Below are 64019 nucleotides of genomic sequence, written 5' to 3' on the forward strand. Positions count from 1 at the left end.
AAAATTAAATTAAAATGCAGAGTCCCCCCACCCCCAACCGGTGGCCAGGACTCGGGCAGTGTGAGTGACACTGAAAATCAGCTCGCGTGCCGCCTGTGGCACACGTGTCATAGGTTGCCTACCCCGATTTAGAGTGTGGCAAAGTGATTTTGTGCAGTGCTCATTTTTAGTCCCATATGACATTCTGATAGGTCAAATACCAAGACAGCTACCTCTATCAAAAACAAGATTACAACTTCTTGATGTTTGGTTTGCAGGTTATTTGTCTTCTGAGCTGTTTACTGTGGAAATAGCCTTTGCAGGAGTAAAGATTTTAACTTCTTCACTTTTGACAAGTTTCTTTCACTCAGTGTAAAGTACATGCAAATGGATTATTAGCCTATTCTGGAAATTGGCAGAGCCTCCATGCATGGGCTGAGGAGATACAAGCACTAATTCCCTTCTAAAAACCTCCCAGAAAACGAGAACACCGAAGACTGGATTTTGGCTTCCTTTCAGCCCAAGGAGTAAGGGAGAACTGCCCAGCCCAAGACACATAATCTTGATTGCTAAAGCAGCTGCATTATGTCATATTCAGCTAAGTCAGTAAGAAGATAAAGGCATGTAAGTGCCCTGGAAAAGTACAGAATTTTAGATTGTTTTTAATTTAACATTTCTTATTTATTGCACGTCTGAAATGACTGCTACTATTGTATCAACTCACCTCAGTGCCTCTGTAGCTCAGTTACTCAGAGTTGCCTCATCCCCCAGTTGTACTTATTTGTACTGGAAGATTATCCTGTACTAACAGGGGCATTTGGTGTCAGTAGGAAAGACATTTCCCCCAGGTCCAGCCCAGGGTGCCGATAGGGCTCTGTGTCATGCACTAAAACCCAAGCAGCTCAGTGCTAGCTGAGAGCTGGTTCCGTGCTCTCACGCCCAGTGCACCTCACAGGAGGAGGAAGGAAAGCGGGAGACTGTTCTTCCCTCTTTATTGACTGATGGATTCTCAGGCAGATCTGGTAATTACACTGTTAAATAATCATTAAAAAACAAACCAAGGCCTGAGGAGTTTGAAGTGAAGTTTCTAAACTGACGCAGAAAGTTGTGGGTGAAGGGTGAGAAGATGGGCTAGGATCTCCACTTCTGTATCACTGCAAGTCAGATTCCCTACTGCCATCACCATGACTCCAGCCTATTGGAGTGGAAGGTCTGGTGAAGGATGAGACACCATCCAGCTGTGGATACAGTTGCCTGAATGCAGTCGGAATAGAAGGGAAGGGGTTGTCCAGATGTAGAGATACAGGGAGGGTCGAGGAGAAGCAATGTTGAAGCAATGCTAAACAGAACCACAGAGATAGCAGCAGAGTCCGATTCCAGTCAGCAGGAGGGTGGGTCAGGCTGGCCACTGTGTCAGTCTCCAGGGAGAGCACCTGACCGACCCCTCCCGCACTCACACGTTGTGGGTCTTTTTGGTGAGCTGGGGCTCCTCATCCACGAGTTTTGACTTGAGATGTTCCTTGTAAGCGAGGATGTCACCCTGCCACTTCGTGATTGTCTGCTTCTCGCAGACCCAGATCTCTTGGGCAACCTGAAAACATAGGAAGGTGGTCCTTAGAGCAGCTCTGCCTCAGAGGGGCACAAGGTGGGGGATTCCCTCCCGATCCCACATGGGGGTTCAAGCTCCCTTTTCCCCTTTTGTCCAGCCAAAGCAGGCAAGAGTTTGCAGCTGCCAGCAGCTCACTAACTCAGCTAAGCACACTCATAGCCATTACGCCAAATTAGGTGATCAGCATAACAGGCCACAGAATCTCACCCAGGAATTCATGCATCCAGCCCATCACATCTGGCTGAGCTAGGGTGGGTCTGACAGAGACAGACGCCCACTCCCAATTTACTGGCTGAGAAAAGCGCTTGATGAACCCCCCCCGCCCTTACCTGTTGGATGAGCCTGAAGTCATGGCTGACCAGCATCATTCCTCCCTCAAACTCGTTGATGGCATCTGCCAGAGCATCTATTGTTTCTATATCCAAGTGGTTGGTGGGTTCGTCCAGGAAGAGCATGTGGGGATTCTGCCAGGCCAGCCACGCGAAACACACACGGCACTTCTGCCCATCAGAGAGGTTCCGGATGGGGCTCACCTGTCAAACAGACACTGCTTACAGCTCTGCAGAGGCACAGACTCCAGGGGCAGCACCTCTGCACCACTGCAGGGCAGCTGCAGTGGGCTCCTGCCTTGACTAACCCTTCCCCCACCACTGCACCAAGGGTCCTGCAGATTTCTGAAGCAGAAATAGGGGGCAGTCAAAGATGCTGCTCATGCTTGAAGTCCCATCAGGTACAGAATTAATTTATGTCATTATAGGGGTGTTAGTCACATTCTACCCACAGCCCTAAATTCTGCCCTCAGTTTAGAGTGACTGGATGTTTCTACTAGAGCGACTAGCAGGGAAAGTTAATTCCACAAAGCTAAAAATAATTAAGAGCCAAATCAGCTGGAAGTATTTAATCAGAAAAATTTGAACAATAATTGGGAATCATTTAAGAAACACCTTTCTAGATGTCCAAAAAGCCACAAATCGAGAAAGGTGGCCAAGCTGGTTAAAACCCAACTGTGGTTTAGAGGGAAAATGAAGGCAGCTATAAAAAAACGGAAGAAAGGGGAAACTGATATAAATCAATATGAAGTCAGAAATGTGGAATTGTAGAAAATTGATCAGAGAAGCAAAGGGACTCCAGAAGAAATCTATGGCCAGCAGAGTTAAGGAACATAAGAAGGAGTTTTGTTTAAAATATATTAGGAACAAAAGTTTCCTGACAACGGGACTGGTCCACTATTATGTGGACATGATAGAATCATCAATAATATTGAAATTTTTGCCTTTTCTGTATTAAGCACGTGTTTGACTTGGTAACATGATATTTGTTTGAAAACTAGAACAATAAAATTAACATGGCACACATTAAATTAATAAAAACTGACTAACTGATAGCTCTCAAAAACGCAACTGAAAAAGGAATCATCATCAAGCAGGTGTGTTTCCAGTAGGATTCCACAGGAAATTGTTCCTTACCCTATGCTATTTAACATTTTAATCAATGACCTAGAAGACAAAAGTCATCACGGATAAAAGTTTGCAGAAGACACAAAAATTGGGGGAGTGATAATGAAAATGACAGGTCACTGATTCAGATCAACTGGATTGGATTGCTTGGTAAACTGGGCATAACTAAATAATACACATTTTACTACAGCTAAATGTACATCTATACATTTAGGAACAAAGTATGTAGGTCATACTTACAGGATAGGGGACTCTCTATCCTGGGAAGCAGTGACTGAAAAAGGCTTGGGGCGGGGAGGAGGGGAGGAAGAGATGGTGGATAATCGGCAGAATGTGAGCACCCAGTCAATGTTGTGGCCAAAATGGCTAATACGATCCTGGGATGCATAAACAGGGAAATCTCGAATAGGAGCTGTGACGAAGCAGGGAGCAGGGCGGGTTTGACCTGGGAATGTAGCCTGGGAGTTACATGGAGCTACCTGAGCTGTAACCTGAGCCAGGAAAGGGGGTGGGGGACGTGACACCTTCTGCCCCGGAGACGAACAAAGGAGAGGAGGGGGGGGAGAGAGCTGCTGGAGGGTTTTGGGACGTCTTTAGTTTTGGGCTGGGAGGTGCAACGCAGGGAACCCCAAGCTGGGGTCTAAGCTCCCTGCGCTCCCCAAGAGGACTTGATTGAGGAGTCCTGGTTGTATCTACGAGCTCTGCTGTAGACTGTGTTCCTGTTATCCAATAAGTCTTCCGTTTTACTGGCTGGCTGAGAGTCACGGTGAATCGCAGGAAGCCAGGGGTACAGGGCCCTGAGTCCCCCACACTCCGCGACAACTGGTGGGAGCGGTGGGATCTACTTCACCCCGTGGACGGCGCTTCCTGCAGTAAGTGACTGGGGAGCAGCGAAACGAAGGGGGAATCGATGGGGATTAGGTGGACTGAAGAATCAGAGAGAGACGGTTTCAGGGGGCGATTAACCCCTGGGAGTGTGTGACCAGTGAGAAGGACTTTTGCAGTAACAGGGTCCCCTGGGGGATCGCAGCGAGCGGTCCCGGGGCGGAGGAGTCTGCAGCTCAACCCTGGCAGAGAGGTGGTGACCTGAAGAGGGGCTAGCACACTAGGGGTCCCCCTGGAACGGTGGAAAGCGGAGAGTGCAGGCCGGCGAGTGGCCAGCAGGAGAATGTATGTTAAACGCCTCAAGAGTGACCTGGTGGAGCTGTGCAGGCAGAGGGGGCTGCGCATTGGGAGGTCCACCAAAGAACAGCTAATTGCCCAGCTGGAGGAGAGGGATCACTTGGATGAACCGAGCCCTGTCCCTGAGAGAAGCCGCCCAGCGGATGCAGCGTGGGCCCCGGGGCCTGACATGGCTGGGAGGGGTCAGACTGCTGCCGGGGACATCCCGAGACCCTGCCTACCTATACCTAGGGGAGCGGTTGGGGGAAGCCCAGCGAATACCGAGGGCACCCTGACCCCTGCAGCCAGCAGGGGATCGTCCCGACGGAGCTCTCCGTCCCGGGAGCGGATGCGACTGGAATGTGACAGGGAGCTGAGACTGAAAGAGCTCGAGTTAAGGCAGCAAGAACTGAAGCAGGAGCGGGAAGAGAAGGAGAACCAACGTCAGCATGACCTGGAGGACTGGCCAAGCGACCTTCCGAGTGCCCTGGTCGTGACCCGTAGTCAGAGCCGGCAAGGGGCACTGCACCCTGACCTTGGGGAGGGTACCTTGCCCGAGGCGCAGGACCCTAACTGGGTGGGGAGGGACCACCCAGGGACCCAGCTCAGGGGGGCTATGGCCTCAGACCCAGCCGGTGAGAGAGAGCAGGTGCCCAGCTCTGTCCCAGCTGCTGAGTTCCTGGCCGAGTTGCAGAGGGATCCCTCCTTGCAGAAGATAAGGGACCTGGCGGACCTCAGGGCGGTACAGACCATGGGGAGAGGCTGCCAGGAGAGGTTCCTGTGGGAGAAGGGGTTCCTGTACCGAGAATGGGCTCCCCCAGGGGAAGTGGAGTCGTGGGGGATCAGGAGGCAGCTGGTGGTTCCCCAGAAGTATCGCCACAAGCTATTGTACCTGGCCCATGACATCCCTCTCGCAGGGCACCAGGGAATCCGGCGCACCAGGCAGAGGCTGCTACAGACCTTTTCCTGGCCTGGGGTCTTTACCAACGTCCGACAGTACTGCTGATCCTGTGACCCCTGTCAGAGAGTGGGGAAGGCCCGGGACAAGGGGAAAGCAGCGTTGAGGCCTTTACCCATCATAGAGGAGCCTTTCCAGAAGGTGGCTATGGACATAGTGAGACCTCTCTGCAAGACAACCCGGTCAGGGAAGAAATACATTCTGGTGGTGGTAGATTTCGCCACCCGCTACCCTGAGGCAGTGCCCTTATCGTCCATCGACGCGGACACGGTGGCAGATGCGTTGCTGACCATTTTCAGCCGAGTGGGGTTTCCCAAGGAAGTCTTAACGGACCAAGGGTCCAATCTCATGTCGGCCCTACTCCGGTGCTTGTGGGAGAAATGCGGGGTCCGGCACAACTGGGCCTCAGCGTATCACCCCCAATCCTACGGGCTGGTGGAGAGGTTCAACGGGACACTAAAGATGATGCTAAAAACATTTATGAACCAGCACCCGCAGGACTGGGACAAGTACTTACCTCACCTGCTGTTCGCGTACAGGGAGGTACCCCAGGAGTCTACCGGGTTTTCGCCTTTTGAACTGTTATATGGAAGGCGGGTAAGTGGGCCCCTGGACCTGATGAGAGATGAATGGAAGGGGAAGGCCACTCCCGATGCAGAGTCGGTGGTGGAGTATGTCCTGACCTTCCGGGAACGACTTGCCGAGCTCATGGGCCTGGCCAGGGAGAATCTGGCCCGAGCCCAGAGGAAGCAGAAGGTCTGGTATGACCGCACGGCGCAGGCCCGCGCCTTTGCCACCGGGGATCAGGTGATGGTCCTCATCCCCGTGAGGAAGAACAAACTCCAGGCCGCATGGGAAGGGCCCTTCAAGGTTGTCAAGCAACTAAATGAGGTAAACTATGTGGTGGAGCTGTCGAACCGGGCGCACCACCACCGGGTGTACCATGTGAACATGATGAAGCCATATTATGACAGGGGGGATGTGGTGTTGGTCGTGTGTGGGCACTGGGAGGAGCAGGGAGATGACCCTTTAGTAGATCTATTCCCTGGGACAAGAGCTGGTTCCCCCCTGGAAACAATTCCCCTCTCTGCTCAGCTAACCCCTACCCAGCAAGCTGAGATCGGAGTGGTGCTGCATCTGTACCGACGGCTGTTTTCCAACCAGCCTAGACGCACTAATCTGACTGTCCACCGGGTGCAGACAGGATCACACCCGCCTATAAAATGCTCCCCCTTCCGAGGGAAAACCGCTCAGGACCTGGAAAGAGAGGTCAATGACATGCTGGCATTGGGGGTGATCCAGCCTCCTCCAGTCCTTGGGCCTCGCTGGTGGTGCTGGTCCCCAAAAAGGACGGGTCGATCCGGTTCTGTGTGGACTATGGGAAGCTCAATGCCATCACTGTAGCCGATGCCTACCCCATGCCCAGGCCTGATGAGCTCCTAGACAAGCTGGGAGGCACTCGGTACCTTACCACCATAGATCTTACAAAAGGCTATTGGCAAGTGCCGCTGGATGCAGATGCCAGGCTGAAATCGGCATTTATCACCCCTCTGCGGCTCTATGAGTTCCTGACCCTGCCTTTCGGCCTCAAGGGAACGCCAGCCACCTTCCAGCGCCTGGTGGATCAGCTACTGAGGTGGATGGAGAGTTTTGCCGTGGCGTATATTGACGACATATGCATCTTTAGCCAGACCTGGGAGGACCATGTGTCGCAGGTTAGACAAGTGCTGGACCGACTCCAGGAGGCTGGGCTGACCGTAAAAGCTGAGAAGTGCAAGGTGGGGATGGCTGAAGTATCCTACCTAGGTCACCGGGTGGGGAGCGGCTGCCTAAAGCCGGAACCAGCCAAAGTGGAGGTGATCAGAGACTGGCCTGCCCCCAAAACCAAAAAACAGGTCCAAGCCTTTATTGGGATGGCAGGGTACTATCGAAAGTTCGTGCCCCACTTTAGCGCCATAGCCGCCCCCATCACTGAGCTGTGCAAGAAGGGGAAGCTAGACAAGGTGGTCTGGACTGAGGAGTGCCAGAAAGCGCTCCGGGTGCTGAAGGAGGCTCTGGTCAGTGGCCCAGTTCTGGCAAACCCAGACTTTGACAAGCCCTTTATGGTGTTCACCGATGCCTCAGACACGGGACTGGAGGCAGTGTTAATGCAGGAGGATGAAAAGGGGGAGAGACACCCGATCGGGTACCTGAGCAAGAAGTTGCTACCCCGGGAGCAGAACTACGCGGCCATCGAGAAGGAATGCCTGGCCATGGTGTGGGCCCTCAAGAAACTAGAGCCATATCTCTTTGGGCGACACTTCACCGTGCACACCGACCACTCTCCCCTGACCTGGCTGCACCAGATGAAAGGAGCCAACGCCAAGCTCCTGAGGGGGAGCCGGCTCCTGCAGGATTATGACAGGATTATGACATGATAGCGGACGCGTTGTCCCAGAGAGGGGCCCCTGAACTTCCCCGGGTCACTGGGCAGAGTGACCCCGCTCAGTTCAGTCTCGAAGGGGGGAGAGATGTGACGGAGCAGGGAGCGGGGCGGATTTGACCTGGGAATGTAGCCTGGGAGTTACATGGAGCTACCTGAGCCAGGAAGGGGGGTGGGGGACGTGACACCTTCTGCCCCGGAGACTGAACAAAGGAGAGGAGGAGCAGAGGGGAGGGGGGAGAGAGCTGCTGGAGGGTTTTGGGACATCTTCAGTTTTGGGCTTGGAAGTGCAATGCAGGGAACCCCAAGCTGGGGTCTAAGCTCCCTGCGCTCCCCAAGAGGACTTGATTGAGGGGTCCTGGTTGTATCTACGAGCTCTGCTGTAGACTGTGTTCCTGTTATCCAATAAGTCTTCCGTTTTACTGGCTGGCTGAGAGTCACGGTGAATCGCAGGAAGCCGGGGGTACAGGGCCCAGAGTCCCCCACACTCCGCGACAGGAGCAGAGAGGTTATTTTACCTCTGTATTTGGCACTGGTGTGACCATTGCTGGAATTCTGTGTCTAGTTCTGGTGTCCACAATTCAAGAAGGATGTTGATAAACTTAAGAGGGTTCAGAGAAGAGCCACGAGAATAATCAAAGATTTAGAAAACCTGCCTTATAGTGATAGACTCAAGGAGCTCAAGGTGTTAGCTTAACAAAAAGAAGGTTAAGGGGTGACTACATGGGGAGCAAATATTTAATAATGGGTTCTTCAAACTCGCAGAGAAAAGTATAACAATCCAATGGCTGGAAGTTGTAGCTAGACAAATTCAGACTGGAAATAATCCATAACACTAACAGAGTAATAATTGTAATAATCCATAATTCTGAGTAATTAACCACTGGAACATCTTACCAAAGGTCGGGGTGGATTCTCCCTCTCTGACCATTTTTAAATCAAGATTAGATGTTTTTCTAAACATCTCTGCTCTAGGAATTATTCTGGGGCAGTTCTCTGGCCTGTGTTATACAGGAGGTCAAACTAACTAATCATAATGGTCCCGTCTGACCTCGGAATCTATAAAGCTGCTAAAGCTAGATGACTCAATTAGTTCAAACAAAAAGGGCTACTGATATAACTCAGCGACTATGTTAATATGCCTGGTAAGCAAGAGAAGTGTAGGACTGGAAATGAAACAAAATTTATATGCTGGAAATCAGACCTACTTGGTGGACAAAATAATGAGAGGACAGGCTATTTCACCCATCAATCTCTTTTGTAGTTTTTAAAGGGAAAGACTTTGGGAGGAAATTTTAAGGGACGACAGATGGGCTACCATGACAATTGCTGACTGCCCTCTGACTCCTGGGATCCACTGTAATATCAATGGACCTTTGTCATCCTGACACCAAGAAATTTCCTGGGTGAAGAAAGATCCTGATGTCATTGCCAATCCCACTGGCATGGGCTGAATCCCAAACACCCCCACCCCCCAACGTGTCCACCTTACTACTATATTTTCCTCTCTCCCCCCTTTTGCCTTCTGTCTAATAAGAGTGGCTTAGCTGGGCAAGACTGCATCTTTTCCAACACTGCAACCAAAAAGGTGGCTAAATGCAATGTCCTAAACAGCCCTACACTGGTACAAGTTTGCCATGTCTCGAAGGGGCTGAGAAGACGACATTCTGTGCCCCTGTTTTTCCAGTAGTGAGGTTGAAAGTGAGAATCAGCATCAGATACAGAAGCTCTATCTTTGCTGTTCTGTTCTTTCCCCTCTAGGAAATGGGATTAGACCTTAACAACTGCCCATTTCAACTAACTTAGCCATTCTCTTTTCCCCAAAAGGAGAGAATCATCTAGAATACCAATAAAGAGACAGGTAGCTGTGTGTGCAGATATTTTTCATTCTAAAAACCCTTTCTCCAGCTAACGGGAAAGAGAACAAGGGATACTGTTAAAATGAAAACTATACCTTTCACATTTGAAATACCGAAAAGAAACAGTTAAAAGTATCTTTAATAAAAAGGTTAAAAAACATTCTTAATGGTGTTTTCCATCGTATTAAGCAGACAGACTCTGTATACCACACTCCAAACCTTGTTTAGGCCCATACATTCCATCTAAATAAATACTACAGAACTCCCTTCCAGAGAGTGGCTGCAACTCAAGACAAGTTCATACCACTTTGTACTGTGACCCAAATATCAGATCTAGAACCAGGCAAGGTCAGGCTGGGTTAGTATATGGATGGGAAACAAAGCAGACACCAAGTCCATCACAGACAGATCCGAGAATAATCCAAAAATAAGGGGGAGTGAAGAGTGCAGTGTAGCCGCTCAGTTCCCTTCCAACCTCCAGTGCAAAAGATGCCTCATCACAAAAAATCTAGTCCACATGGACCCTGAGGTGAAGGAAAGAAGGATCCTACAACTGGCCTTCAGACAGGGACCCTGTCAACTAATGGATCTGTTTCTTTCTGTTTAGGTACCGTGCTACACCAGATAGTGGTTATGGCCAACAATCGAATAGTCACGGTGACCTGTGTTGAACATGCCATGTTTTCATTCCCACGAAAGACAGAAGAGATTTCTTGTCTATGATGTGTAAATTGGTGACCATCCACAGGATGATAATCTGTGGGCTGGAAGTGCAAGCATCAGTACTACATAGCATCCAAGCAGACAGTCTTTGGTATATTGATAAAGGAAGCTTGAGACCAAGGGAAAAATAAGTATATGGCTGGCAGAATTGAGAACAATAAGGAGGAATCTTTTTCTAACTATATCATGAATGAGAGAAATCCTAGCAATTGCACAGGCCCATTACTTGATGAAGATGGTAAAACTGTTAATGAGGAAGAGGCAGTAGTCTTAAATACATAGTTCTGTATCATATCTGGAAAAAAGCAGGCTGTAGTCACATCACATGAATAAACTACTTTTTAGTCCATTAGTACTAAGTGTAGCCAATGATTTTAGTTTATTCTTGATTTATTGTGTGATGTATATATGAATACATATATGTTATATCATATAGATTCATTGCAGGATTATAGAAGTATAAGATTGATCAGTATTTAGGCCCTGTCTACAATACCAGGGTATGTCGACCTAAGTTACACAACTCCAGCTATGTGAATAACGTAGCTGGATTTGACGTACCTTAGGCCGACTTACTGCGGTGCCTACACCGTGCTGCATCGACAGGAGACACTCTCCTGTCAACTTACTCTTCTTGTTCCGGTGGAGCACCAGAGTTGACAGGAGAGCGATCTGGGGCCGATTTAGTGGGTCTTCAGTAGTTAAATCAGAAGTTCTCAAACTTTTGTACTGGTGACCCCTTTCACATAGCAAGCCTCTGAGTGAGACACCCTCCCCCTTATAAATTAAAAACACTTAATATATTTAAACACTGGGGGCAAAGCAGGGTTTGGGGTGCAGGCTGAGAGCTCATGACCCCCATGTAAGAACCTTGTGACTCCGAGGGGTCCCGACCCCCAGCTTGAGAACCCCTGCACTAAATTGACCCCCGGTGCATTGATTGGAGCAGTGTCGATCCCCGGTAAGTATAGACATGCCCTCAGAGGGAATCATGTATTAGATATAAGACAGACAAGCTGAAACGCAAGAACCTGTAGGCTGAGGCTTGCAAGATTTTAGCTTAGCTATTTTAGGCCTTGGAGACAAGAAATGCTGACACAAATAAATGACCAAGGAATAACCCGATGCCCTGAGATGATGGGAAAAGAGATACCAAATGGTGATATTGTGAAAAATTAGCCAGAAGATTAATTTTAAATCATAAAAATGCTGTAAAGGCACATCTGTTGTCAACATGTGCCTTAACCACGGGATACAGGTTGTGTCTCAAAGCTAATGAGAATAAAAAGAGAATGTACACAGCCTATAGAAATCAGGGTTCCTTAAGTTTCTAGGGTACATCAGACCAATAAAGAAAAAGAGGGTTGACACTTTTATGGACATGTGCAGAATGTAGGAATAGGCAGAATCACATTATAAAAAGGGGGTGCCCAGAGCAGGAAAATTGAGATTCCCATAGGAAAAGTCCAGCAGAAACCATCCCTCTACTGATGATCAATCCATGAAACACCCATCAGACCCTAACACTATTGTTAAGGGTGTGAGTATAACTATATTTGTAACTATATGCTTGGGTAATCATAACTTTTTAATTGTAACTTTTATTAAAGTTGTAAAACAGACTAGACCTTGTACTTGTGAATGTCTGTGTGGTCACTATCCTTGGTCTTCATGTGTGCCTAGAGACATCTGGAGCAAGTAGAACAGGTGACTTGAAACTGTAGCCACCAGAGTCGAACCCACAATGGTGTAATACCGCATTATAAAATTCACTTAAAATAAAAAAGTCTACCTGAGGATATTAAGAAGTCTCTACTAAGGTTAAAATATTTTAAAATCAATATAGAGTTCTAGAATAGCTGATTGAGATGATCTTTTGCCCACTGATGTTAGTTTTTCATAAATCTTTAAAAGCTGGGGAACTGGAAAAGCTGACAGGATTCAAATCAGTAAAAAAATTAGAAGATGGGGAACATAATACCATTTTTCTTTTTTTAATGAGATTACAGGTTTGTCTGAGAAAAGTAACTGGGTAGAAGTAGTATTCTTGATTTTTGTAAGGCCTTTGAATTAGTACCATGCCACTGATCAAAAAAATTAGCATTACACAATATCAATAAGGTACACATTAAATGGATTAAGAACTGGCTAACTAACAGATCTCAAAAAGTAGTCATCAATGGTGAATTATCAAATAAGGATGTTTCTAGTGGGGTTCTGCAGTGATCAGTAGTAGGCTGATCACTGCTGATAATCCGTGGATGACAAAGATTGGCAGAGTGAAAGTAAGGAGGAGGACTGGGCAGTTACATACAGCCATCTGGAGTACTTTGTAAGCTGGGACCATTCAAACAAAATGCATTTTAATACAGTCAAATGCAAAGTTCTTCATCTAGGAACAAGGGATGCTACAGAAAACAGGACACTATACCTGAAAAGCAATCACTCTGAAAAGTATTTAGGGGGTCATAGTGGACAAGCAACTCAACATGACAAGCATCTGCACACACTAACTCACCAACCTAGCGAGGAGAGCTTTAAACAAGGTTCAAAGGGGGCAGGTGATGAAAGCCCACAGTAAGCATAATTAAGGCAACCTTAACAGAGGGGCTAGATGGCAAGGGTCGGGTGAGAGGACATGGAAAGTTACAGTAAGGTCAGAGGAGCAATAAGAGGGAAATCAGTGGAGGAATCTATTCAGCATCTTGGATGTCTATATACAAATGCAAGGTGTATGGAAAATGAATGGGAAGAAGTGGAAGTATTAGTACACAAGCTAAATTATGACATAATTGACATCAGAGACTTGGTGGGATAAGTCTTATGACTGAAATAGTGGTATAGGGGGTATAGCTTGTTTTGGAAGGACAGGCAGGGCAAAAAGGGAGGAAGTGTTGCATCAAGAATATACACACTTGTTCTGAGGTCCAGAAGGTGAGTGGCAGACCAGTTGAAAGTCTCTGGGTAAAAAAAGGGGTGGGGGAGGGGGAGGGGGAAGAGAGAGAATAGTAGACTCCTACAATGATGTCACTCCTATAGACCACCAAATCAGGAAGGGGAAGTGGATAAGACATTTCTGGAACAAACAGAAATTTCCAAGACACAAAATCGAGTAGTTATGGGGGAAATGTACCCAGATATCTGTTGGAAAAGTAACATGGTGAAATACATCAGGTCCAATAAGTTCATGGAATGTATAGGGGACACATTTTTGTTTCAGAGAGTGAAGCAAGTAGCCGGGAATAGCCTTTTTAGACTTGATTCTGACCAACAGGGTGGAATTGGCAGCAAATCTGAAGGTGGAAGGCAATTTGGGCGAAAGAGATCATTAAAATGGTAGAGTTCGTGATTCAAAGGAAAGGAGGGAGCAACAGCAGCAGAATAAGGACAATGGACTTCAAAAAAAGCAGATTTTAAACAAACTCAGAACTGGCAGGAAAGGTCTCATGGGAAGAAAACTTAAGAGAAAGGATTTCAGGAGATCTGGCACTCTCTCAAGGAGACAAGATTAAAAAGGCACAACTCCAAATTGCCTGAATGCGAAGGAAGATAGGAAGACTAGTAAGACGCCAATATGGCTCCATCAGGAGCTCTTTAATGACCTGGAAAATGAAAAAGGAATTCTACAAAAGGAAGTGTAAACATGGACAAATTGCTAAAGAGGAATACAAAAGAATAGCATAAGAATGTAAGAACAAAATCAGAAAGGCTAAGGCACGAAATGAGTTACATCCAGGAAAGGGCATAAAAGGCAATAACAATAGGGCTTTTTTAAAATACATTAGGAAAAGGACACTCCTCTACCTTAGTAAGGAAGTAGAGCTAACAACAGATAATGTCAAGGAGGCTGATATGTTTAATGCCTATTTTGTTTCATTCACCACTAAAAAGGTTAACGGTGACCAGATAATACTAATTGTGTGACAAGGGGGGAAATGAACACAAGCCAACATAAGGAAAGAACAGGTTACAGAATATTTAGGTAAGTTAGATGTAGTCATGTTGGCATGGCCTGATGAAATAGGGTACTTATGGAACTAGCTGAAGCAATCTCAGAACCGCTAGCAATGATCTTCAAGAACACTTGGAGGATGGACGAGGTCCCACAGGACTGGAAAAGGGCAAACATAGTACCTATCTTTAAAAAGGGTAACAAATTATAGAGCAGTCAAATCTAACTTCAATACCTGGAAAGATATTGGAAAAAATTATTCAACAATCAATTTGTAAGTACCTAGAGGATAATAGGTGACAAGGAACAGCCAGCATGGATTTGTCAAGAACAATCATGCCAAATCAACCCAATGTCCTTCTTTGACAGGGTTACTAACCTAATGGATAGGAGGAAAGCAGCAGATGTGATGTATCTTGATTTTAATAAGGCTTCTGACAGTCCCATGTGACAGTCTCATAAGAAAACTAGGGAAATGTGGTATAAATAAATTTACTATTAGGTGGGTGCACAACTGATTGAAAGACCATACTCAAAGTCGTTATCAGTGGTTCGATGTGAAACTGGGAGGGCATATTGGTATCAGTCCAGGGTCCAATAGTACTATTCAATGTTTTAATTAATGATGACTTGTATAGCAGAGAGGAGAGTATGCTTACAAAATCTGCAGATGACACTAAATTGGGAGAGGTTGCCAGCAATGTGGAAGTCAGGATTAGAATTTAAAAGGGCCTTGACAAATGGAAAATTGGTCTGAATTCAACAAGATGAAAATCAATAAAGACAAGTGGAAAGTTCTACACTTAGGAAGGAAAAAAAAAATCAAATGCACAACACAGGGAATAACTGGCTAAGTGATAGTACTGCTGAAAAGGATCTGGGGATTATAGTGGATTCATATTCAATTTGTGATAAACAATGTGATGCTGTTGTGAAAAAGGCTAATTCTGGAGTATGTTAACCGGAGCGTTATATGTGGGACATGGGAGGTAATTGTCCCACACTACTCTGCACTGGTGAGGCATCAATTGGAGTACCGTGTCCAGTTCTAGGCTGTATTCCCTCTAAGCTGTGCGGTCGGGCAGCCGCCCAGGAGTTAGTCAAGTGCCATGCACTTGATTAGCAGAGCCACACACAGCAGCGTGTGTTCAGGTGCTCCTCCCCCCGCTGGTTTGCAGCCACTTTGCTCCTGCAGCTGCTCCCAGGACCCTCCTGCTGGCTGTGCAGAGCGGGGTGGGGGGGAGGGGGGGAAGAGAAGAGAGGTGCTGATGTCAGGCTGTCCCCTGCACCCTATCTCCACAGAGCAGGGGAGAGGGGACAGGGCTCAGGACTTGCAGCAGCTCTGAGGTCTGAATGAGCGTTCCATCCAGGCAGTAAGTGTGTGCCTTAAAGAAAGAGAGCGCACGGTCCCTCAGAGACTTCCCCAGCAGCCAACACTCACAGTCTCTCCTCCTCACCCCTGCCCATGTACCCCATCTCCGCAGAGCGCGGGAGAGGGGACATGGCTCAGGGGGAGCAGGAGAGCTTTCAGTGAGTGCCTTAAGGAGACAGTGCACGGTATCTCAGAACCAGCACAGACAGACAGTCTCTCTCTCTCTCTCACACACACACACACACACACACACACACACCCCGCCCCCCCTCCCAACACATACTTGTATTATTGTTGTTACTACTTCTTGGTACTTCTTGCACATATATTCTCTGTAATTATATTTTTTCAAAGTGTGTTATTTTAGTTTTTTGACTAGTCTATGCATTTCATAATTTTTATTTCACTTTTACACTTAAATTTAATTATTTGAGCAGTGAGTTCTAAAATGCCTCACCTGTCCTGGCTCAAATAATTATCCCTATTGTAACTTTTTAAAAATACACCTCTACCCCGATAGAACGCTGTCCTCAGGAGCCAAAAAATCTTACCGCGTTATAGGTGAAACTGCGTTATATCGAACTTGCTTTGATCCGCCGGAGCGTGCAGCCCCGCCCCCTGGAGCGCTGATTTACCACGTTATATCCGAATTTGTGTTATATCGGGTTGTGTTATATCGGGGTAGAGGTGTATATATTATATCTAGGTTTTTTGTTTCTACTAGTGGCGCACATCCCTACATACCTCTGTGCACATAAAATTTATTCTGCACATGGATGGAAAAAATTAGAGGGAACATTGATTCTAGGTGCCACATATAAGGAAAAATGTGGACAAAATGGATAGAGTCCAGAGGAGAGCAACAAATATGATAAGGTGTAGAAAACCTAGGGTGACTAGATAGCAAGTGTGAAAAATCGGGACAGGGTGGGAGGTAATAAGAGCCCATATAAAAAACAAGCCCCAAATATTAGGACTGTCCCTATAAAATCGGGACATCTGGCCACCCTAAGAAAACCTGACCTATGAGACAAGGTTAAAAAAAAACGGGCATGTTTAGTCTTGAGAAAAGAAGACTGAGTGGGGAACTGATAACATATGTGAAGACTATTAAGAGCTGTTATAAAGAGGACTGTGATCAATTGTTCTCTATGTCTACTGAAGGCAAGAAGTAATGTATTTAATCTCCAGCAAGGGAGATTTAGATTAGATATTTGGAAAAATGTTCTAATGATAAAGGGATAGGAAATCTGGAATAGGTTGTGGAATCTCCATCACTGGAGGTTTGTAAGATCAAGATGGACAAACATGCCAGAGATTCATAGATTCTAAGGCCAGAAAGGACCATAATTTAGTCCGATCTCCTGTATAACAGGCCATAGAACTGCCCCAAAATAATGCCTAGAGCAGATCTTTTAGAAAAACATCCCGTTGTGTTTTAAAAATGGTCAGTGATGGAGAATCAACTACGACCTTGATAAATTGTTCTAATGGTTAATTACCCTCACTGTCAAAAATTTACACCTTATTTCCAGTTTGAATTTGTCTAGATTCAACTCTCAGCCACTGGATCACATTAGATATTTCTCTACTACAATGAAGAGCCCATTACTAAATATTTGTTCCCCCATGTAGATATTTATAGACTAATCAAGTCACCACTTAACCTTCTCTTTGTTAAACTAAATAGATAGTGTTATTTTACAAGGCATGTTTTCTAATCCTTTCATCACTCTCATGGCTTCTCTCTGAACCCTATCCAATTTGTCAACTTCTTGAATTGTGGGCACCAGAACGGGACAGTGTTCCAGCAGAAGTTTCACCAGTGCCAAATACAGAAATAAGATCATCTCTTTCCTCCTACTTGAGATACCCCTGTTAATGCATCCCAGGATCACATTAGCTCTTTTGGCCACAGAGTCACACTGGGAGCTAATGTTCAGCTGATTATCTGCCACGACCATCATATCTTTTTCTGAGTCATTACTTCCCAGGACAGTCTCCCATCCTATAAATGTGGCCTTCATTTTCTCTTTCTAGATGTATACGATCATCCCTCACACTTCTCATTGATGAGATAGAATCATAGATTAGGGTTGGAAGAGATCTCAGGAGGTCATTTAGTCCAACCTCCTGCTCCAAGCAGGACCAACCCCAACTAAATCATCCCAGCCAGGGCTTTGTCAAGCCTGACCTTAAAAACCTCTAAGGATGGAGATTTCACCACCTCCCTATGTAACCCATTCCAGTGCTTCACCACTCTCCTAGTGAAATAGTTTTTCCCGAATATCCAACCTAGACCTCCCCCACTAAAACTTGAAACCATTACTCCTTGTTCTGTCATCTGCCACCACTGAAAACAGCCTAGCCCCATCCTCTTTGGAACCCCGCTTCAGGGAGTTGAAGGCTGCTATCAAATCCCCCTTCACTCTTCTCTTCTGCAGACTAAATAACCCCAGTTCCCTCAGCCTCTGCTCATAAGTCATTTGCCCCAGCCCCCTAATCATTTTCGTTGCCCTCTGCTGGGCTCTCTCCAATTTGTCCACATCCTTTCTGTAGTGGGGGGGCCCCAAAACTGGACGCAGTACTCCAGATGTGGCCTCACCAGTGCCAAATAGAGGGGAATAATCACTTCCCTCAATCTGCTGGCAATGCTATTACTAATGTAGCCCAATATGCAATTAGCCTTCTTGGCGACAAGGGCACATTGTTGATTCATATCCAGCTTCTCGTCCACTGTACTCCCCAGGTCCTTTTCTGGAAAACTGCCGCTTAGCAAGTCGGTCCCCAGCCTGTAGCACCGCATGGGCTTCTTCCGTCCTAAGTGCAGGACTTTGCACTTGTCCTTGTTGAATCTCATCAGATTTCTTTTGGCCCAATCCTTCAATTTGTCTAGGTCACTCTGGATCCTATCCCTATCCTCCAGCATATCTACCTCTCCCCCCAGCATAGTGTCATCCACAAACTTGCTGAGGGTGTAAACCATCCCATCATCCAGATCATTAATGAAGATGTTGACCAAAACCAGCCTCAGGACCAACCCCCGGGGCACTCTGCTTGATACTGGCTGCCAGCTAGACATCGAGCCATTGATCACTACCCGTTGAGCCCAACGATCTAGCCAGCTTTCCAGGGTGGATAAAAATCAATGATTTAAAAAAAAAGATTTTTTGATAAAATTCTTTGAGGAAAAAACCTATCTAAAGACAGTTTTAATTAAGATCACTATAGCTCAAAGATATCTCATCATAGAATAGGGATTATACATTCTAATTCTATAGTATGAGAATATATTCATGTAATGTTTAGGAAAAGTTTTGTAAATGAGTTCCAATAGTTCCTGAATTAGGGACTCAATCTTATGGGGTTCCAGGGGCTTCTGTATAGATTATTTAGGTTAATCTTACTATCTACCCAATGGGACTCAGTGCTCAGTCTAGAAGATACCATTAGAGATGCTTAGTTTTGCAGTTCTCAAACTGTGGATTTGTGTCCCCAGAGATCACATACTTGTTAACAGCAAAAATATTTTAAAATGAATGAATGAATGAAGTGAGAAATAACAGACCTCAACCCTACTGTCCCTCTGCAAATCTGTGTACACAGCGTCAATCCCTTACCTCTCTCTAAAAGTGCAAAGTTTCAAAAAGTTCAATGAACAGAAGATTGTTGGGGGCAGAATAGATCTGGACAAGGAGAAGAAGTCTGGAGATAAATGTGAGAAGGGTGGGACAAGGCAGTAGAAACAAAAGTGAAATTGTTTGGAGCAGAAGTCTTAAGGTCTTTCTTAGTGTAGCCTTCATTGATTTGAGATCTACCATACCATTCTCTCACTAGAAAACCTATAATGGCAGCAGGCCATAAAAGAGACCCAGTTTGGGAATATTTTAATGAAGTTCCTCTACCTGTGGGTAAGGCAGGCATCTGTGCAAAATGCAAACAATGCAACAAAGAAATGCAAGGCCTGGTTGTCCGAATGAAACAACATCGTGAGAAGTGTTCCTTCTCAGGAGGAAGCTGCGTTGAAGATGATGAAAGGAACATGTCTGAACATGCAGGATTTTCAGGTTGGTAAACTTTTTTTTCCATATTTTTCTCTTAAGGACTGCCTGTCTTCCTTCTGGACTATTCCTGAATTCTCATGTTTGAGCGAAAAAATGTAGTTGTTCCTCTATGATACTATCATTTTAGATGCAGTTGTGATAAAAAGAACAAATAGCTGTAATGGGCAAATCTTCCTTTTACAATTTCACCTTTAAGATAGTACTGAGTGTCAGTGAATGCAATGAGGAATACTAAATGAGCAATATGGTAATAATTAAACAACTGCCCTGACGTATTTTGTTTAGGAGAATCCATCCTCAACATACAGGATTCTGAAGACTATCCACCTTCAAGATCATCATTTTCTATACTTTCAGAGTTATCTGCCAATGATAGTGTTTCAGGGCTGGTCCACACTAACCCCCCAGTTCAAACTAAGATACGCAACTTCAGCTACGTGAATCACGTAGCTGAAGTCGAAGTACTTAAGTTCGAACTACAAGGTACTTACCGCGGGTCCACACGCGGCAGGCAGGCTCCCCTGTTGACTCCGCGTACTTCTCTCACGGAGCAGGAGTACCGGCGTCGACAGCGAGCACTTCCGGGATCGATTTATCGCGTCTAGACAAGATGCGATAAATCGATCCCAGAAGATCGATTGCTTACCGCCGAACCCGGAGGTAAGTATAGACGTACCCTCAGTCACATCATGTATGTCACATAGCCACAGTATATCACCTGTAGCAAAAAAATCTCCATCATCCAGAAACAACCATAGATAAGTTTGTGGTAAGAACCAGCAGATTACAAAAAAAGGTAATTGATGAAAAAATTGCCTGGTTTGTTTATGCAACAAACTCTCCTTTCCATATGATTGAGAACCCACACTTCATTAACATGGTTCAGTCATTAAAACTAGGATACAGTCCACCCAACAGAGCAGATGTCACAGGCAAATTGCTGGATAAAGTGTATGAAAGAGAAATTGAGCAATGTGCGAAAGGTCTAGAGGGTGAAATTGTTAACTTGAGTCTCGATGGGTGGAGCAACGTCCACAATGATCCTGTTGTATGTGCTTGTGTGCCAACAGAAGAAGGGAATGTCTTCCTTTCAGAAGCAATTGATACATCAGCAAACGCACACACAGCAGAATACTTACAAGTAGCAGCAGTAAAAGCTGTAACAAACTGTGAAAAAAAATCCAAATGTCTAGTACGCAGGTTGGTCATAGACAATGCGGCAAATGTATCCAAGATGAGAAGAAATTTAGAAGAGAGTCCCAAGCTAATAACATACAGTTGCAGTGCTCATTTGATGCACCTCCTAGCCGAAGATTTCAGTGTTCCAGAAATAAAGGCTAATGTTGAAATTGCAAAATATTTCCGTAACAACCACTTTGCAGCAGCTGCTCTGAAAAAAGTGGGAGGAACCAAGCTAACTCTCCCACAAGACATGTGATAAAACTCAGTAGTGGACTGTTTTGAGCACTATATCAAGAACTGGCCTAATCAGATGACAGTTTGTGAACAAAAAAATCAAGAACAAATAGATGGCACTGTCACAGCCAAAGTTCTCAATATTGGGCTAAGAGAAACGTTGAACAGACGCTGAGTACCCTGAAGCCTATTTCTGTAGCCTTGAACAAAATGCAGGGAAATAGCTGTTTTATTGCTAACGCTGCTGAAATTTGGAAGGAACTGAGTGAGATTTTAAAAAAGATAAATATGCAATGACAGAGTTAAATTACAAGCATTAAAAAAAAAAACAAATGGGACAAGCACTATTTCCAGCAAATATTCTCAATACTCGGTACCAGAGTCAAACCTTAACTGTTGAAGAAGAGGATTTGGCTACAACATGGAAATCCAGCAATCACCCCTCAATAATGCCAACTATAATAAACTTCAGAGCTAGGGTGAACCATTCAAGAAATACATGTTTACTGATGTTTTAAAGAAAGTCACACCAGTGAACTGGTGGAAGTAACTTAAGCACTTGGATTCATAGACTGTTGAAGTGATAATCTCACTTTTAACAGCAGTAGCTTCTTCTGCCAGTGTAGAAAGAATATTTTCTTCCTTTGGACTAATTCATTCCAAACTGAGAAATCGTTTGGAACATGAAAAAGCAGGAAAGCTTTTGAACAATTGTGAACAATTGTGAACAAACAGGAAAATGAAGGTGAAGACAACTGAGTTAGCTGCAGAAGCCAATATTTTAAGTTTCTCATGTTGACCTGGCTGACATAGTGGATTTAATTTTTTTTTAAATTATATATATATATATATATATATATATATATTTTTTTTTTCCCATTTAAACTATTTTAGTTAAACAATTTTAACAAAAACAAACCTGATTTTAAAAAACTTGAATGTTTAACTAAATTCAAATGCTTGTTTTGTTAAAATATTATACGTTTGCTGTTGAAGAAAAAAAATCCAGAATACATAACATTGTTGTTTTAGTTAAATAAAACAATTTAAATATCTGTCTGGTGATGTTCTCCTTCTAATACAGCATGGCAAGAAAATTCTCCAAATATTAACGATTAACCTGTTGAATTGGAGATATTTATGAAGTCATTGGGAGGTGAACTATCTGCTTCAATTACCTTTGGTAAATGAAATAACCAAACAATCATTAATTTTCTGATATAGCTGTAAAACTAATCTGAAAAGTTTTCAAAATAAATCACTTAAAAATGTATAGTGTGTACCTTCTAAAAATGAAACCTACATCTCTGAGTTGTGAAGAATATGTATTAAAGTTATAACAACCAACAAGAATGCACGTTTATGTAGAAATCCATGATTAAATCAAGTCTTCCTGACTAATGATTTAAATCAATTTGATTTAAATCAAATCCACCCTGCAGCTTTCTATCCACCTTATAGTCCATTCATCCAATCCATACTTTTTTTAACTTCCTGGCAAGAAAACTGTGGGAGACGGTACCAAAAGCTTTGCTAAAAATCAAGGCATATCACATCCACCGCTTTCCCCATAACCACAGAGCCAGTTATCTCATCATAGAAGGCAATCAAGTTGATCAGGCATGACTTGCCCTTGGTGAATCCATGTTGACTGTTCCTGATCACCTTCCTCTACTCCAAGTGCTTCAAAATGGATTCCTTGAGGACCTGCTCCATGAGATGATGGAAGCACGTCTTTGGTGGTAAGCTAAATTTCCTCTAAGCTGCGCGGCTCGACAGCAGCCTATCAATGGTCCCAGCCTGGCCCGGAGGTGCTGCGGTGGGGAGAGGTACCTCCCCCCAGCCCTCTCTCCCCCCAGCAGCACCTGGGCTGCGGGAAGTTCTCTCTCCCTGCCGCAGCCCCGAGGAGAGGGCTTGCACCTGCATTCCCCAGTGTAGCCCCCTGCCCAGTAACTCCAGATAGCTGGCAGGTGAACAAAAGGACGATGGTGGCTCTGCATCCCTAGAATCACACCAAGAGCAGGCCCCATGGAATAGATGCCCACTGCAGTCCACACCTACCTGCTGCTTCCCTGTCAGACCATATCTGCCAATGATCTTCCTCATCTCCTCCTTCTCCTTGATCTCTGGGTAACACTTCATCATGTACTCCAGGGGTGACAGGTCCAAGTCCAGTTGCTCTTGCAAGTGCTAGACAAAGAGAAGACCAATTTCAGGCCAGCACAAGCAGATATCCCAGCCACCTGCTGGGAGTGAGTTCATAGCCAGCAAGCCTCTCCCAGCCCCCACAACCTCTTCACCTCTGTGGGTACAAGCTGGAGAGCAGGAGGCAGCATTTCAGATACACCTCCATCCCCAGATCACAGCAACCCATACCTGCCAACACCTCAGTGTGGTAAGAGGCTCACAAGGCATAAGGAAGCGGCCTCCATATCAAACAGAGTTCTGTAAAGAACATGCTTTGTCCTGTACCAGGCACAGAGTTGCAGTCTCCGTTCCAAGGGGTCAGAGACAAAACAGACAGGCCCAGAGCAGCACAATCACACTTTCCAAGGGAAGCAAAGGTTGCCACCATGGCCTGCTCAATAGCCACACCCAGCAGGAGGAGACATGAGCTAGAAGGAAGTCCAGAGCCCTTTCACTGAGCAGCAGCTCTTCCCCATTAGTCACAGCACAGCGCAGGGCTTGGAATGAGGCGCCTCTTCACCTGGAGGCTCAGCCTGTGACCCAGCAAGCAGGAGCTAGAGACTCTTAGGCCAGGCTTGGGGGAGGGGCCTGGGGAGAAGAATGGAGAGATGAGACCCCTCTGTTCCCGGGTAGCCACCCCAGCAGCCTGTGACATTCCTCACTGCCCCTGCAGGGATTACCTGGTGGTATCTGCCGATTTTCACATGTGAGTGTTTGCGAATCATCCCATCTGTGGGCAGCAGCTGGAAGGAAGACAAAGGCATTTCACAAGGGAATGGCAGCCCAGCCACGCACCCACAATGGCCCACTTTATCCTGCTCCAGCCAATGGGAGACAGCTGAGATTGCTGGCTTGAAAAGTGTAGCAGCACCGTGGCCTTATCACTTCTTCCCTCCCGCAACCCTATTTTACAGGGGGGGGGGAAGATGGGGAGCACGTGCTTCTTGGGGTCAGTGAATGGGTCATGCGTTGTAATAATCGGGCCTACAAATTTATTCTAATTGTAAGCTCAACTCTGGGAAAATGGATAAAAGTTTATACAGTGTCACAATAACCTACAACAGTAAGTGTTGATGGGACGAAAGACTGAATTAGTCCAAACAAAAGGTCTCCTGATATAACTCAAGGACTGTATTAAGATCAAGCTTTGTAAACAAGAGAAGGGTGGAACTGAAGAAATCAGTGAAGCAAAATTGGTGTGTCAGAAATTAAGCCTAATCAGTGGGCAAAATAACGAGAGATTCCACCCATCCCTCCCCTTTTGGGGTTTTTAAAAGAAAAGACGTTGGGGAGGAAATCTGACTACCTTAATGCTGGCTGACTGAAAAACTAGAGAAAGGGAAGGAGCCAGCTTCACCATCATAGCTGCCACGCCCAACATCTCCTGAGACCCTGGACCTTCTTCATCCTAATCCTGAAAGATGTCCTGACCAGATCAGGCCAGAGAGATGGAGCCAGATGACACCACCAGCTCCAGCTAAATCTCACATCCCAGGTGGTATTTAGGACGGTCACTCATTCTTCCCCCTTGTGTTCTTTTGCTTCTCCACCTTATTTCTTCTCTTTCCTAACCCTCTCCTTTTTCCTTCTGTCTAATACAAGTCTTGGTGATCCCGCCAAGACTGTATATTTTGCAACATTGTTTTAAGCTTGTGACCAGGAAAAGGTAACTAAATGCAGTGCCCTGCACAGCCTGAGGCTAGTTCAAGCTTGACAAGTCTTGGAGCAGCTGATTAGACTATGTGCTCTGCTTGTGTTTTTCCATTAGTGAAGTTACAAGTGAATGCCAGAGACGGATGCTGCACTTTCTATCCTTGCTGTTCTTTTCTTTCCCCTTTTGTGAGTGTTTATCTTGTTTTGTTTTCTAGGAAATGGGATGGACTTTAACAATGACAGCTTCAGCTCATTTCAACTAACTCCACAGGTACTAAATACGGAGAGTGGACTAGATGATACATCTGAGGGAAGTGAGCAGAAGGAGACTCCACCAATTGGAAGGCATGAGATGCACTGTCCTAGGGATGGGGGTTCCAAAACCACCGCTCTCAAGAGAAGGAGGCAGGTAGTGGTGGTTGGGGACTCCCTCCTCAGGGGGACTGAGTCATCTATCTGCTGCCCCAACAGTGAAAACCGAGAGGTCTGCTGCTTGCCAGGAGCTAGGATTCACGATGTGACGGAGAGACTGCCGTGACTCATGAAGCCCTCGGATCGCTACCCCTTCCTGCTTCTCCACGTGGGCACCAATGAAACTGCCAAGAATGACCTTGAGTGGATCACTGCAGAATACATGGCGCTGGGAAAAAGGATAAAGGAGTTTGAGGCGCAAGTGGTGTTCTCGTCCATCCTCCCTGTGCAGGGAAAAGGCCTGGGTAGAGACTGTTGAATTGTGGAAGTCAACGAATGGCTACGCAGGTGGTGTTGGAGAGAAGACTTTGGATTTTTTGACCATGGAATGGTGTTCCAAGAAGGAGGAATGCTAGGCAGAGATGGGCTCCACCTACCTAAGAGAGGGAAGAGCAGCTTCGCAAGCAGGCTGGCTAACCTAGTGAGGAGAGCTTTAAACTAGGCTCACTGGGGGAAGGAGAGCAAAGCCCTGAGGTAAGTGGGGAAATGGGATACTGGGAGGAAGCACGAGCAGGAGAGCACAAGAGGGGAGGACTCCTGGCTCATACTGAGAAAGCAGGACGATCAGCAAGTTATCTTAACTGCCTATACACAAATGCAAGAAGCCTGGGAAACAAGCAGGGAGAACTGGAAGTCCTGGCACAGTCAAGGAACTATGATGTGATTGGAACAGAGATTTGGTGGGATAACTCACATGACTGGAGTACTGTCATGGACGGATAGAAACTGTTCAGGAAGGACAGGCAGGGCAGAAAAGGTGGGGGAGTTGCGTTGTATGTAAAAGAGCAGTATGACTGCTCAGAGCTCCGGTATGAAACTGCAGAAAAACCTGAGAGTCTCTGGATAAAGTTGAGAGTGTGAGCAACAAGGGTGATGTCGTGGTGGGAGTCTGCTATAGACCACCAGACAAGGGGGATGAGGTGGACGAGGCTTTCTTCTGGAAACTAACAGGTTCTCACGGGAGTCTTTAATCACCCTGATATCTGCTGGGAGAGCAATACAGCGGTGCACAAACAATTCAGGAAGTTTTTGGAAAGTGTAGGGGACAATTTCCTGGTGCAAGTGCTGGAGGAACCAACTGGGGCAGAGCTCTTCTTGACCTGCTGCTCACAAACCGGGAAGAATTAGTAGGGGAAGCAAAAGTGGATGGGAACCCGGGAGGCAGTGACCATGAGATGGTTGAGCTCAGGATCCTGACACAAGGAAGAAAGGAGAGCAACAGAATATGGACCCTGGACTTCAGAAAAGCAGACTTGGACTCCCTCAGGGAACTGATGGGCACAATCTCCTGGGAGAACAACATGAGGAAAAAGGAGTCCAGGAGAGCTGGCTGTATTTTAAAGAATCCTTATTGAGGTTGCAGGAACAAACCATCCTGATGTGTAGAAAGAATAGTAAATATGGCAGGCGACCACCTTGGCTTAACAGTGAAATCCTTGCTGATCTTAAACACAAAAAAGAAGCTTACAAGAAGTGAAAGATTGGACAAATGACCAAGGAGGAGTATAAAAATATTGCTCAGGCATGCAGGAGTGAAATCAGGAAGGCCAAATCACACTTGGAGTTGCAGCTAGCAAGAGATGTTAAGAGTAACAAGAAGGGTTTCTTCAGGTATGTTAGCAACAAGAAGAAAGTCAAGGAAAGTGTGAGCCCCTTACTGAATGGAGGAAGGCAACCTAGTGACAGAGGATGTGGAAAAAGCTAACGTACTCAATGCTTTTTTTGCCTCTGTCTTCACGAACAAGGTCAGCTCCCAGACTGCTGCACTGGGCAGCACAGCATGGGGAGGAGGAGCTGACCAGCCCTCTGTGGAGAAAGAAGTGGTTCAGGACTATTTAGAAAAGCTGGACATGCACAAGTTCATGGGGGCTGGATGCGCTGCATCCAAGGGTGCTAAAAGAGTTGGCGGATGTCATTGCAGAGCCATTGGTCATTATCTTTGAAAACTCATGGCGATCGGGGGAGGTCCCGGATGACTGGAAAAAGGCTAATGTAGTGCCCATCTTTAAAAAAGGGAAGGGGGAGGATCCGGGGAACTATAGGCCAGTCAGCCTCACCTCAGTACCTGGAAAAATCATGAAACAGGTCCTCAAGGAATCAATTCTGAAGCACTTGGAGAGGAAAGTGATCAGGAACAGTCAGCATGGATTCACCAAGGGGAAGTCGTGCCTGACTAACCTAATTGCCTTCTATGATGAGATAACTGGCTCTGTGGATGAGGGGAGAGCAGTGGATGTGTTATTCCTTGACTTTAGCAAAGCTTTTGATACGGTCTCCCACAGTATTATTGCCAGCACGTTAAAGAAGTATGGGCTGGATGAATGGACTGTAAGGTGGATAGAAAGCTGGCTAGATCGTCGGGCTCAACGGGTAGTGATCAATGGCTCCATGCCTAGTTGGCAGCCGGTTTCAAGCGGAGTGCCCCAAGGGTCGGTCCTGGGGCCAGTTTTGTTCAATATCTTCATTAATGATCTGGAGGATGGCGTGGACTACACTCTCCGCAAGTTTGCAGATGACACTAAACTGGGAGGAGTGGTAGATACGCTGGAGGGTCGGGATAGGATACAGAGGGACCTAGACAAACTAGAGGATTGGGCCAAAAGAAACCTAATGAGGTTCAACAAGGACAAGTGCAGAGTCCTGCACTTAGGACAGAAGAATCCCATGCACTGCTACAGACTAGGGACCAAATGGCTAAGCAGCAGTTCTGCAGAAAAGGACCTAGGGGTCACAGTGGACGAGAAGCTGGATATGAGTCGAGTGTGCCCTTGTTGCCAAGTAGGCTAATGGCATTTTGGGCTGTATAAGTAGGGGCATTGCCAGCAGATCGAGGGATGTGATCATTCCCCTCTATTCGACATTGGTGAGGCCTCATCTGGAGTAGTGTGTCCAGTTTTGGGCCCTACACTACAAGAAGGATGTGGAAAAATTGGAAAGAGCCCAGTGGAAGGCAACAAAAATGATTAGGGGTCTGGAGCACATGAGGCTGAGGGAACTGGGATTGTTTAGTCTGCAGAAGAGAAGAATGAGAGGGGATTTGATAGCTGCTTTCAACTACCTGAAAGGGGGTTCCAAAGAGGATGGATCTAGACTCTTCTCGGTGCTACCAGATGACAGAACAAGGAGTAATGGTCTCAAGTTGCAGTGGGGGAGGTTTAGGTTGGATATTAGGAAACACTTTTTCACTAGAAGGGTGGTGAAGCACTGGAATGGGTTACCTAGGGAGGTGGTGGAATTTCCTTCCTTAGAGGTTTTTAAAGTCAGGCTTGACAAAGTCCTGACTGGGATGATTTAGTTGGGAATTGGTCCTGCTTTGAGCAGGGGGTTGGACTAGATGACCTCCTGAGGTCCCTTCCAACCCTGATATTCTATGAACTTCTCTCCTTTTGGGGGAAAGTTATTACGAGTTTTAATACCATCTACAAGACTATCAAACAAGGGTTTTCTAAAATCTCTCTCCAGCTAAAAGGAAAGGGAACAAGAAATGTTAAAATTGAAGCCTTATTTAATACTTTATATTTCAAATGCCTTAACTGTTTTCCTTCCTTTCTGTATCTTTAATAGAAAGATTAAAAAAAATTAACAATGATTGCCATGGTACTAAGCAGGCTGAATTCTATGTATACGACCCCCTCAACCTTGTTTGAAACGGTTTAATGTTGCTAACATGACCCAGTCAGTGTTCATCTTTGACTTTTTGGACCCATGTATTCCACCTACAGTAATACAACAGAGGCTCTGTACAAGGAAGCGTTTTGGGCACTGTCCATCCCCGCAGGTGACATCAGGGCTGTGGGGGTGGGGAAGAGAAGAGGAGACAGCCATGTAGGAAGCATACCTCTCCTGTGAGCAGTTTCAGCAGCGTTGACTTCCCAGCACCATTGGGTCCCACAAGTGCCACACGTGTGTCCAGGTCAATCCCGAACTCCAGGTTATTATAGATCCAGGGCTGCAATCCACAGGGGAGACCGTGAGAGGGGCACCCCCCCAAAGCACCTGGGAAGCTGTGATGAGCAGGCCCAGCTGGGGCACTTCTGATAAGCCACAGCTGCAAGAGCTGAGCCCCTCCCCATGCTACGGCCTGATGGGGAAGCTGGGTCAGTGGCCCCAGGACCCAAACAAGGGGAGGGGGGAACCTTCATGCAACCCAGGCAAGCACTGCACCGAGTGTGCTTGGGGACGGAGAATACTCACCCCATCCTTCATGTACTTGAAGCTGACATTCTGCACCATGATGACAGGAGGGGGGATTTTCCCACATGGTGGGAAATAAAACGACAGAGTCTGGGAACAAAACACACCCCCATGTTAAGTTCCTGCCCCACCCAGGGTACCAGGGGAGCCCTGCAGTTCCAATATGACTTGGCTTCCAAGTATGGAGGAGCAACTGCCTGCATCCCTGGAGCCCAGAGAGCAGTCCATGGCTTTACAAGTTGCTCCTAGCAGCCATCAGGTCAAGCAGGTCTGTAACTCACTAGCAGGAGGTTTGCTGTGACATTCTGCCCATTGCTGGCATCTGCCTACCCATTCTGCTTCCTTTGCAGGGTAGGTGTGTTCATGTCTCCACCCCACTTTAATCCTTCAGCTGAAGGGAGGGGCTGTTCCCCCACCCTCCCAGCCATTCAGCATTCCTTGATTTGCTTTGGATCTCTTGGGAGGGTTGGACAAGCCTCCACCCCCATGCTGGGACAAGAAGCCTCTGTTTAGTAGCCCCCCGTGCATTCTCCTTTGGCCAGTCTTCTGTTAGAGCTGGAGCCCCATTTACTGCCCCCGTCCCTCCCACTCCTGCTTCCAGCTCTGATGATTATTCCCAGCTGCAGCTCATTTTACTTCTCCAGCCATATTTATAGTTCTCGTCTCCCACAGACAGCCCCGCTTCTCCATCCTACCTTATCATTCACCACCCTCTCTGTTAGCCCGGAAGCCATCATTTTCTGAAGGGTCTTCTCTTTGCTTTGGGCCTGCCTGGCCAGCTTGGCACTGCCATGACCGAATCGTGCAATGTAATTCTGTAATGAGACAAGGGATTACCTTGCGGCAACTGCTACAGTGGGGTGCATGTGGGGAAAGACTGAGAACTGCAGTCCAGTTAAATAGATACCTTCATGTGGGCAATCTGATCCTGCTCCCAATGGAAACGCTTCATCTGATTTTCTTCTAGCTCCAGACGGGTCTTCACGTACTGATCATAATTCCCCTGGAGGGAGAGACCACAGCCCATGAGACAGCTCCCAAAGGCCACACCCTCCCTGCACATAGCTGAAGCAAGCTGCCCAGGCCTCTTGCAAGCAGGTGCTCTCTAGACTGCACATTCCTGCCCTGGAGCCAGGGTTGGGTCTGGGATGGAGTCAGTGGCCTAAACAGGGGTCTCCTCCTCCTTCCCCCCCTCCCAGGAGCTTGTCACACCCTGGCCCCATTCACTCACCGTGTAATACTTCAGTTTGCGGTTGTGCATGTGGATGATGTTGGTGCAGATGCCATTCAGGAAGTCCTGGGAGTGGGAGATCAGCACAAGGATCCGTTTGAACCTGCAGCACCACACAGAACTATTAGAGGTCCGACTGGGATGAGATTCCTAGGCTGGCAGCCCTGCCAGGGACCAGGAGGGATTCATGTGCACTAAGAACCACTATGGATTCCCTCCCACTAGAGAACCAGGTGCTGCAAGGGCTTTAGGGAAAGCTGCTGGGCCCAGTCCCAAGAAAGAGGATGATCCCTCACCACAATTGGGGCCTCTTTCCTGTCCATTCTGCCCGACACACACTTTTTGGAGGGCCTAGTCTGCTCCATGGGAAATACTAATTCAGTAATGCCTCCCAGCGAGAGTCCTTTTGGGCATGGACTCTCCTACTGTCCATTCAGCACCCAGCACAATTGGACCTCAGTGCCACCATAATGCAAACAGACACATCCACAGGTGGCACCTACAGAACAGCTGCCGGGAGCAACTGCTCCAGGGAGCGAGCTGCACTGGGATGCCCCAGCAGGGTGCACAGGCACCAGAGCACAGCAATAGCTGCCTCCAGCCACCCTTACGTTTTCAGCTCCTCTTCCAGCCACACACAGGCATCCAGGTCCAGGTGGTTTGTGGGCTCGTCCAGCAGCAGCATGAATGGCCGAATGAAGAGAGCTCTGCAGAGGCCAGGAGAGAGGTAGTGAATAGAACATAAGAACGGCCGTACTGGGTCAGACCAAAGGTCCATCCAGCCCAGTATCCTGTCTACTGACAGTGGCCAATGCCAGGTGCCCCAGAGGGAGTGAACTTAACAGGTAATGATCAAGTGATCTTTCTCCTGACGTCCATCTCCACCCTCTGACAAACAGAGGCTAGAAACACCATTCCTCATCATTAATGGACTTAACCTCCATGAATTTATCTAGTTCTCTTTTAAACCCTGTTATAGTCCTAGCCTTCACAACCTCCTCAGGCAAAGAGTTCCACAGGTTGACTGTGCGCTGTGTGAAGAAGAACTTCTTTTTATTTGTTTTAAACCTGCTGCCCATTAATTTTATTTGGTGGCCCTTAGTTCTTATATTATGGGAACAAGTAAATAACATTTCCTTATTCACTTTCTCCACTCATTCTTTTATATACCTCTATCAAATCCCTTCTTAGTCTCCTCTTTTCCAAGCTGAAAAGTCCTAGCCTCTTTAATCTCTCCTCACATGGGACCCGTTCCAAACCCTTAATCATTTTAGTTGCCCTTCTCTGAACCTTTTCTAATGCCAGTATATCTTTTTTGAGATGAGGAGACCACATCTGTATGCAGAATTCAAGATGTGGGCGTACCATGGATTTATAGAAGGACAATAAGATATTCTCCGTCTTATTCTCTATCCCTTTTTGAATGATTCCTAACATCCTGTTTGCTTTTTTGACTGCCACTGCACGCTGCGTGGACGTCTTCAGAGAACTATCCGTGATGACTCCAAGATCCTGATTAGCTGTAGCTAAATTAGCCCCCAGTCACACTGTATGTATAGTTGGGCTTATTTTTTCCAACGTTCATTACTTTACATTTATCCACATTAAATTTCATTTCCATTTTGTTGCCCAATCACTTAGTTTTGCGAGATCTTTCTGAAGATCTTCACAGTCTGCTTTGGTCTTAACTATCTTGAGCGGTTTAGTAACGTCTGCAAACTTTGCCACCTCACTGTTTACCCCTTTCTCCAGATCATTTATGAGTAAGTTGAATAGGATTGGTCCTAGGACTGACCCTTGGGGAACACCACTAGTTACCCCTCTCCAGTCTGAAAATTTACCATTTAGTCCTACTCTTTGTTCCCTGTCTTTTAACCAGTTCTCAATCCATGAAAGGATCTTCCCTCTTATCCCATGACAACTTAATTTATGTAAGAGCCTTTGGTGAGGGACATTGTCAAAGGCTTTCTGGAAAGCTAAGTACACTATGTCTACTGGATCCCCCTTGTCCACATGTTTGTTGACCACTACAAAGAACTCTAATAGATTAGTAAGACATGATTTCCCTTTACAAAAACCATGTTGACTTTTGCCCAACAATTTATGTTCTTCTGTGTCTCTGACCATTTTATTCTTTATTATTTTGCCCGGTACTGATGTTAAACTTACCGGTCTGTAATTGCTGGGATCACCTCTAGAGCCCTTTTTAAATATTGGCGTAACATTAGCTATCTTCCAGTCACTGGGTACAAAAGCCGATTTAAAGGACAGGTTACAAACCATAGTTAATAGTTCTGCAATTTCACATTTGAGTTCTTTCAGAACTCTTGGGTGAATGCCTTCTGGTCCCAGTGACTTGTTACTGTTAAGTTTATCAGTTAATTCCAAAACCTCCTCTAGTGACAGATTTGTCACCTACAAAGGACGGCTCAGATTTCGGAATCTCCCTAACATCCTCAGCCGGGAAGACTGAAGCAAAGAATTCATTTAGTTTCTCCACAATTACTTCATCGTCTTTAAGTGCTCCTTTTGTATCTCGATCGTCCAGGGACCCCACTGGTTATTTAGCAGGCTTCCTGCTAAATCGAGAGTTGCCTCTCCCCTTGTGGGTTCCTGTACCAGCTGCTCCATGAAGCAGTCATTTAAAGTATTGAGAAATTTTGTCTCTGCATTTCATCCTGAGGTGACACGTACCCAGTCAATATGGGGATAATTGAAACATGGAGCATCATAAAACTATAGGGTTAAAAGGGACCGCAAAGGTCATCAGTCTAACCCTTACCAAGATGCACCATTTGTGGTATCTAAGCCATGCAAGACAGAGGCTACCCAGCCTCTTTTTGAAAACCTCCATTGAAGGAGATTCCATGACTTCCCTAAATTTGTTCCATTGTTCTACTGTTTTTACAGTTAGGAATTTTTTTCCTGAGATTTAATTTAAATCTGCTACCATGTAGTTTGAACCCATTGCCTTTTGTCCTGCCCTCTGTGGCAAGAGAACAATTTTTCTGCATCTTTTTTATAGAGGTCTTCAAATACTTTCCCCAAGCCCAGCTTGGAGGGTGGATGTCCAGAAAGCAACTCCTACCACCTCCCCAGAGATCTGTTCCAGGCTGCTACAGTGGAAGCACAGAGAAGAGGGGAGTCCCCAGGGAGGGAACACTTAGTTTAGCACTAACCTGGCAAGAGCCACCCTCATTCGCCAGCCGCCACTAAAATCTTTCAGCTTCTTCCTCTGCATGGCTGGAGTGAACCCCAAACCGTACAAGATCCGTGAGGCCCGCACCTCTGCCTTATCAGCGTCTAGCTCCTCCAGACGCTCATACAGCTCCATCAGCTTCTCACACTCCGCTGCAAGAGAAGACTTTGCCAGTCAGCACCCGCGCCAGCACCCCACCAGTGTCCCACTCTCCCCTTATGTCCCTCATCACTGCTGCCTGCAGCTGCTAGGGGCTACCTCTCTGCCCCCTGGTTCACAAACCGCCTCCCAAGGCAGGGACCCCATAGCAAGCTCCAGGGAAGCAAGCTCCACTCTGGTTTGAATGGAAGGAGCTGTTGTGTTGCTGGAGAAGGAGCAGTGGTCCCCAGAAGTCTCCAGCTAGAGCTTAGCAGCAGAATCAGGCTTCATGCCCTGTGAAAGCTTTGGTAAAGAGCCTGAGTAGGAACTCCCTTCCCCCAGGGGGAATCCCTGCCTACATGAACCCCCCCGAGCATTACCATCCTCGTGAGCCAGACGCTCAGCTTCCCGCTCCAGCATGGCCCTCTCCGTATCCACCTCCATCACACACTGTAGTGGCGTCTTCTCACTAGGAGGCATCTCCCGGGTCAGGTGATAGATGTCAATGTGCTCTGGGATTGGCACTTCCCGCTTCCCGATAGCAGACAGGAGCATGGACTTTCCTATGTGCAGGCAGGTAGGCAGACAAACACCCTCCTGTTATTGTCTCGCATTGGAAGTGAGTGCATCAAGGAGCACCTAGGAGCCTTACTCATAAATCAGGAACCTACTGTGCTAGGTACCGTACAAACAGAACAAAAAGACAGTCCCTGCCCTGAGGGGCTCATAGTCTAAGTGTAAGGCAAGAAACAACAGGTAGGTACAGACAGGGGAGTACAAGGAAACAATGAGACAATATTGGTCAGCATGATAGGCAGCGGTCTCTGCACACTAGCAGACTAACTATCAAGTTTTATGTAGGATCATCGGAAAGGAGAGTTTTAAGGATAGTCTGGAAAGTAGATAAGGAGGCACCTCTGCAGATATTTATGGGGAGCACCTCCCAAGTATGTGGGACAGCCTGGGAGAAAGTACAAAGGTGTTAGAAAATGTAACAAGTGGACATTGGAAGCTGGCATTGACTGATCAGAGGCAAGCATCAAACAGAGAAATGATAGCTAGAGCTGGGACTAACTATGACGAGGCCTGAACGTGAAGACAAGCAGTTTGAGATGATCGAGAAGGGGGAGCCAATGGAGGGATTCAAGGAGAGGGCTGACGTGGTCAAAGTGACAGGCTAGGAAAACGATCTTTGCAGCAGTATCCTGAATGGGTATTAGTAGGGCAACACTGCATTTGTCAAGAACAGAGAGATGGGTGTTGCAGTAATCAAGAAGCGAAATGCTGAGAGCTTGGAGGAGAATTTTAGCTGTGTGGATGGATAGGAAAGACCGTATCTTAGATATTATGTAGAAAGAATCAAACAGATTTAGATACAGATACATCCTGGACATGAAGACCTAGAGAGAGAGAGAGGTCCGACTCGAATGTGACTCCCAGGTCATGGGCATTAGTGACAGGCAAGGGGGTGGTGTTGTCCATAGTGATCAGAAAAGAAGATAGCAGGAAGGGTGATTAGGAGCTCTTTTACCCATGTTAAGCTCGAGCTGATAGCTAGACATAAGAGACAAATTGAGGTTTTAAGCTTGGACAGGAGACAGGTCTGAACTAGAGAGGTGAATCATCCACGTAGAGATAGTAGCTGAATTTGTGTTTGCATACGAGATTACCCAGAAATAAGGTGGAGAGAGAAAAGAGGAGGGATCAAGGACAGAGTCCCGTGGAAACCACACAGAACCGTTGGAAGGCAGAGGAGGAGGATCCTCAATTAGAGAGGTAGGCGTAGAACCAGGAGAGGACAGAGTCAAAGAAGCCAAGAGAGGGCAGGATTTCAAGAAGGGAATCATGGTCACCATGACGTCCCTGCACTGTGACACGGATGCTGCTAAATACACAACGGAAAGCTGCAATGCAAATCCATCTAGCTTCCTTCCCCATTTTACTCCCCCATGAATCTCCCTGGCGTGAGGGCAGGTGCCCCAGGTGTATTTGCTGCACTGCCCCAGCTGAGTCTCACTCTGTTTTTTCCTGCTCCGGGGGCTCCTCTCTCCGGCATCACTGAAGTTTTGCATCCTGCAGCTCACCACACAGAGCATCATTTCCCCAAACCAGCACTGAGAAGCTCCCACCCCACATGCACACAGCACCCCCCAATCTCACCTATCCCATTGAGCCCGATAAGCCCATAGCGACGCCCTGAGTTCAGCTCGAGTTTGGTGTCACTCAGCAGCTCCTGTCCGTGGAAGGTCAGCGACAGGTTAATGATGTGCACGTCAGTGCTGTTGGGGTGGGAGGCCAGCACCCCAGTGACAGCACGAGCAGCTGCTTTCTTCAGCTCGAAGTCCTCCAGCTCCTTCGTCAAAGCATCTATCTCTGCGTGCGGAGACAGGCCAAAAGACAAGGAGTAACCCAGGGTCCCCATAGCAGCCCTCACTCCGCCCCCAGCACCCAAAATGATGTGGGGGTCTTCCCCTGCCCCAGCACTGTTCCCCAGGACAAGAGGCAGCTCACTTGCTCAGCTAAGCAGGCAGAATCATCATGTTTAGTGCAGTTTCATTGCTGATTCAGTTCACCCAATGGGATTGAAGTATGCAAATCAATTGGTGAGTGAGTAATGACTGGCTGAATTACCTCTGATGTCAAGGTGTTCCTCTGCCTGCAGCACCATAGGGGGCACTGTGTGCAAATCAGGCTTTTCAGATGTTCGGGTTTTCCAACTGTCACCAAAATCAATAGGGTTCTTCTCACTGATGCCCAGAACATTCCCTGAAGTTTTGGAATTGATCGGATGTGGTCTTCAAAAGGTACCACATTACAGACAGGCAGAAACGCCATTGAGCATTAGGTCTCACTTTGCTTGGTCAGCCAGACAGATAAAAGATGGAAGGGGGAAGAGACTGGAGAGGGAATGACTTGCCCAACATCACAGAGCAGGTTAGTGGTAGAGCCAGTAATAAAATCCAAGTCTCTTAGGTCCCAGTTTAGTGCCCTGACCACTGGATGATGGTACCTCTAACAGATTTATTCCCCCAGCATCTCTTTGCATGCTACACAGATGAGGGATGGTCCCAGGCAACTATACAGAAAAGAAGAATCCTTTACAGGTACAGCCTACTCCAGGGGATTCTGGTACCATGACTGCCTGGCATACAGAAATGTAACTAGGCATTTTAGCACCTTGGTCGAGCAAGCACCCCCTAATGTTTATTTCGGTCATTTTTCCACCCCCCACAGCTTTGCACCCTGCCCTGGTTTACAGCCCTGCTGGCACACCACCTCTAGAAGAATCCTGTTTCCTCCTGTTCCACATACGTTGTGAAGTCAACACACTACAGCAAAGATAGGAATCTTCCCTGTTTCTTCTACGAGGGAATACCAGGCCAATGGTCCCCTGTGGGAAGGATCTCTCCCATCAAGCTATCCAAACTCTGCTAGTCTTAGTGTGCCAGATACATCCCATAAAGAGACAGTCAAATACAGCTCAAGCCTATATGCCAATAGACTGAAAATAAGAAACCCCAAACCCCAGAGTGGTTCCAGTAGCAGCAGAGAACCAGTGCAGGTCAGAGGAACTGTATGCCATGGAAATCTGCAATACGTCTGCTTCTGTGGCACGCTGCCACAACAGCACCATCTGTTGCTACTCTGCAAGGTCTTAGGGCTTGTCTACACTTACCAAAGGAGCCACGCTGTGGCGATCGATGCATCAGTGGTCAATTTAGCAGGTCTAGTGAAGACCTGCTAAATCGACCTCCGATCGCTCTCCCGTGGATTCCTGTACTCCACCTGATGAGAAGAGTCGACTTCACATAGTGTGGACCCTGCAGTAAGTAGATCTAAGCTATGCTGATTTGAGTCGCTTAGATCGACTTTTCCCTTTAGTGTAGGCAAGGCCCTAGTCTACACCCAGGTAGGAAGAGTTGCTGTAATCTTGCCTGTGTGTGACAAACCCATGAACTGCATCCAGATAACTGTCCAAGGGAAATAGAGGGAGCCTTCTTACCAGTTAGATATAGATGGCGGTTTTGGACAGCGTATTATCAGGGTACAGCATGAGCTAAGGACCTGAGATATTTTCACTGATAGGGATCTAATACCCTGGGGTTAGTTTCTAGCGTAATCCAGTTCAGCACCTTTGCTATCTATCAGTCTTTGTCGTCGTCTTACATGCTCCTGAGACAGAAGCACACGTACAGGCAACCAAGCCCTGCAATTAAGCACTGGCAGCACCGAGGGTGCTGAGCTAGGAGGCACCTGATGAGCCTAGCTACCCAGGGAAAGGAAACACAGGATGCTCCTTTCTCACCTGACCCTTCTGTCCCATTGGCCTCCTCATTCTTCATCTCCTGTTGCTCAAGCTCAGCATCCCCGTTCTCCTCTGGGGTTTTCTTTGGCCGTTGGCGAGCTTTGGCTGCCTCTTTCTTCTTGGCTGCCTTCTTCTTGGCCAGGTCAGAGGGCATGGTTACAGGTCACCGCTCTAGTACAGTTGCAAAAGCAAGAGGAGGAAGAACCCCATTAGAGAGAAGCCAAGGCCTGGCACAGACCCCGGGCTGGGTCCCTTTCCTGGGACTTCCATCCCAATTGACACCCCCTTCACTCTGGCCTAGTCGCAGTTTCCTGGATTACGGGTCCTCCCACCTTAGGGCTCAGAGCGAGGCCATCACCCCCTACTACTCCGAGGTGACCCGCAGCCCCCCGACAAGGGCCAGGGCCCCCAATCGGCGCGGCCGCTCGGCTCCTCACAGCCCGAGACGTAGCCGGCAGATTGCGGGCTGCGAGGGCGCCGCGGCCGCTGGGAAGGGCCCGAGCCCGGCTGCTGGCCGGGCGGAGCGGCGCGGCGCGGCGCCGTGGTGAGGGGCGCCCTGTTGTCCCAGATCTCGCAGAGCAGCAGCCGGGAGGCGCCGGGCCGCCGCTAACCCCCAGCTCCGCCGGGCGGCGGCTGGGCCTCACTCGCCCGGAGGCAGCGGCCGGATGCCGGTAAGGCCCAATCAACCTCCCCCCGGCGCCGCGCGCCTCACCAGCCGCCCGGCTCCTCCGCGCTTTTCCGTCTGTCGCAACAGAACAGCTGCCACCGCGTGCGCACGCTCCGCCCCCTCCGGCCCTGCCGCCAATCGCCACGTGAAACGTCACTTCTCGCCGGGCCTCACGGCACTCTGGGAAATAGAGTCAGAAGAGACTGGCCCAGACGGGCCTCCGATTCCCAGCATGCACCGCGCCGAGCCCCAGGGCCCTTGGGAAATGGAGTCCCTGGCCGCGCGGCTTCTCCCCAATAGACAGCCCAGCATCCGCACCCCCGGCACCTCCGGGCTTCGTAGCTCAGAGCCGGGCGCCTCCGGGCCTGGCGGTTCAGAGCCCGGCGCCTCCGGGCCTGGCGGTTCAGAGCCCGGCGCCTCCGGGCTTGCCGCGTCAGTTATGAAAATAAAAAATATTCTTGAGCGCGGGCACTTGTTTCATTAGTAATTAAGCACTGGTTCCTCCCCCTGGAAAAGTGTCTCATGAACGTAAAACTGATCATTCCTGAATGCTGGTGGGTGTCAGGGCAATGCCTTGGGAAAGGGGAAACACGAACCCAAAATTGGGTCACACACCATGGGGGGGGGGGGGGGGGTAACACATGCCCAGGATGGGGTCATATGGGACAGCAGATTGATACCTCTTGGGTCAGGTACAAGTCTGTATTTGCTTCTTGTCATTGCTTTATTATTATTATTTCCATTAGCTTAGTGCCTACCAGCCCTAGTTATGGACCCAGACCCCCACAGTGCCAGGTGCTGTACATCCGTAAAACAAAAGGCAGTTCCTGCCCCCAAAAGGCTTACAGTAAAAACTTGGAGATGGAACTAGTGTCTTTTCTTGGAGAGGAGGGAGATAGCATCGAGGAGGAAGAAACAGGGGCTGGCAAATTGTGATGGGGCATTTTCCTGCTGAGTGTAGATGTGTCAAGATCCCATTCCCATAATACTCTTCCTTGTCTTTTGTGAGACTTCATGGGGGGCTCTCTCAATCTGCAGGGCAGCCTCAGCTGCTCGCAATAGCAGCCCCCCCACCCCCGACTCCTGTACTAGGCATGATGGCCTGGAACATACAAACTGACGGGATCAGCCCAGTGGTCCATCTCATGCCGACGCGGCCAGCACGGACAGTCTCGGGAGCGGCAGAGCAAGGGGCCCCTGCAGGAGGCAGCGATGGGAGCTATTGCTCCGGGACGGTCCCGGGAGAGAAGCCACCTAAACCTCAGAGATCGGCCCATGGGGCGGGAGTCGCCCCGCCCGCCCCGCTGCGCTGTCACTAGGGCTGTTCTCATGGCCGATCCTCGCCCCGGGTTCGGCTGTCGCAAGGGCGCTGCCTGGGCACGGGGCGGTGGGACCCGGGCGGGGGCTGCGCTGCGGCCAGGCACGAGCCGGACCCAGCGCAGGGCTGCACGAGTGGGCGGGGCACTGCAGCCGCGGGATCGGGCGGGCGATGGGGCGTGGCTACAAAGCCTGGGGAGGGAGCGGCGGCTCTGGGGATGAGACGTGCGCATGCGCGCCGAACCATAGAGCGCGGAGGAGTGGACAGGGTTCGGCGTGCAGAGGGGCAAGCGAGAGACCATAGAGCGAGGAAGAGGAAGGCGCCGGGGGACGGAGCGGGACTGGCATGAGGCGGCTGAGCTGGCAGCTGTCGGAGCGCTGGCCGGACACGAGCAATGCCAGCCTGACCCAGCCCCCAGGGCTGCTGCCGCCTGGCCGACACAGCGCCCGTGTGAGGCGAGTCCGGCAGGGAGCGGCGCCGGGCCTGGGCTCCTGCGCGGAGAGCGTCTGACAGGTACCGGCGAGCGGCCCAGCGGGGCAAGTCCTACGCAGGCGGGAGGCCAGGCGCTGGGCCGGGGCCACGCAGAGCGTTCCCGAGCCCCTCGCTTCCCATCCTTCGCCGGAGCAGGGCGGCCCCATCGTGTCCGTGAGACTGGGCCTCCTCCAGCCCCCCTCCCTCGGGGCAGAACCGGGAACGTTTCTCTAGGGCCAGGGCTGCATATCGCCCAGGCCTCAGCAGGACCCAATTCCTCCTCACACGGCGTCTTGCCGAGGGGATTCAGCCCTGCCTGGGAGGAGCTCTAGGGGAAAAAAGGAGAACGCTTTCTCCGGGCCCTAGTCCACCTTTTGCCTCTCTGATGAAGCTACCAGCTAAGGTCTGGGTGCTGATGCTCGTTATGTTGAACACATTTGTTCAATAAGAGTTGCACTGGAATATAGGCTTTAGGGGTAGAAAGCCCAATATCCTCACCCAGCCAGTCCCCTGAGCCTGGGGCTGCACTGGAACTTGTACCTTAAGGGGAAAATCCCCTGTAGCCCATGTCCCTCCACTACCTCTGCTAAGGTCCTCCTCTTTTCCTACTGCAGGAAGTACTGGCCAATCTCCCTGGCATTGTCTCAGAAGTGGAGCCTCTGACCTCTCTCCTAGCAGGGGGTGAATGGTAATCAAAGCCCTGGCTGGGATGATTTAGCTGGGAATTGGTCCTGCTTTGAGCAGGGGGTTGGACTAGATGACCTCTTGAGGTCCCTTCCAACTCTGATATTCTATGATTCTATGGAGTTCAGGGTATCCTAACCTTAATCTGAGTCTGCACAGTTGTCACTGAGGCAGATTCAATCCTGCAGTTCTGGCTGTTCAGTTTCCCTCTCTTTAGGTAGCCTGGATGGGACCATCAAAAGTGCAGCAGCTGGGAACCAAGAAACAAGCAGGTGGGACAGGCTCTTGTGCTGTTAGCCTGAGTCATCACTGAGATACTGTCCATCAGCTGCAAAGGGTCAGTGTTTCATGTTGCCAGATGTTATTCCAGGGGACCTGAGCATTGGTTTCTTTCTCCCTCTGCTCTTAAGGCTGCTGTACTTGGAAGTTCAGGAAACTTTCTGATTCCATCCCATGTGAGAAGTGTTTGTATCTTGAAGTCCCTGGAGTTGACTGGATTCACAGATCTCAGGGCTGGAGCCCTCTCTGCCTCACCTGTCAAGGAGCTGGGAATGACTCGCCACATCTCCAGGCATGGACGCTACCTGGGGCTCATTTAATTCTCTTTTCAACATGAGCCATATTGCCAAATTCTCTGAATTTTATGGTTTATCTCTGACACTGTTACACACCCATGACTGGGCTAGATCTGTGGCCTACTACTGCCTTTAAGTGGGAAATCGTGCCTCTCATGCTCCTGGATCACTGTTTTCTAGCTCTTTCAGGTTCTGGTGCATTTCTAGATCTCCCTTTGTTCAGATTTTTTGTGATTCTAGATACTTCCTTGTTGAAGACTCTGCATATTGTTTCATGATAGCTCTGCCATGCGTCTGGCTACTCTCCTTGCCTTCCTGCGGCCTGCTCTGCCACTCATCCTGGGCCTCTCCTTGGGATGCAGTCTAAGTCTGCTGCGTGTCTCCTGGATCCAGAGTGATGGGGAGGATAGTTGCATGGACACAGGGGTAAATAATGGGCTGTTTGCTGGGAAAATGCAGCAGGACTCCGTTGCTGGAGGAAGGTCAAGCCAGAATGATGAGGACTTCAAACCCAGGATTGTTCCCTACTACCGAGACCCCAACAAGCCTTACAAGAAAGTGCTCAGGTAAGAAACGGTCCTTTTGAGCAAGTCATTGTGAGGTGAAGGTGACCGCCTATGTCTAACATGTGGGTCCCATCAGCTCTTGCAGTCTGATCCTGGTTAGCCCCTGTTAGTTGGTTGAAACTATAATTAAATATGGTATAATATTTACTGGAAGATTATGATGTGACAGGGTATAACCAACACAGTTTCTCCAAAAGAAAATTGTCTCCCACTAGTATATTAGAATTCTTTGAACATGGAAAAATAGCAGATAAAGAGAAGCGGTTGACAACTTATTTGAACTTTCAAAATGGCTTTGATAAGATGTCTCTCAAAATGCTACTAAATAAATTAAATAGTCCAGGGGTGAGAGGCAAAGCCTTCTCATGGATCAAACACTGGCTAGGAGAAAGAAAACAAAGGAGAAGGAATAAGTAGTCAATATTCACCATGACAGAAAGCTAATAGCCAGGGCCTCAAGGTTTCCCTGGACTGTTTCATACTAAGCCTGTAAGGAGGCCTGTCCCACAACCTTTGTGAGTTCACCCTTCTTGGAGGGCTAGGACTCTCAGCACTCCCTCCTGGAATCCCCCAATAAATGCCACAGTAAAAGTGTAAGCTTAAACCCCCTTCTACCCTCCTTAGGCTTGATCTTTTATTCCTCTCTTAGTCGTCAATTGAATGTCTGCTAGGGCTGTTTCCATTCCCTAATCCCGGGGAGCAACTGCAGAGTTCCTACCTCTCTCCCTGCAGCCCCCTTCATCTTCTTATGCTTTATAGTGAAGCGGACTCATCTACTGAGTATAACCATCACCTACTATATTCCCCATACATCCATGCCACTACACTCTCTTACCTTGCTGAGTATCCTTAAAAAATGTAGTGGAGCTTTTTTAATGTTGCCTCAGTTTCCTGAAACACTCACTAAGCCCCTCATACTAAATTCAGCTGTCACCCCTTCTGCCACAGACTTCCTCTGTTTATACTGACCCCAGTTCCTCTCCCAGTTAGGATACATCAGTTGTCGTGACTGGCCCACCCTGCAGGTGTGGCCAGGCACTTTTTAATTGAGCTCCCAAGCTCCAGTTTTAACCCTTTTCATTACAGTGTTGGGTAGACACGCCACCATAGGGATGAGCAGTAAGGTACCAAAATTTGCAGATGACATCGTTATTTTTATTAGTCACTTTTGAGCAAGTCATTGTGAGGTGAAGTTGACCGCCTATGTCTAACATGTGGGTCCCATCAGCTCTTACGGGCTAAACAGGGTCAGACTGGGCTAGTTGGTTGAAACTATAATTAAATATAGTATAATAAAATGGCTGGAAGATTATGATGTGACAGTGTATAGCCAGCACAATTTCTCCAAAGGAAAATTGTCTTTTCAGAGCAGACCATGAAAAACTTCAGAGAGCCTGTATCAAGCTAGATGAATGGGCAACATAATGGCAAATTGAATTCAATGTTGCTAACTGCAAAGCACTACACTTTGGAGGGGAAAAAATAATCTACTCATAACTTACACAGTTCAAAATCAATTCAGGAAAGTAACCTGGTGTCATTACAGAGATGGAGATCTCTGCTCAGTCTGCAGGTGCAGTCACAAAAAGCAAACAAGATGTTCAGTTACATCAGGAATGGAATGGAGAATAGTAAAAAATTAATGCATTTCTATAAATCAGTGATATGGCCTCATCTGGGTACTGTGTGCAGCACATTGTAGAATAGAGGGGGTTCAGAGAAGGAAGACCAGAATGATCATCAACGACTTAGATATTGGCATAGAAAGTACGCTTATTAAGTTTGCGGATGATACCAAACTGGGAGGGATTGCAACTACTTTGGAGGACAGGGTCATAATTCAAAATGATCTGGACAAATTGGAGAAATGGTCTGAGTTAAACAGGATGAAGTTTAACAAAGACAAATGCAAAGTGCTCCACTTAGGAAGGAAAAATCAATTTCACACATACAGAATGGGAAAAGACTGTCTAGGAAGGAGTACGGCAGAAAGGGATCTAGGGGTTATAGTGGACCACAAGCTAAATATGAGTCAACAGTGTGATGCTGTTGCAAAAAAAGCAAACATGATTCTGGGATGCATTAACAGGTGTGTTGTGAGCAAGACACGAGAAGTCATTCTTCCGCTCTACTCTGCTCTGGTTAGGCCTCAGCTGGAGTATTGTGTCCAGTTCTGGGCGCCGCATTTTAAAAAAGATGTGGAGAAATTGGAAAGGGTCCAAAGAAGAGCAACAAGAATGATTAAAGGTCTTGAGAACATGACCTATGAAGGAAGGCTGAAAGAATTGGGTTTGTTTAGTTTGGAAAAGAGAAGACTGAGAGGGGACATGATAGCAGTTTTCAGGTATATAAAAGGGTGTCATAAGGAGGAGGGAGAGAACTTGTTCACCTTAGCCTCTAAGGATAGAACCAGAAACAATGGGTTTAAACTGCAGCAAAGGAGGTCTAGGTTGGACATTAGGAAAAAGTTCCTAACTGTCAGGGTGATTAAACACTGGAACAAATTGCCTAGGGAGGTTGTGGAATCTCCGTCTCTGGAGATATTTAAGAGTAGGTTAGATAAATGTCTATTAGGGATGGTCTAGGCAGTATTTGGTCCTGCCATGCGGGCAGGGGACTGGACTCGATGACCTCTCGAGGTCCCTTCCAGTCCTATAATCTATGAATCTATGAATTAGGTGATGGGGGCGGGGGGGATCTTCTCCTATGAAATGGCTGAAAAGTTGGGACTGTTACCTCATAAAGGAGACAAGTGGGGACATGATTAAAGTATATAAAATGATGAGGGGTCTCAAGCAAGATCAGCAACTTCTGTTCTCCCTGTCTCAAAACACAAGAAAAAAGGGGACATTAAATTAAAAGGTGGGAAATTCCAAACTAATCAAAGGAAATGCTTTTCACTCAATGCCACAGGATGTCAATGAGGCCAAACTTCTTATAGTGCTAACATAAATTTTGGAAGAACTATTTAACCTCATGCTTCAGGGTTTAAACCAGTCAAACTACTAGTGATTAAAAGGCTACTTGCAGCTTCCTCTGAAACCTGTGGTGCTGGCCATCATCAGAGACAGGATAGTGGACCAGATGGACCTTGGGTCTGATCCAGTCTGGCAATTTCTATGTTCCTAGTACTTGAATAGGAAACAGAGGCTGCAGGGAGTGGGGGGGTGGGTTGGTAGTGAGTGCACTCTCCATTTAGTGAGTGCTGATCCCAATGCTATCATGTGGCACTAAGGGGTGCTATACTGCTGGGTGGGTAGATCTCTCGGGGTCAGTTTCCCCTCTAAGTCAGTGCTGCCAGACTGATATCTTTCAGGTATGATATAAAAGCAAGATCTTGATCATTTGTGGTCATTAAAGATCCTGTGGCACTTTTTCAGGAATCAAGATGTGATCGCCAGGGTATCCAAGGATCTCTCATATATTTACATTTTGCCCCCTTGAACCCCCCCCCCCACACACACAATTTCTATTGACTGCAATAGTTAGCTTCACTTCTTGCCCTAAACTGTTGTTCAGCATTGCTGTGTGGCTGTTAAACCACTGCTACATCCCAGCCCAGAGGGGGCAGTCTTTCATTAGTGGGTGATGCCATCTCTCTGCATAGCTGAATACAAGCGTTAGGATGCTAACTAGCCTTGGTTTCTGTGAAGTAGGAAGGTGCCTTAAAAATGTGAGATCGTTAGTAATGTGTCCAGCTGAGCCCTAAGTCAGAGCTTTTAAAGGAATCGGATTACTTGAAACATCAGTTGTGGGTATGGGTGCCCCCTCTGCCTCTGATGCGAGTATAGGGATAGATCTGTTTCATTCCCTTCTCCCAGCTGCTTGTGTTGTAACCATGGCTTTTCCCTGCAGGACTCGCTATATCCAGACAGAGCTGGGCTTCCATGAACGGCTCTTTGTGGCTGTGCTCACCTCCAAGGCAACCATGAACACACTGGCTGTAGCAGTGAACAAGACAGTGGCCCATCACTTCCCACACCTGCTGTACTTTACAGGGTTGCGTAGCGCCAAGGTGCCTCATGGTATGGCGCTGGTGTCACATGGGGACGAACGCCCAGTCTGGCTGATGTATGAGACCATGCGCTACATCCATCAGCACTTTGGGGGTGACTATGACTGGTTCTATGTCATGCAGGATGACACCTATGCCCAGGCTGAGCAGATCAAGACCCTAGTGACGCACCTAAGCATTAATCAGGATGTTTACCTGGGACGGGCTGAGGAGTTCATTGGGGGGGATGAACAGGCCCGCTACTGCCATGGTGGCTTTGGCTACTTGGTTTCCCGGAGCCTGCTGCTCAAGTTGCATCGGCATCTGGACAGCTGCCGTAATGAGATTCTCAGTGTGCGCCCGGATGAGTGGCTGGGACGCTGCATCATCGACTTCCTGGGCATCAGCTGCGTCTCCCAGCACCAGGTATTGTCCTTCCAGGGGCTAGGGCACAGCTTCAACCCAATAGACTCCACACCCTCACGTGCCTGTGCTATAGAGCAAAGGGGTGAGTGCCTCCAAATCTATGCTGTGAAGTACTGGGCAGAAAGGAGGTGTGGGGTAGCAGCATGGGACAAGAGACCAGTCTTCACCCTCAGCACTTGGGAGGTGGAGCTAGACTGACATTTGAGAGAACAGATTTAGTCAGATTTCATCTATTTCACAATTTTTCAAGGAAGTGGGAGGCAGCCTAGGATAGAAAGAACAAGGAGATCTGGATTCTCCTCTGATATATGAAGTGAGGAGTGGAGGGTGAAACCCACTCCCATGCCCAAGTGTTTCTCTCTGGGTCTCACCACCCTCGGAATGAGTGGGTGGGGGAGGGAGGACCCAGTGTGAGTGTCAGGGTTCCTAACTAGTCTCATCCATTTCAGGGCCAGCATTACCGCTCCTATGAACTGGCCAAAAATGCGGACCTAGAGAAGGAGGAGGGTGAGGACTTCCAGGCAGCACTCACTGTGCACCCTGTCTCTGAGGGGACCCTCATGTACCGATTGCACAAGCATTTCAGCAGGATCCAGCTGGACAGAGCCTACCAGGAGATCCAGCAACTCCAGGTATCTGAGTGGGGGAATACCGACAGGGAACCTGAGGCAGAGATGGAGTGTGAGGTCAGACAGGATCTCTTTTTTCCAGGGTTTGTGGGGGAACAGAGAATCTCTGACAGCTAGGCAGTGGCAGATTCCTCTATGGAAATACCACACCCTCCTCATGCAGGGGCTATCAGAATCACTACTGTCCTGCACCACCAAGGATTCAGGAAGCTCTAGATAGGGAGGCGGGATCAGGCCATTTGCCCCTCTGGGGTGAAGAGACGGGCAGGAAGCGGGACCAGACCACTTGCCTCTCTAGGAGAAGACCATCTTCAGACACTGACTCACCAACCTAGTGAGGAGGACTTTAAATTAGATTCAAAGGGGACAGTTGACAAAAGCCCACAAGCAGGTATTAAAAAAAGAAAAAAAAAAAGTGACTTTAAAAGAGGGCTAGATGTTGGGAGTGGGGGATGAAAATTACAATAGGGTCATAGGAACAACAAGAGGGAAAACAGTGAAGGAATCTGCTCAACATTATAGATGTCTATACACAAAATCAAGGAGTATGGAGAGTAAACAGGAAGAACTGGATGTAATAGTACACTAGCTAAATCATGACTTAATTGGCATCAGACTTGGTGGGATAAATCTCATGACTGGAATATTGGTATAGAGGTTATAGCTTGTTCAGGATGGAAAGATGGGGAGAAAGGGAGGAAATGTTGCATTACACATCGAGAATACATACACTTGTTCTGAGTCCACAAGGAGGTAAGAGGCAGATAAGTTGAAAGCGTCTGGGTGAAGATAAAAGGGAAACAAAACAGGGGCAATGTCATGGTAGGATTTGAGTTAGAAAAATCAAATGGAAGAGTACAAAATGGGGAATAACTGACTAGGTGGTAGGATTGCTGAAAAGTATCTGGGGGTTATAGTGGATTATAAATTCAATATGAGCCAATAATGGGATGCAGTTGTGAAAAGGCTAATATTCTGGGATGTAGTAATAGGAGTGTCATGTGTAACACATGGGGAGATATTTGTCCCGCTCTACTTGGCACTGGTGAGGCCTCGGCTGGAGTACTGTGCCCAGTGTTGGGTGCCACACTTTAGGAAAGATGTGAACAAATTAGAGCTCAGAGAAGAGCAATAAAAAGGATAAAATATTTAGAAAACCTGAGGAAAGATTAAACTGGGCATGTTTACTCTTGAGAAAAGAAGGGAGGGAGGGACCTGATGATAGTCTTCAAATATATTAAGGGTTGTTATAAAGAGCATGGGGATCAATTGTTCTCCATGTCCACTGAAGGTAGGACAAGAAGTAATGGGCTTAATATCTGCAGCAAGGGAGATTTAGGTTAGATATTAGAAAAAGCTTTCTGATTGTAAGGGTAGTTAAGCTCTGGAACAGGCTTCCAAGGAAGGTGGTGGAATCCCTGTCATTGGACTTATTTAAGAACAAGTTGGACAAACGCCTGTCGGGGATTGTCTAGGGGTATACTTCGTCCTGCCTCAGTGTGGGGGGCTGGACTAGGTGACTTCTCAAGGTCCTTTCCGGCCCTATACCTATGATTCTATAAATAGGAGTGTACTTTCTTCACAGATGCAGATCAGGAACCTGACATCGCTGACACCAGCCCGCGAGGGTGGGCTGACATGGCCCATAGGCATCAATGCTCCCTTTGTCCCCAAATCCCGCTTCGAGGTGATCAGCTGGGACTACTTCACAGAGCAGCACCTCTTCTCCTGCCCCGATGGCTCCCCCAAATGTGAGCTGGCTGGAGCCAGCAAGGCCGATGTTAGTGACATCATCGAGGCAGCGCTACAGCAGCTCAACAGCCGCTACCAGCCTCAGCTTCGTTTCTACAAGCAACAATTGCTGAATGGCTACCGGCGCTTTGACCCCACACGGGGCATGGAGTACGTGCTGGACCTCTTGCTGGAGGCTGTAACCCAGAAGGGCCACAGCCATGTTCTGGCTAAGCGGGTGAGTCTAGTGCGACCCCTCAGCAAGGTGGAGATCATCCCCATGCCCTATGTGACAGAGGCTACACGCGTGCAGCTGGTGCTGCCCCTGACCGTGCAGGAGCTGGACTTTGTCAGCAACTTCCTAGACATGTTTGCCATGAACACGCTGGATACACATGACAACGCCCTGCTAACCCTGCTCTTCATCTACCAGCCTTATGATGCTCAGCGGGTCAGCCAGCTGGATGTCTTTGCTGGGGTCAAAGCTATGGTGGGAGAGCTTGAAAAACGCTATGCAGAGGTGAAAATCCCCTGGATCAGCGTCAAAACCGAGGTGCCATCCCAGGTGAAGCTCATGGACATAGTGTCGAAGAAGCATCCTGTGGACACCCTCTTCTTCTTGGCCAGCGTTTGGACAGAGGTTAACACGGAGTTCCTGAATCGCTGCCGCATGAACACCATCAGCAACTGGCAGGTCTTCTTTCCAATGCACTTCCAGGAGTTCAACCCAGTGCTGATGTACCATGGCGAGCAGGCCGCCTCCTCCAGCACCGACTTCCTGAGGGATGGGCACTTTGACCGTCATGCCTTTGCTGAGGCTTGCTTCTACAACTCTGACTACATGGCAGCACGCACCAAGCTGGCAGCTGACATTTTGGACCGGGATGAAGTGCTGGAGAGCATGGAAGTATTTGATGTCTTCCTTCGCTACTCCGGCCTGCACCTGTTCCGGGCTGTGGAGCCAGGGCTGGTGCAGAAATATATGCTGAGGAGCTGTAACCCCCGGCTGAGTGAGGAACTGTATCACCGCTGTGTACTCAGTAACCTGGAAGGGCTCTCCTCCCGCTCGCACCTGGCCATGGCCCTCTTTGAGCAGGAACAGGCCAACAGCACCTGAAGGACCAGAAGCTGCCAGTGGTTCCCCAGCACCTTAATACTTGCACCTTCCACCCTCCTTCCCAGCCCCAGTCCTGCCTTGGGAAAAATGGGTGCGTGAGGCCAAGGGGCGGGCAGGGCAATTGGAAAATTTGGTTTAATAGGAAAAGTGATTAAAGTTTTTCCCATGCAAATTAACTTTGTTGCTCACAAATTATCACAAGTCTCTTCTCATTCACAACTATGGTACAGTGACACTCCCACAGAGTGGGTTGTGGGCATGAGGGGAATGGAACTATAAGATTACGGCCAGTCTATACTTAGCCACATAAAGCTCACCCAAAGCGCTGTACCACGGGAGTAAATAAGAGACCTGAATCAGAATAAGAATGCCTTGACTGCATATTAATGTATGCACTGTCCCCATTCTCTCTGACACACGTGGATTCCCTGATGTGTTCACTGCTGCAATTATACAAACACCTCTTGAACCCTGGCTTGTTAGTGTAGTGTTTTCCTTTTGGAATTCCTGTTCTTTCACTCTATTAAGATGCAGCTTTCCTAGGCCAATGCTGAACGTTCACTTTAGAGCCCAGAGGGGAAAAAAAATTGCAAGGTGCCCTCACCATAGGGTGACCCTGTACTAAATCTGAATGTCAACTAATTTAAATGCAGTGTATTTGTAGCTGTCAGTCCCAGGATAGTAGAGAGTCAAGGTGGGTGAGGTAATATCTTTTATTGGACCAACTTCTGGGGGTGAGGAAGACAAAGTTTTGAGCCAAACAGAGCTCTTTGTCAGGTGAAGAGGAACTCCGTGTGGCTCGAAAGTTTGTTTCGCACCAACAGAAGTTGGTCCAGTAAAAGATATTACCTCACCCAACTAAGTAAAATATCTTACCGAAGTAATGGACCCAGTGAGGTTGAGCAAACACTTGCCTAGTCCCATTCAGATGTGTGTTTGTCAGCAGCCGGACATGGCTGGTGAACACGCATGGAAGGGGACATAGGGGAGTACAGGCATATAGAGTGTAATGACTTCGGGACAGTGGGAGCCTGATCAAAGGTATATGGACAAGGGGCTAGAATATGAGTCTTACAGCGATTCAGTCTTTTAGAAGGCTGCATGGCTGCCCTCCACCCCCCTGCAGCCTGATTCAGGCTGCATAAAGTGATGCATTTAGCTGTTTTCTGCTGCTTCTCTTCTGTCTTATCTAGATTATTATACTGTGCTTTTTACTATGGTGTCTAATGCCTTCTCTCTGAAGCTTCATAGGGTGGGGCAGTTTTTCAGATGTACACAAGGGTAGCCCAAGTGGGTTGAATTGGTATCTGTCTGCTTCTCCTGCTCTCTGCCCCTTCTCGAGTTGGAAAGAAACTTTCCCTGGGCCTTTTCCTGAGATGAGGGGGTATGCACTTGCCACTCTGCTCCTTCTCTATAGCTGTTGAGAGCAAGCCCCCATCACTCATCCAATGGTGGTTATAGATGGTAACTCCTCATCCACTGTAAAGGGGATGCCCATCTGGTGACATCAGATGCCCAGCTGCTGAGACTGTCAGCTTATACTGGGGCTTATGTGAGCTTCACAATACCCATGGAGACCTCTTAGAACAGCAGTTCTCAAACTTTTGTACTGGTGACCCCTTTCACATAGAAAGCCTCGGAGTGCGATCCTCATAAATTTAAAAACACTTTTTGTATATTTAACACCATTATAAATGCTGGAGGAAAAGTGGGGTGTGGGGTGGAGGCTGACAGCTTGTGACCCCCTCCATGTAAGAACCTTGTGACCCACTGAGTGGTCCTGACCCCCAATTTGAGATCCCTATCTTAGAATATTATACCTCAAATGCTACAGACCTTTGATTTGATTGTTAACCTTGCTAATAGCTAGGCTGTTCACTCATCTGGGAAAGGAGAGAGCGAGAGACTGACTAGTTCCTCTGCAGGATGCATAGCTGCAATGGCTGCTGTGTGCACTGCGCTCATGACACGGCACTACAGGGGTAGGGTTACCCTATGGTGAAGGCAGCTGGCAATTCTTTTTCCTCTCTGGGCTCTAAAGTGAACATTCTGAACTGGTTTCAGAGTAATAGCCGTGTTAGTCTGTATCCGCAAAAAGAACAGGAGTACTTGTGGCACCTTAGACACTAACAAATTTATTAGAGCATAAGCTTTCATAGGCTACAGCATCCGAAGAAGTGGGCTGTAGCTCACGAAAGCTTATGCTCTAATAAATGTTAGTCTCTAAGGTGCCACAAGTACTCCTGTTCTTTATTCTGAACTGGGCTGGGGAATAACAAAATATACTGAGCTAGCCAAGCTGGTGTACAGCCACCTAAGTTAGTTAGCTGTGTTGCTGCGGGTGTATTTTTTTCACATCCCTGACTAGCATAGCTATGCCAGTATGAGGCACATAAGGCCATGACTACACTACAAACTGGCCGACACAAGTTATGTCATTGTCGTGGAAGTGTGCAGGGCCACTAATCCTGCTATGCAGGACTGTGACTCTCAGCAATGTGCAGGACACAGTGGATGGATTTGCAGCAATAGGTTTCTCAAACAGCAGTGGGGCAATAGACTGCACACAAACTCCTATTTTCACAATTTAGTCTTAAATCAATTTTCACCTCTATACAATTTCAGACAGAATTATTGGCACTTATAGTGTCTGACCATACATTTATGTCAGACAATAACAGGCAAGACAGAATTGGTAAATGGGCCCAAGTTACCACATTCTGTGGCATTAAGAAGTACTTCCATCTTGCATGATAGCTGTCGCCTTCTCTGATCCCTTGATCTGGTTCTTCAGTTTCTACTCCACTGTATATCCAGTTTGGGCCCAGGTTCACTAAGGTCTTTTATACATTTCTTCTTAATTTTGATCTAATTGGGTTGTAGCATATCAGTCCTTTGGATTTTAGGTAACCCGTATATTATGCATGCTCAAGCTTCAGTTACCCAATGACTGATAAAATTTGTGGATGGCAAAAAGATTGGCGGAGTGGTAGATGAGGACAGGACAGTCACACAGAGCGATCTGGATCACTTAGTAAACTGGGTCCATTCAAATAAAATGCAGGCCATACCTACAGAGTGGAGGACTGTTTCCTGGAAAGTAGTGACAGAACAGGATTTAGGGGCCACCGTGGACAAGCAACAGAACAGGAGTTCCCAGTGTGATCCAGTGACAAAAAATGCTAATGCAATCCTTGAATGCATAAACAGGGAGTGATGAGTTGAAGCAAAGAGGTGAGTTTACCTTTGTGTACACTGTTAATGAGATCAATACTAGAATACTCCATACAGTTCTGGTATCCACATTTTTAGAAGGATGTTGAAAAATCAAAGCAGCTGCAGAAAAGAACCACAAACATAATATAAGGGCTGGAGAACATGCCTTATACTGAGACACTTAATGAGCTCAATCTGTTTAGTTTATCAAAAAGACAATTGAGAGGTGACTTGATTACAGTGTTCAAGTACCTCCACAGGGAGGAAAGACTGGGTACTCTAGTAGAGAAAGGCAGAACAAAAAACAGTGTCTTGAAACAAGCCAGACAAGTTCAAATTAGAAATAAGACTTAATTTGTTAGCAGTGAGGGTGATTAACCATTGGAACTTGATCTCATTTATAATGTGCAAACAGAATGAAGTCCAGACCAGTAATATATATATATATATATACACACACACACACACACACACACTTGGTGCTTTAATAGGACCAATTTCACAAACCTAAAAAAAATATGAGCCAAACCAGCAGGAAAGAAGAATTTAATCGGAAAAATGTAAATGATTATTTGGAATCATTTAAGAATAGTTTACTAGATGCCCAAAAAGCCACAATCAAGGAAAACGGCCATATTGGTTAAAACACTGACCTGGTTTAGAGGGGAAGTAAAGGAAACTATAAAATAGATAAATGGAAGAAAGGGAAAGTTGATAGTAATGAATATAAATCAGAAGTTAGGAATTGTAGCGAATTGACAAGGGAATCAAAGGACCCAAGGAGAAATCGATGGCCATCAATCTTAAGGACAATAAGATATATATTAGGAACAAAAATAATCCTATGATATTGGTCCATTACTAGATGGAAATGGTAGAATTATCAATAATAATGCACTAAAGGCTGAAGTGTTCAATAAATATTTCTGTTCTGTATTTGGGGAAGAAAAAGAGGATACAGTCTCATCATATAGTGATAACACTTTTTCCATTCCTCTAGTATCTCTGGAGGATGTTAAACAGCAGCTACTAAAGGCAGACATTTTTATATCAGTAGCTCCAGATAACTTACATCTAAGAATTTTAAAAGAGCTGGCTCAGGAGCTCACAGGACTGGAAGAAAGCTAATGTGCCAATTTTTAAAAAGGGTAAACAGGATGACCTGGATAATTATAGGGCTGAGAAAGGAATAACATGATACAATGGCTGGAAGTTGAAGATAGACAAATTCAGACGGGAAACACTTATTTTTTAACCATGAGAGTAATTAACAATTGGATCAATTTATCAAGGGTCATAGCGGAGTCACCATCACTGACCATTTTTAAATCAAGATTGGATGTTTTTTCTAGAAGATATGCTCTAGATATTATTTTGGGGAAGTTCTATGGCTTGTGTTATACAGGGGGTCAGACAAGATGATCACAATGGTCATGTCAGGCTTTAGATTCTTTCCCCCATTAATTACCACCCTCCACTGGGGATCAGAAGAGTCAGCCCACGAGAGTACCACAAGACATGTACACAAATGTCTGGGGTGCAAGCTCATCCGGCAGTGTATCCCAAGCTGCAAAGGAGCTGTCTGTATACCACTTTCAGTCACATAGTTCACTTAATAAGGTTGAGCTGCAGGCTGCCTTCTTGGCTGGACAGAGGATGGGTGACCCCCTCGGTCCCAGACAAATGTTCTCAAGCCTTGGACGGTATACCCACTTATGCTGTGTTTTCTTACAGATACTACACCTCAGATCTTTGAGGTATATCTACACATCCAGTGGCAGCAAGCCTCCCAGCCCAGGTAGACAGAGTGTAGACAGCATTTTGAAGTTGTGGCTTGGTCTGGAGTTCAGACTCTGAAGCCCAGCCTCTTCTCTAGACTTCAGAGCCCAAGCCACAATGTCTTCACACTATTAATTGTGAACCCAAGTCTCTTGACCCAGGATGGAAGGCTTACTACCATAGGCTGTGTAGACATACCCTGAGATCCCACAGTGGGGGTCTACTGGGGTTGGCTGCTCCCTCCAATTTGGGGCATCTACACTGATGCCATTTCCAGGACCCATGCATAGACCAATCCCTCATGGAAACATTCTAATAGAATCATAGAATCATAGAATATTAGGGTTGGAAGGGACCTCAGGAGTTCATCTAGTCCAACCCCCTGCTCAAAGCAGGACCAATTCCCAACTAAATCATCCCAGCCAGGGCTTTGTCAAGCCGGGCCTTAAAAACCTCCAAGGAAGGAGACTCCACCACCTCCCTAGGTAACGCATTCCAGTGTTTCACCACCCTCCTAGTGAAATAGTGTTTCCTAATATCCAACTAGAATTGCTTTAACTCGACCAGATCATATAAACCTTCCAGCACACTGTCACTTCAAACTTAAGCAGTAGAGTCTTTTTAACTGTTCATAGTCCCCTGTATCAACTCTGTCCATCTGGCTATACACCTCTTATCATTTTGGGACCCTATCAGGAAGTGAGATAATGGAGCTGGTCTGCAGGATCAACCTTATTCAAATCACAAGCCTTTTAAAGTCACCTATATCCCTCCCTATAGCTCTTTAAATTGGGGCAACAATTTGATATCTAGGCTCCCTGCAGAATTGGCTTCCCATGGTCTCACCCTACTTATCCTTCTATGGGACCTTTTGCTCTTCTGCTTCTCTCCATATGCAGTTCATGCTGACGGTGCTTTTCATGGTTTTCCCACTCTTCTACCTGGTGCTTTCGCTGCTTTTCCTTATGTTTTTATTGGTTCCTGTGGTCAGCTCACTCCCTTTCACAGTCCACTAATCTCTGTTGCTCCTGACTGTGGAATCCTTTTGTTGACTCTTACTTGAGACTGACATGGAGACAAGAGGAAAGAGACAACAGAAAGAGTCCACAGCAGCTGTGTGGAGTGCTGGCTTGGGTAAGATGGACTATGTCTTTATCTTTGCTTAGCTGTGCTAACCCAAGGATTTCCCATTGCTGCATTCCAGTTGACTAATAAACCCTGCTCTGTTTGGAAAAGGCTGTCTGGTGTCACTTCAAATACTTGCTGAGGTACACTGATCCCTGAAGAGTGTAAAAGTCTCTGAATATGAGTCTACCTCAGTTGGACTTGCTGGGCGGAGCTCACAGTGTGAAACAGGACTGCTGGAACCCAGAGGCTCAGGGCCAGTCTACACTACAAAATTAAGTCGACTTAAGTCAACATACAACCACCACAGCAATTAAAGGGATGGTTCACATCCACACTTGCTCCTTCAGTTGGTGGTGCGTGTCCTCACCAGGAGCACTTTCACCAACTGAAGTGGGGCATTGTGGGACACTGACAGCAGGAGCCCAGCAGCTCTGCGTGAGGCTCACAGCTACCCCAGCACTGACAGCCCAAGCTGTCAGCCAGACGCAGGCTCACAGCAGGTTCCCCCAACCCCCATCCCGGCACTGACTGCCCGAGCTATCAGCTGGGCATGGGCTCACAGCTGCCCCCCACAATTGGTGTCGGGGCAGAAGGGAGGGCTCAAACTGTCGGTGCTGGGGCAGAAGGGAGGGCTCCCACTGTCAGCCTCACTGGGGGCTGGCAGCCAACAGGCTGTGTAAGTAACGCAGTGTCTACACCAGGGGTAGGCAACCTAAGGCACGGGTGCCGAAGGCGGCACGTGAGCTGATTTTCAGTGTCACTCTGTCACGGAGTATTGGGGGACTCAGGGCCCTGCACCCCCGGCTTCCTGCGATTCACCATGACTCTCAGCCAGCCAGTAAAGCAGAAGGTTTATTTGGATGACAGGAATACAGTCCAAGACAGGTCTTGCAGGCACAGACAACAGGGATCCCCTCAGTTAGGTCCATCTTGGGGTCCCCGGGCATCCAAGCCCAGCCCCCCTTGGGAGGTCAGAGCCATCTATGCCCCCCAGCCCTCTCTCCCTGCCTGCTTCCAGCACTCTGCTTTCAGCGACCCCTCCCACAGCCTTTGTTCAGTTTCCCGGGCTAAGGAGTCACCTCCCCTTCAACCCCTTCCTGGGTTCTCATGTTACACACTCAGGTATGCGCCCTCGGGCGCCCTCGGGCAGATCCCATCCTGCAATGCAGACTATCCCAGAACACTCCCCTGTCAGCATTCACAGACCACAGTGAGAACAGGCCCAGTTCGTCACATCTCTCCCCCCTTCGAGACCGAACTGAGCAGGGTCACTTTAGCCAGTGACCCGGGGAAGTTCGAACCTACCCCCGTTCCCATGGATGCCCCCGCATCCCTCCAGTTCCTTGGTGGGAATTACACCAGGCCCCTTCAGTTTCACGCCCCCCCTTAGGTCGGGGTGCTTGATGGCACTCGCAGTTCGCATGTGGGAAGGTTTATGCGGCCTGTGCCCTTTTCCCACCCCCATACCTCTGGGGTTCCAACTGGGCTGTGGTCTTCTCCCAGCGCTCCAGTCTGGAGGTCTGTGCTTTGGGCTCTCTTGGTTTAGAGCCGCCCTTTTAACCTTGGCCACCCTCTGGAAAGGATCCTTTATGCTGGGCAAGGGTCCTAAAGCTGTTTTCCCCTTGTCCCAGGCCTTCCTCCCCCTCTGACAGGGGTCACAGGATCCGCAGTACTGTCGGACAGTAACAAAGACCCCAGGCCAGTAAAAGCTCCGTAGCAGCCTCTGCTGGGTACGCCAGGTTCCCTGGTGCCCTGAGAGGGGAATATCATGGGCCCGGCACAGCAGCTGGCGGCGATACTTCTGGGGTACCACCAGCTGCCTCCTGATCCCCCCTGACTCCATTTCCCCTGGGGGAGCCCATTCTCGGTACAGGAACCCCTTCTCCCACAGGAACCTTTTCCGGCCACCTCGTCCCATGGTCTGTACCGCATTGAGGTCGGCTAGGTCCCTTATCTTCCGCAAGGAGGGGTCTCTCTGTAACTCGGCCTGGAACTCAGCAGCTGGGACAGGGATGGCCACCTGCTCTTCCTCGCCCGCTGGGCCTGAAGCTGCAGCCTCCCTGAGCCGTGTCCCTGGGCGTTCCCTCCCCACCAGGTTAGGGTCCTGCGCCTCAGGCAAGGCACCCCCCCCAAGGCCAGGGCGCAGTGCCCCTCGCCGGCTCTGACTGCGGGTCACAACCAGTGCCTTTTGGGGGTTGCTTGGCCAGTTCTCCAGGTCCCCCCCCATCAATACCTCAGTGGGCAAATACGGGTGTACCCCCACATCCTTGGGGCCCTCTTTGGCCCCCCACTTCAGGTGTACCCTTGCCACGGGTACTTTGACTGGTGTTCCGCCCACCCCCGTCAGGGTCAGGTAGGTGTTGGGCACCACCTGATCTGGGGCCACCACCTCGGGCCGGGCCAGCGTCACCTCTGCGCCCGTATCCCAGTATCCACTGACCTTCCTCCCATCCACCTCCAGGGGAACAAGGTACTCTCTCCGGAGGGACAGCCCCGCGCCTACCATATAAACCAAAAACCCTGAGTCTGGAGCATCCAGCCCCCTAGAGGAGCTGGCCTGGAGCTCTCCTCCCTCCTTAGCAGGTGGTACTCTGCCAGCCCCTCTTCCCTGGGAATGCTGCCTTTCGCCGGGCTGGGTCTCTACCCAGTTAACCCTCTGTGGGTTCGGTCGGCTCAGTCTGTCCCTGAGCCTAGGGCACTGGGCCCGTATGTGGCCCTTTTGGCCACAGTGGTAGCAGCCCATGTCCCATGGGTCCCCTTGAGTAGGTCGGATGGTCCTGATGCCGGATGCTCCCCTCTGATGGGTTTTTTCTGTATTTTCCCATGGGGAGGTCCCATGGTGACTCTCTCTCTGCGTTGTGGTGGGACTGTTCCTTTGGGACTCCTCCCTTTTATCTCCTGACCGGCTCTTTACAAACTCATCAGCCAGCTGCCCGGCGTGTCGCGGGTTCTCTGGCTTTCTGTCCACCAACCACAGCCTCAGGTCGGATGGGCACCGGTCATACAGTTGCTCCAGTACCAGCAGTTTAATCAGGTCCTCCTTCGTCTGGGCCCCACCAGCCCACTTGCTGGCGTATCTCTCCATGCGGGCGGCTAGTTGCAGATATGAGATCTCAGGGGTTTTATCTTGACTCCGGAACCTTTCCCGGTACATCTCAGGAGTCAGCCCAAACTCTCGTAGCAGGGCCCTTTTGAATAGTTCGTAGTCCCCTTTCTCTGCCTCTCCCAGTTGGCGGTACAATGCCACGGATTTGGGGTCCAGTAAGGGGGTAAGGACCCGGAGTCTGTCCGCGGGGTCCACACGGTGCAGCTCGCAGGCCGTCTCAAAGGCCTCCAGGAAGTCATCCATGTCCTCCCCCTCCTTGTATGGGGCCATGATGCACTTATCAAAGCTCCGTGCAGTCCTGGGTCCCCCCTCACTCACCGCAGCCGGGGGTTCGCTGCCCTTCAATCTCGCCAGTTCCAGGTCATGCTGACGCTGTCTCTCATTCTCCTGTCTCTGTCTCTCTTCATGCTGACGCTGTCTCTCATTCTCCTCCCGTTCACGCTGATGCTGTCTCTCTTTCTCCTCCCGTTCATGCTGACGCTGTCTCTCTTCACGCTGATGCTGTCTCTCTTTCTCCTCCCGTTCACGCTGATGCTGTCTCTCTTTCTCCTCCCGTTCATGCTGACGCTGTCTCTCTTCATGCTGTCTCTGTTGTTCACGATCCTCCAGCTCTCTCAGTTTTAGCTCTTTCTCCCATTCCAGCCAATTCCGCTCCCCGGATGCCGAACGCCGCCGGGAGGATCCTCTGCTGGCCGGTGGGCTTCGCCGGGGGGACCCCCTGCTGGCCGGGGGGTTCACGGCGCCTTCGGTATTTGCTGGGCTCCTCCCCACCCTTCCCCTAGGCATAGGAAGGAGGGGTCTCGGGAAGCCCTCAGCAGCCGGCTGACCACTCCCAGCTGAGGCAGACACTGGTGCCTGCGCTGCATTTGCCAGGCTGCTTCCCTGAGACACAGGGATCAGTTCATTGGCGCGATCTTCCGCCTCCAGCTGGGCAATGAGCTGTTCTTTGGTGAGCCTCCCAATGCGCAGCCGCCTCTGCTTGCACAGCTCCACCAGGTCGCTCTTAAGCCGCTTGGCATACATCTTCCTGCTGGCCACTCACCGGCCTGTGTGCTCACAGCTCCCCACAGTTCCCAGGGGGCCCCCTAGTGTGCCAGCCCTTCTCGAGGTCACCACCTCTCTGCCAGGGTCGAGCTGCAGACTCCTCCGCCCCTGGGACCACTCGCTGCGATCCCCCCGGGGGACCCTGTTACTGCAAAAGTCCTTCTCGCTGGTCACACACTCCCAGGGGTAATAACCGTCTCTCTCTCACTCTTCAGCACGCCTGGTCCCCGTCAATCCCCCTTCGTTTTACTGCTCCCCAGTCACTTACTGCAGGAAGCGCCGTCCACGGGGTGCAGTAGATCCCGCCGCTGCCACCAGTTGTCACGGAGTATTGGGGGACTCAGGGCCCTGCACCCCCGGCTTCCTGCGATTCACCATGACTCTCAGCCAGCCAGTAAAGCAGAAGGTTTATTTGGATGACAGGAATACAGTCCAAGACAGGTCTTGCAGGCACAGACAACAGGGACCCCCTCAGTTAGGTCCATCTTGGGGTCCCCGGGCATCCAAGCCCAGCCCCCCTTGGGAGGTCAGAGCCATCTATGCCCCCCAGCCCTCTCTCCCTGCCTGCTTCCAGCACTCTGCTTTCAGCGACCCCTCCCACAGCCTTTGTTCAGTTTCCCGGGCTAAGGAGTCGCCTCCCCTTCAACCCCTTCCTGGGTTCTCATGTTACACACTCAGGTATGCGCCCTCGGGCGCCCTCGGGCAGATCCCATCCTGCAATGCAGACTATCCCAGAACACTCCCCTGTCAGCATTCACAGACCACCGTGAGAACAGGCCCAGTTCGTCACACACTCACACTGCCCGAGTCCTGGCCACTGGTCTGGGGGACTCTGCATTTTAATTTAATTTTAAACGAAGCATCTTAAACATTTTAAAAAACTTACTTACTTTACATACAACGATAGTTTAGTTATATATTATAGACTTGTAGAAAGAGACCTAAAAATGTTAAAAGGCATTACTGGCATGCGAAACCTTAAATTAGAGTGAATAAATGAAGCTTCGGCACACCACTTCTGAAAGGTTGCCGACCCCTGATCTACACAGATACTGTGTCGCCCTAACTACAGTGACATAAGTGTTACGTCTCTCGTGGAGGTGGAGTTACTATGTCGGTGTGGCAGGGGACAGGGTAGCAGGGCAGAAGCTGCATTCTAGGTCAGCCACTGAATAATTAGGTCTCGTGCAGATACTGCACTGCACTCTATAATTAGGTGTAGTGCAGACACTGAATAATTAGGTCTACGTAAGCTGCCTTGTGTTGACCTAAGTCTGTACTGTAGACCAGGTCTCAGTCTTGGAGGCATTGAGGTCTCATGGCCTACCGTTAAGTGAGAGTGGGGTCTGGCACACAGAGGGAGTTCCTCCAAGGAACTGTGTAAAAGCTGGGGCATATCACAAGTCCTGTATATCTGTGACAGGGTGGGGAAGAATTGGTGCCTGCTTGGTGGTCAGGGAGGGAGGGATGGTGCAGCCGTGTCAGTGCCTGGTCCCTGGCAGGGGTGTGTGTGTGTGTGTGTGTGTGTGTGTTGGCACCTGGACAATGTCGGGGGAGGGGATGTTAGTGCCTGGTAGCTGGCACAGGGCCAGGGAGTATTGGGGTTGGGGTGTTGATGCCCAGTCCCTGGAGGGGAGGGGAACAGGGAGTGGCAAGGGTGTGTGGTGGTGCTCAATCCCTGTGGGACAGGGAGGAGATGTGATGGAAGGAAGACTTATCAGGGCCTGGTCCCTGGTGTGGGGGATAGGGGTGATGCAGGTGAGGGAGGGTTATCAGTTCCCAGCCCCTGGCTAAGGGGGGCAGAGAGGATGTTAGGTGGCGGAGGGATGTCAGTGATTGGCTGAAGGGGGCTCAGTGGATGTGGGTTGGGGAGGGGTGTCAGTGCCCGGCTGAGGGGGGCACAGCGGGTGGGGGAGGTGTGTCAGTGCCTGGCTGAGGGTGGCACAGCAGTTGCGGGTGTGGGTGGGGTGTCAGTGCCCGGCTGAGGAGTGCACAGTGGGTGGGGGAGGGTGCCAGTGCCCGGCTGAGGGGAGCAGGGCTGTGGGTGGGGAAGGGGTGTCAGTGCGCATCTGAGTAGGGCAAGGTGTGTGGGTAGGGTGGGGTGTCAGTGACCGGCTGAGGAGGGCACAGCGGGTGTAGGTGGAGAAGAGATGTAATTGCCCGGCTGAGGGGGGCAGGAGATGGGGGAGGGGTGTCAGTGCCCAGCTGAGGGGGACAGGGCCGGGGGAGGGAAGGGGTGTCAGTGTCAGGTGAAGGGGGCACAGCTGTTGTGCGTGCGGTGCCAGTGCCCAGCTGAGGTGGGCACAGTGGGTGGGGGAGGAGTGTCAGTGCCTGGCTGAGGGGGGCAGGGCTGAGGAGGGGAGAGGTGTCAGTGCCCATCTCTGGGGGGTACAGCTGGTGCAGATGGGTGTCAGTGCCCAGCTGAGGGGGGAACAGCGGGTGCGGTGTCAGTGCCGGGCTGAGGGGGGCAGGGCTGTGGGTGGGGAAGGGTTGTAATTGCCCTGCTGAGGGAGGTGGGGAGTCAGTGCCCGGCTAAGGAGGGCAGGACTGGGGGAGGGGTGTCAGTGCCCAGCTGAGGGGGTGTGACCTTATAAATGTAATATAATATCTCATTGAAAGTTGACAGGGCCAGAAAGAGTTAATTAACTCACAGACTGTCCTGATCCATGGCGGAACTTTAGAGACTGGTTAGGAAGATATGTAAATGAACAGAGCTTTGAAATGCAGCCTCCATTGTTAGAGGTAGAAGGGTAGATGTTTGCTCAGGTCTTGTGATGTAAGCAAACAAGTTTTGTCTATTATGATGGCTTTCATTCAAAGATCAAAAAAGGAGTATGAAGTGGGCTGTAGTCCACAAAAGCTTATGCTCTAATAAATTTGTTAGTCTCTAAGGTGCCACAAGTACTCCTGAACATTTAGGAAGATACTTGAGTGAAATAGTATTATTGTTTATATGTCTGTTTGAAGGTTGTGGTAACCTGTATCTGAACTTCTTATCAAACTGTCTGTACTGGGCTATCTTGATTATCACTTCAAAAGTTTTTTTCTCTTAATTAATTGGCCTCTCAGAGTTGGTAAGACAACTCCCACCTGTTTATGCTCTCTGTACGTGTGTATATATATCTCCTCAATATATGTTCCATTCTATATGCATCCGAAGAAGTGGGCTGTCGTCCACGAAAGCTTATGCTCTAATAAATTTGTTAGTCTGTAAGGA

The 64019-nt window shown here is 48.4% G+C and overlaps 2 protein-coding genes across 5 annotated transcripts; one reads left to right on the forward strand and one right to left on the reverse strand.

Moving 5' to 3' along the window:
• Positions 1–954: 954 nt before the first annotated feature.
• On the reverse strand, positions 955–39166 carry ABCF2 (ATP binding cassette subfamily F member 2). Its single transcript, XM_054016998.1, has 15 exons — positions 39064–39166; positions 38352–38522; positions 36206–36418; positions 34426–34608; positions 33888–34059; positions 31320–31415; positions 30709–30811; positions 30385–30480; positions 30173–30292; positions 29478–29567; positions 29122–29232; positions 23840–23902; positions 23034–23162; positions 1918–2121; positions 955–1570 (listed from the first exon to the last, which is right to left on the reverse strand). Exons 2-15 carry the CDS (start codon positions 38503–38505, stop codon positions 1433–1435), a joined length of 1872 nt encoding a protein of 623 aa, XP_053872973.1. The 5' UTR covers positions 38506–38522; positions 39064–39166; the 3' UTR covers positions 955–1432.
• Positions 39167–40642: 1476 nt separating this feature from the next.
• Positions 40643–50705, forward strand: CHPF2 (chondroitin polymerizing factor 2). Of its 4 annotated transcripts, XM_054017001.1 has the most exons (6): positions 40643–40849; positions 41709–41763; positions 41902–42632; positions 46488–47052; positions 47502–47684; positions 49267–50705. In XM_054017001.1, the coding sequence occupies exons 3-6, from the start codon at positions 42355–42357 to the stop codon at positions 50527–50529; spliced, it is 2289 nt and encodes a 762-aa protein (XP_053872976.1). In that variant the 5' UTR covers positions 40643–40849; positions 41709–41763; positions 41902–42354; the 3' UTR covers positions 50530–50705. The 4 variants fall into 4 exon arrangements, with proteins under 4 accessions (XP_053872976.1, XP_053872975.1, XP_053872974.1 ...); XM_054017000.1 differs by having other exon boundaries at positions 41694–42632; XM_054016999.1 differs by having other exon boundaries at positions 41709–42632.
• Positions 50706–64019: the final 13314 nt, after the last annotated feature.

Source organism: Malaclemys terrapin, chromosome 2, assembly GCF_027887155.1.
Source record: "Malaclemys terrapin pileata isolate rMalTer1 chromosome 2, rMalTer1.hap1, whole genome shotgun sequence".
Taxonomy (NCBI): Eukaryota; Metazoa; Chordata; order Testudines; family Emydidae; genus Malaclemys; species Malaclemys terrapin.

Bases quoted from the DNA above. Each gene is read 5' to 3' on its own strand.
- ABCF2 (XM_054016998.1), bottom strand. From the start codon at position 38,505: ATGCCCTCTGACCTGGCCAAGAAGAAGGCAGCCAAGAAGAAAGAGGCA. The intron at 36,419-38,351 runs GTGAGAAAGGAG...CTCCGCACGCAG, and splicing joins CAATGGGACAGAAGGGTCAG to AGATAGATGCTTTGACGAAG. The intron at 30,481-30,708 runs GTGAGTGAATGG...CTCTCCCTCCAG, and splicing joins GCAAACTGAAGTATTACACG to GGGAATTATGATCAGTACGT.
- CHPF2 (XM_054017000.1), top strand. From the start codon at position 42,355: ATGCGTCTGGCTACTCTCCTTGCCTTCCTGCGGCCTGCTCTGCCACTC. The intron at 47,053-47,501 runs GTATTGTCCTTC...CATCCATTTCAG, and splicing joins GCTGCGTCTCCCAGCACCAG to GGCCAGCATTACCGCTCCTA. The intron at 47,685-49,266 runs GTATCTGAGTGG...CTTTCTTCACAG, and splicing joins AGGAGATCCAGCAACTCCAG to ATGCAGATCAGGAACCTGAC.